The sequence below is a fragment of the Neomonachus schauinslandi genome, chromosome 6 (genome assembly GCF_002201575.2).
Source record: "Neomonachus schauinslandi chromosome 6, ASM220157v2, whole genome shotgun sequence".
Taxonomy (NCBI): Eukaryota; Metazoa; Chordata; class Mammalia; order Carnivora; family Phocidae; genus Neomonachus; species Neomonachus schauinslandi.
This window is the reverse complement of record NC_058408.1, coordinates 65,740,574-65,809,699: the sequence shown is the minus strand read 5'-3', so window position 1 is coordinate 65,809,699 and position 69,126 is coordinate 65,740,574. Positions and strand designations below refer to the sequence as shown.

Here is a 69,126-nt window from a genome sequence, read left to right as displayed (position 1 = left end):
GCCTCTGTTCTTCTTTTTCAAGATTGTTTTGTTTTGGCTATTTGGGGGTTCCTTGAGATACTAAATTTTAGGATTTTTTTTCTATTTCTGCAAAAAAAAAGTCACTGAGATTTTGATAGGGTTTGCATTGGATCTGCAGATCGCTTTATAGGTAATATTGACATCTTAACATTCTTTAATCCATGTGCATGGGATGTCTACCTATATACTTATATCTTCTTTAATTTCTTTTAGCAGTTTCCAGTGTACAAGTCTTTTTTTTTAATTGTTATGTTAGTCACCATACAGTACATCATTAGTTTTTGTTGTAGTGATCCACGATCCATTGTTTTCGTATAACACTCAGTGCTCCATGCAGTACGTGCCCTCCTTAATACCCATCACCGGGCTAACCAACCCCCCCCCCTCCCCTCTAAAACCCTGTTTGTTTCTCAGGTCCATAGTCTCTCATGGTTCATCTCTCCCTCCAATTCCCCCCCCCCCATTTTTCCCTTCCTTCTCCTAATGTCCTCCATGTTATTCCTTATGTTCCACAAATAAGTGAAACCATATGATAATTGACTTTCTCTCCTTGACTTATTTCACTTAGCATAATCTCCTCCAGTCCCATCCATGTTGATGTAAAAGTTGGGTATTCATCCTTTCTGATGGCTGAGTAATATTGCATTGTATATATGGACCACATCTTATTTATCCATTCATCTGTTGAAGGGCATCTCGGCTCCTTCCACAGTTTGGCTATTGCGGACATTGCTGCTCTGAACATTGGGGTGCATATGGCCCTTCTTTTCACTACATCTGTGTCTTTGGGGTAAATACCCAGTAGTGCAATTGCTGGGTCATAGGGTAGCTCTATTTTTAAATTTTTGAGGAACCTCCACACTGTTTTCCAAAGTGGCTGTACCAACTTGCATTCCCACCAACAGTGTAAGAGGGTTCCCCTTTCTCCACAACCTCTCCAACATTTGTTGTTTCTTTCCCTGTCCATTTTTGCCATTCTAACTGGTGTAAGGTGGTATCTCAGTGTGGTTTTGATTTGGATTTCCCTGATGGCTAATGATGATGAACATTTCTTCATGTGTCTGTTAGCCATTTGTATGTTTTCTTCAGAGAAGTGTCTGTTCATCTCTTCTGCCCACTTTTTGACTTGATTGTTTGTTTTTTGGGTGTTGAGTTTGAGAAGTTCTTTATAGATCTTGGATACCAGCCCTTTATCTGTAGTGTCATTTGCAAATATCTTCTCCCATTCTGTGGGTTGCCTCTTTGTTTTGTTGACTGTTTCCTTTGCTGTGCAGAAGCTTTTTATCTTGATGAAGTCCCAAAAGTTCATTTTTGCTTTTGTTTCACTAGCTTTTGGAGATGTATCTTGAAAGAAGTTGCTGTGACCGATGTCAAAGAGGTTACTGCCTATGTTCTCTTCTAGGCTTTTGATGGATTCCTGTCTCACATTGAGGTCTTTCATCCACTTTGAGTTTATCTTTGTAAATGGTGTTAGAGAATGGTCGAGTTTCATTCTTCTGCATGTGGTTGTCCAATTTTCCCAGCACCATTTATTGAAGAGACTGTCTTTTTTCCATTGCATGTTTTTTCCTGCTTTGTCGAAGATTATTTGACCATAGAGTTGAGGGTCCATATCTGGGTTCTCTATTCTGTTCCATTGGTCTGTATGTCTGTTTTTGTGCCAGTACCATGCTGTCTTGGTGATCACAGCTTTGTGATATAGCTTGAAATTGGGCAATGTGATGCCCCCAGCTTTGTTTTTCTTTTTCGAACATTTCCTTGGCGATTCGGGGTCTTTTCTGATTCCATACAAATTTTAGGATTGTTTGTTCCAGCACTTTGAAAAATGTCATTGGAATTTTGATCTGGATGGCATTGAAGGTATAGATTGCTCTGGGTAGCATAGACATTTTAACAATGTTTATTCTTCCGATCCATGAGCATGGAATATTTTTCCATCTTTTTGTGTCTTCTTCAATTTCTTTCATGAGTGTTCTGTAGTTCCCAGAGTATAGATCCTTTACCTCTTTGGCTAGGTTTATTCCGAGGTATATGGTTTCTGGTGCTATTGTAAATGGAATCGTTTCTCTAATTTCTCCTTCTTTTTTTAAAAGATTTTATTTATTTATTTGACAGAGAGAGACACAACGAGAGAGGGAATACAAGCAGGGGAATGGGAGAGGGGGAAGAAGGCTTCCCGCGGAGCAGGGAGCCCGATGCGGGGCTCGATTCCAGGACCCTGGGATCATGACCTGAGCCGAAGGCAGACGCTTAACGACTGAGCCACCCAGGCGCCCCTCTAATTTCTCTTTCTATGTTGCGTTGTTAGTGTATAAGAAAGCAACTGATTTCTGTGCGTTGATTTTGTATCCTGCCACATTACTGAATTGCTGGATGAGTTCTAGTAATTTGGGGGTGGAGTCTTTGGGGTTTTCCACATAAAGTATCATGTCGTCTGCGAAAAGAGAGAGTTTGACTTCTTTGCCAATTTGAATACCTTGTATTTCTTTTTGTTGTCTGATTGCTGTTGCTAGAACTCCTAGTACTATGTTGAACAATAGTGGCGAGAGTGGGCATCCTTGATGTGTTCTTGATCTTAAGGGAAAGGCTTTCAGCTTTTCCCTATTGAGGATGATATTTGCTGTGGGTTTTTCATAGATGGATTTTATGAACTTGAGGAATGTTCCCTCTATCCCTATATTCTGAAGAGTTTTAATCAGGAAAGGATGTTGTGTTTTGTCAAATGCTTTTTCTGCATCAATTGAGAGGACCATCTAGTGTACAAGTCGTTTGCCTCTGTGGTTTAAGTTTCTTCCCAAGCATTTCATTCTTTTCGATGCTATTGTGAATGGCATTATTTTCTTAATTTCCTTTTTGGATTGTTCATTGTTGGTCTACTTTGGTTTTGACTGAGGTGACCTCTGACCGTAGGAGCCGCACCACATCCACCTGTCCCAACTGTGGGACCTCATCAGTCTCTCTATCCCTGCCTGTCTGTTGGCTTCCGTGCCCATCATGGGGGCGCAGGAAGGGTGCTCCTCTCTGGGGCTGCAGGAAACTGACAGGAGTCATGGATTCTGCCTGTATACCTCTGCTCTTGAGTATCCCTGTGTTGGTAGGACAAGCAGGAGGGGCCAGGTCCCCTGTGTCGTGTGGGGCTCTACCATCTCCCGGGAGGGAAGCCTGAGGAGGGAGACGAGGGTGCCATGGAGCTTGGGCTCTTCACAGACACCCATGCCAGAAATGTTTGTTCCTACAGTTTGCTCTTGGAGCAGAGGCCTGGGCTGCCACTCAGCCTCAAAGCCGGTGAGTCCAGGCGAAAGGAAGGGGGGGCAGGGGGCTGCCCCCTCACCAGGCCATCTTCCTTCCCGGTGGCCCCACCGGGGCTGGATCCCAGTGTGGTCCCGGGGCCCACGAAGTCAAAAGTGTGTGATAATAATGCTAAGATACTCTCACTCTGTGCGTTCTCCTCACATGAGTGTGCGCTGGAGTTTTCTAGAAGCTGCCTGATGCAGTATCAAAAGGCATTGAATGTGAAAGGGAGGAGAACCCAGCTGTCTTCTACTAGACTCTTGTGTTCTGTTAAAGAGCATTGCAAAAATGTAACTAAATGCTGCTCTTTTCATCAAAATATAGCTATTTTTCATAACCATGCTATTTTTGCTAACATAAAACATTATTGTTATTTTTAAAAGGAATTAGATACATCCCTACTTTAAAAAAATTCTCAGCTGTGATTTCTAAATAGGATAGAATTATTCCACATAACAGAAGGCCTTTGGAGTCCTGGGGAATGTTCATGAGTGTACAGGGGTCCTGAACCAAAATGTTGGGGGGACTGCTGCCTACATCTGGGGGCTTTCATTTCAACTGTCCTTTGTTTTTGTTTGTTTTTTGCTTTCATATTTATTGTCATCAAACATAAAGGAAATAGTTTCAAAGTGGTTGATATTAACATTATAGTGAGTACCCTAATTTACTCAACTGTCCTTGGACCACTTTCCCTCTGGCCCTGCAGCGCCTCCGTGTGCCTGGACCGTCTCCTTCCTTTAGCGCCTGGGTGGGATGGCCACACGGGGGCAGCAGAGTCTTCCAGGAGCCAGGCTGCGAGGTTCCACCTGCTGCTCGAGGTTTCTGTCCTGTCTCTGGCTGGCAGTGCACCCTGCCCTGAGCTGGGGAGTCAGGAGAGGCCTGAAACAGTCACAGGCCCAGGCTGGAGCCTGATCCCAGGGCAGGGATTGATGAGGTCAGTGAATGAGCCTCGCTTATCATCATGCGTAGCTGAGGCCAGAAGCCAGTTTTCCAGATTCTCAGCCTTACCCTGTAAGGGTTAGTTCTCCTTGCCTTGCCTGCGAGGGGAGGGCACCCTGCACTCCTTACTGGAAAGTCGCACCTCGTTACCATGCAGGGAAGCGGGGAGGCGAGACACGGAGCAGAGGAACTCCACGTCCCCTTTATCTCGTCGTGCACGAAGCTGGCGGTAAAGGGGCGTATGTGGATTTCACACAAGCCTAGGCTCTTGTTTCTCATCACCTCTAGCAATTAGAAAGGAAGCCTATGGCCATGTAACACAGATAATCCCCTCCCCTCCTTTTAGCCTCTCCTCCCCCAACAACCTTTCAGCCACCTGGCCCGAAGAGCCGGCTCCAGTGTTGGTCAGTACAAAGATCGTGCCATTGAAAATTGCAAGAATAGTCCTCAAGGCCCCAGACTCCTGGCTGCTGCACCATGTTCCTTCCCTCTTACCTGTAATGCCAACCCCATGTTGGTTTTTGTCCTAAGTATTCATCATCATATATAGTCAGCCCAACGATACACAAAAAATCAGCAGTTTTTGCTCACATAGGGCTTTGAAGGAGTAGGCCGGTGATGTTCCTGGTTCCACCTTGTGTTAGCTCTGTGACCTCGGGCAAACTGGCCTCATCCTGGCCTCAGTATCTCCCCCTTAAAAAGGGGATGAGGGAGAATGTCATGAGTTTGCTGTGAGGATCGTATGGCTTTTTGTATCTAAACGGCTTAAAGCAGTGCCTGGCTCCTGGTAAGTGCCCAATAAACAGTAACTTGGAAACATTCAAATGTAAACTGCATTTGAAATTCATAACTTTTTGGGCGCCTGGGTGGCTCAGTTGGTTAAGCGACTGCCTTTGGCTCAGGTCATGATCCTGGAGTGCCAGGATCGAGTCCCGCATCGGGGTCCCTGCTCGGCAGGGAGTCTGCTTCTCCCTCTCCCACTCCCCCCTCTTGTGCTCTCTCTCTCACTCTCTCTCTCAAATAAATAAATAAAATCTTTAAAAAAAAAAAAAAGAAATTCATAACTTTTTCAGATGCCAGAGTCCTAAAGGACCTCAAAAGTGATTGAATTCAATGTTTTCTGAAGTATGTTCAAAATGCTCTCTTCCTTCATGATGTTCCATGAGAATGGGCTCTGTGGCCAAGCATTATGGGGCACTTAAAGTTCAAGGTCAGATACTAAAGGCTCAGAGAAGGCACAGGGTCAAGAAACTGTTCAACTTTGGTTGTTCCAGCATTGATCAGACTGATCAACCATAGGACCTTTTCACATGATCCCTTTTAACTTCCAGGTTGCTTGTATCAGCACAACACCTCCTAACCATGCAGCAGTCTGTCCTGTGACTCTTCCCATTAGCGATCATGCAGATTCTGCAGGGACATCCAGTGACGAGGTGCTCTGTCCCCACCCCAGGTAGTAGGTAACAGCGGGGAAGGGTTTGCTGCATGCCGGGTGCCGTCAAAGCACTAAGCATGCATTATCTTTTTTTTTAAGATTTTATTTATTTGACAGAGTGAGAGAGCACAAGCAGTAGAGGGAGGGAGAAGCAGGCTCCCTGCCGAGCAGGGAGTCCGATGCGGGGCTCCATCCCAGGACCTTGGGATCATGACCTGAGGCAAAGGCAGATGCTTAACCATCTGAGCCACCCAGGTGCCCCGCATTATCTTATTTAATTCTTACAGTAACACTATGGGAGCATCCTTAACTCCTGTGTTTGAAGAAACTGAGGTTTAGAAGAGCTAAGTAATCTGCCTGAGGTCACATGGCTAGAAAGCACCAGGATGCAAACTCAGGTCAGCCTGGCTCTGGAATACACCCCCCACCCCCCACCCCCCGGTGCTGCTTCCTGCGGCCCATGTCACCTTGATCTGTTGGAAAGTCCTTCCCTGTCTCAAGCTGCCGCCCAATTCCCGTCCCTCCCCTTCCTCCCTGGTGTACACACATCAGTTTCAGTTCCGACATCCTCTGGTCGCCTTTGTTTCTGGAACCTCCATTTTGCTCCCTTTTCTCTTGACTTAGGTACTTTGGCAGCCCTTTTGCACTGAGATATTCAAAACCAAACACAGTTCTGTCCACTCTACTATCATTTGATACTTGTAGGAAAACATGCATTATCAAAAAACAGAAGAATTTTCCTTTTTTGGACAAGGTAACAGGATAAAAATGTTCAATGTACAATAACAAAATTTTTCCATCAAGTCTTTTGATGACAGCTGTTTTTCATAGCTCCAGTGGTATTGCTCTAGAACCTTCAGCCTCACTTGATTACCGGGCTGCAGCTCTGCCCTGCCCCCTGCCAAGCCCTGGTTTCTCACCAGGCTCACCCTTTTTTTTTTTTACCCCTGTGACTCATCATTTGGTAAACAAGGCACAAAGCCGCTAAAATCTAGCTGCTGGGCTCTTAACAGGCTTTCCTCTCCTGGGCAGCTGTGGTCTGCTTATAACCAATAGCAGTGCCTAGTGACGCAAATTTCTTTTTTCTCTTTAATCATTAGAGCCAATTCTAGTTCTGAAAACACGACTGACGGAAGAACACTGGCATTCTCAGTGTGATCTGACCCTTGTTCCAACACCTCTACTTCATTAATTCAACTCAAGAGTGCATTGTTTGGGGGAGCTGTGTTACCCCACAGATCCATATAGGGCTGGTCTGCAACCAAAATTAATTCCCCCACAATTCTCCCGTACGTCTGCAGGTGTATTTTGGAGCCTCCACTGAGGATCGTATGTTTACATCTGTTTAAGTTCATCTGACTAGACCTGTGTCGTTGCACCAGCCCAGGCTGGTGGTGAAGGAGAAGGCTGGTGTCCTCTGTGAAATTGACAGGCATTACCCCTGGATCAGCATTTTCTGGTAGAGTGTTCCATGGTGATGGAATGCGTACAGCTAAGCTGCACACTATGGTACATACCTAGGTGGCCAGTGAACCCCTGAAATAAGGCTAGTGCAACCGAGCAACTGGATTATAAATTGTATTTAACTTTGATTAAATGTTAGTAGTCACATATGGCTAACGGATACCACATGGGACAGTGTGCATCTAGAGGTCTTCCTGACACATAGGCAAATAATCTGAGCAGAATAGGGGCTGCTCCTGCCATTGGAGACCCAAGTCTAGATTGGGGATGCTCATTCAGTGCTTATCAACCACCTGTGCATATAGAGATCAAATTGCACTTTCATAGTGTTGGACTTTGCCAGATGCCTTGTGAAATCCACACGTTCCGTGTACATGCAGTTGCCCTGCTCTGCCAGCCTGGTGATTGTTTTTTAAAGAAAAAAAAATTTTTTTTTTCTATTTGTAAAAGTCATTCATACCCGCTGTGGTAAAATGCAGGAAAGCACGTTGAGGATATTAACAATGACCAATAATCCTGCCATCGGAGACAACTAGCATTCATGGTTCAGCACATTGCCTTCATTTTCCTTCTGCGGTGATACCTTTCACATCACTGAGTGTATACATTCTCTGATATTTGCATCCCGATTTTTTTCATTAACAGTATTTCATAAGGGGCACCTGGGTGGCTCAGTCGTTAAGCGTCTGCCTTCCGCTCAGATCATGGTCCCAGGGTCCTGGGATGGAGCCCCTCATCGGGCTCCCTACTCAGCGGGAAGCCTGCTTTTCCTTCTCCCACTCCCCCTGCTTGTGTTCCCTCTCTCACTGTGTCTCTCTCTGTCAAATAAATAAAAATCTAAAGAACTAAAAAAAAAACAAAAAAAACCAGTATTTCATAAGTACTTTCTCTTATAAACATTCTTCCAAAACAGTCTTAAAGGCTATATCATAGTTCATTATATTAATGACTAATAATTTGCACAACCATCCCCCTACTGCTGTACTTTTGGGGTTGTATCTAACTTTTTTGCTATTATAAAGTGATGGTAACATGTGTTGGTCCAAAATAGCTTTGTTTATAATTTGCATTGATTCCTGAAGGAGTATTAGTAAGTCTAAGGATGTGAACATCGTTAAGGTGAATTCTTTCAAGAGAGGACAGGAAGTTAGCCTGGACCACATGCTGGCTCTCTGTGGCCAATGCTTTCCTTCAGAATGTTTGAGACGGATGCTTCTTCGATTCCAGTTTCCTAGCCTTTTTGAAAATCAGGGTGACTCTCTGTCTCTTCGGTTCTCCAGCAGCACTTCTGGCATTCGAGTTCGTCCACGAGGAGCTCAGCTTGTTGCAAGGCCCCTTGGTACCTTCATCCCGTGCTGTCCTGCTGCTTCCTTCTGTCCTCGGAGCTTCAGTTCTTCTTGCCAGTATGGTTCTTCCATTTTCCACCCTGGTTTCTCTTTCTCCCTCATAAGGAAAGTGGAAGGAGCATGCGGCAGAGACTGCCAACCGTTGGACAAAATCCAAGTTCTTCTCCAGGTTCTGAGCACACACCTGGACTACATCCCCCAGATCCCCGTGGTTGGGTGGCTGTGTGATTGAGTTCAGCCAATGGTGCCTGAGCGGAAGAGCCTGTGCTACCCAGGCCTGGCCCATGAAAACCTGCCCTGTGGAATGGCCACGTCTCCCAGGGCAACCTCAGAAGTCCCATGATGAAGATGCCAGCCCTTTTGCCAATGGGTGTGCAAAGGAATACCCTGCTGACCCATTCACCTACCTACTGTTGTGTTTGATGGTGTACCTGCTCTCCTCTTTTCCCCCTTTGGCACCATCTGCAATTTATAACTTCGTTTAGTCCTGCTTGAGCTGTCTTTCCTTTCTTCTTGGATCAGGGGCTCAATCACACCTACCTTTTTCCAAATATCGTGGGATTCTCTGTCCTAAGTCTTGGCACACACTTCACTGTCCAGTAGGCCCTCCCCAGCTGTCCAGACTCCTGGATGACCACAAGCTTTCTCTCACTTCACCTTACACACAGACGGCCCTGGTTGTGTGGAATTTGTTGTTGTTGTTGTTGTTGTTTTTAAGATTATTTATTTATTTGACATGGAGAGACACAGCAAGAGAGGGAACACAAGCAGGGGCAGAGGCAGAGGGAGAAGCAGGCTCCCTGCTGAGCAGGGAGCCCGATGGGGGCTTGATCCCAGGGCCCCGGGACCATGACCAGAGCCGAAGGATGACGCTCAACGACTGATCCACCCAGGCGCCCCCAGTTGTGTGGAATTTTTTCTGAAATGGTGCTCCTCTTCATTTTCTCTGCTTTCTAAGAAATGGAATTGTCACTGTGTCAAGAATTTAGCAGAAATTGTCTTGCCATTTCGATCAAGTGAGAAAAAAACATCAACAGCCATGGCTGCCTGCTACCTCAGGAAGATAGATCTTGCTGAGCAGGAGGGCTATACCCTGATGAGTCTGATGGCAGAGTGTGGCAGGAGGGGTGGTAGAGGAACACAGGACTGCACAGAAGAGAGTGAGGATTTGGTGTTCCAGAAGCCATCTGTAACGGAGTTAAGGAAGAGAGGTAGGCAGGGGAGGACAGGGAAAAACTGGACCACCCCATGAGGGGAGTCAGCTGGTAGAAGTCCTGAGGATGGGATGGCCAAAGAGCCAATGGTGACCGTGCAACTGTTGGATAGATTCCTCCATTCCCCTAAAGGCTTGGCCCAGTTCTGGACAGGGAGAGCACACAGATGGCAGGATGGCCCACAGACTGATGGGACTTGGCAGCTGCCAGAGCTCAGCGCCGGAGGTGACCGTGTGGATGGGAGCCTCCTCCCGCCTTCTGCCCTGGCCAAACTTTTGGGGAGGATTTGGAGTTCCATAGGAAGTGGAGGGGACATGTGAACCTATTTTATTTAGGGAGGCTTCAGCTGACATCTGAGTTACGAAATAAACCTAGCCATTGCTAAAAAAAAAAAAATCATAATATCATAAAGTAAAATTAAGGATTAAGTAGGTAGTCAGGTATTTGGCACCTCAGAACACTGAGGCCTGAGAGATCTGTAATGTAGCTAAGGGACCTGGTGTCATGGGAGAGCTCTGCTCTGTTCTCTGGCTCCTAGCCCCTTGTTCTCACTCCGTGTCTGGGAGGAGAGAGCGCTGCTGCTGGGGTAGAAATGGGCCAGCTCCTCAGGCCCCTGGGGCTCTTGGGCCCTCATGGACTCAGCTCTTCCCTGAGTGGCTCCCACAGGCACTTGGGGGTTTGATGCTCAGAGCTCAGGAGTATGGATGGTGTGAGTGAGGAAGAGGTCTCCCCACCACCCCCCAGGGCGATAGATGTTCCCCAGTGAAGAGAAGCACGTAAGAAACAGATCCAGGAGTAAGCTCATCAGGCTCATAAAGCTATCTTGTCTGAATGTCAGAAACATCCTTCATTTCAGTCAAAGGATTTAGGACCCCAACTGAAAGCCTGGAAATGTTGAGGCCATCCAGGCAGCCATGGAGGAAGAGAGTTTATCGGACCCACTGTTTTCCTCTGTTCCAGATAAGCATGTGTGTTGACTGGTGTGGAGAGGGGGAGGTTTCCTGAGTACAAAGTGCTGAGGCACAAACCCTGAGATAAAAAGTCATAAATAGACCGAGGGCCTGACCAGTGCCAGGCTCAGTGTCCTTGGGCTGGTAGGACTCGTGGGCCAGGTCCCAGGTGGGGGGGCCGGGGCCAAGCAGCTGCTGTAGAAATTTCCTCAGGCTGTCCACCAGCGCCTGGGAAGCTCTGGGGCTCCTGATGGCAGGGGGTTACGAAAGAGACATAAGACATGGTCCCAGCTCACAAGGAGCTGGGCCCCTAGAGAAGACGCTCAGGGACGCTCGCCAAGAAAGCAAGTGAACAAGCAGGTTGGAAAATCTTAAAGTTGTAAATAGTGTCAAAGCATGGGATTAGTCAAGAAAAGGTCAGTATCTCCTCTCAAGTATTAGAACCCCATTTGACCTTTTAAAGGAAAATGTTGAAAATACAAACTTCACATTAAGGTAAAAGTTGACTTTAGGGTGCCTGGCTGGCTCAGTAGGAAGAGCATATGACTCTTGATCTTGGGGTCATGGTTTCAAGCCTAACGTTGGGTGTAGACATTACTAAAAAAAAAAAATAAACTTTAAAATTAAAGCTGATTTTATTAATTTAAGTACTAAAAAGTGTCACAAACAATAAATTTTTTTAAAGGGAAAATATTTTACAATTTGTTACCAGTTGCTAGAGTCTGAGATATTCTTAAGAATTCGGGTTAAAATTGCATAATAATTTTTAAAAAGATGTTATTTATTTATTTATTTATGAGAGAAAGAGTGTGCACAAACTGGGAGAGGGGCAGAGGGAGAGTGAGAAAGTCTTTTTTTTTTTTTTTTTAAAGATTTTATTTATTTATTTGACAGAGAGAGACACAGCGAGAGAGGGAACACAAGCAGGGGGAGTGGGAGAGGGAGAAGCAGGCTTCCCGCCGAGCAGGGAGCCCGATGCGGGGCTCGATCCCAGGACCCTGGGATCATGACCTGAGCCGAAGGCAGACGCTTAACGACTGAGCCACCCAGGCGCCCCCCTTTTTTTTTTTTAAAGATTTTTTTATTTATTTGACAGAGAAAGACACAGCGAGAGAGGGAACCCAAGCAGGGGGTGTGCGAGAGGGAGAAGCAGGCTTCCCGCTGAGCAGGGAGCCCGATGCAGGACTCGATCCCAGGACCCTGGGATCATGACCCGAGCCGAAGGCAGACGCTTAACGACTGAGCCACCCAGGCGCCCCGAGAGTGAGAAAGTCTTAAGCACTGAGCGTAGAGCCTGTTATGTGGCTTGATCTCACGACTGTGAGATCATGACCCGAGCGGAAACCAAGAGTCAGCCCAACTGACTGAGCCACCCAGGTGCTCCAAAATCATTTTTAAAACAGAAAATTATTAAAAGACATCAGTTTCATGTCTTAGTAATTGTTACCAAAGGAGGTGTGGGGGGGGTTTCCCCTCCCTAGTAAGGTGGCCTGTGAGTGTGCATGTGTGTGAACCCACAATACTCACCGCGGTGCTGCATTCCCAGTACAATGGTTAGGATGATGCTTTGGGTGGCAAGTAGGAGAAACCATGAAGAGAATTTATTGGTTCACATGGCTTAAAAGGTAACTGTTAGGGCAAGCTTCCAATATGGTTTAGCCAGGGCTCAACGCCATCTGTCTGATTCTCTCTGCCCTGTCCTACTTTGTGGGCCAGATTCCCTTTAGGCTGGCTTTCTTCCTGGTGCCAGATGCTTGTGAACAGCAGCTCCGTTGGAACTGAACAACTTAGTTGGAATTTCTTGACAATGAGCCTGGAGAGCGTGGGGCTATTGCTTCCCGTAGCCACTGAGCGCAAGTCCTGAAATTCATTCTGATTGGACCACCCAGGGCCAACTGCTATGGTCATGCCATCCATATGCTGATCAGCTCAGCCTCAAAAAAACCTATCCCTGTGGCAAGTGGGTTGAGATCGGCTTATTAGACCACAGGGGACCATGCCTGGAATGGGGTGAGGCCAAGGCCTCTGGCGCTGGTGGTGACTACACAGGAGGAGGATAAGAGGTGTCGGAAAGACATTCCCAATGGCTACCGCATCTTGGTAGCAATTGTTTTAGGATTTTATTTATTTATTTATTCGAGAGAGAGCTCGCACGGGTGCGCACAAGCAAGGGGAGGGGCAGAGAGAGAGAAGCAGACTCTGTGCAGAGCATGGAGCCCAACTCTGGGCTCCGTCTCAGGACCTTGAGATCATGAACTGAGCCAAAATTGAGTCAGACGCTCAACTGACTGGCCCACCCAGGTGCCCCACTTTTTTTTTTTTAATTTAGGGGTACTTTCTAGGAACAAGGCACTATGGGAAATATCAAGTCATGCAGCTTACAATGTATTAAATATAAAAAAGATGAGTTGGCTCCTAACTACAATACACCATTAGATGTAATGTGAAAAAGAGGCATGCACATGCTAAAACAAAGTCCTATGAAAGTTAAAGGAGACTGATTGCATCTGGCTGAGGGGACCAGAGAGGCATCAGTAACATTGGAATTAGGCTTAGAGAGCGAGTAGGAGCGTAAGACTCACAGGCGTGAAATGGAGGGCGTGGGAAGCTGGGGAGCAGTAAGAGCAAAGCCCCAGAGGCAGAAAGCCAAGGGGTGTGGCAGCCCAATTTAGTTGGAGCACAAGTTCTAGAAGTTGCTGCTATCTTGGGGTCAGGTGAGACCTAAATTGCCCCACAAAGTCAGGGTGCAGGGCGATCCTGCCTTGTATTTTCCCCCATGAAGAACTGGCTTAGGGACGCCTGGGTGGCTCAGTCGGTTAAGTATCTGCCTTCGGCTCAGGTCATGATTCCAGGGTTCTGGGATCAAGTCCCGCATCGGGCTCCCTGCTCAGCGGGGAGCCTGCTTCTCCCTCTCACCCCACCTTGTGCTCTTTCTCATTATCTCTCTCTCTCAAATAAATGAATTCTTAAAAAAAAGAGAACTGGCTTAATTCCCCATTTGCCTGATTAGCAGCAAGTTTAGCCCATAGTAGGGGCCGAAGTCAGTCTGACCTTCAGATGCAAGCGGGGAGCACTGGTCTCTCGTCTGGCCGTCAAACGAGTCCCCAGGTCCCTGTGACTCCTAAGGAAGGACAGTTGCCCTGCTGTCACTCTGAGCTTGGCGAGCAGTACCCCTCCCTGTGGTCCAGAGCAGTGATCTCAGAGCTCTGCCCTTCTGTTAAATTCATAGCTCCCCACTCCCCACCCAGGCACCCACTGCCCCAGGGACTCTGGGTAAGAGGTACCTCGAGGTATCCCTATGGATGCAGAACTCCTGACTTTTACCCTTCCCTGGGGTCCATAGCACCAGGAGGCAGGGAGATTTTCTGTCAGCTGATACACCCACCGTTATCTGTCCTCGCTCCTACCACTGTCTTCCTGCACACCCTTTCCCCACTGCACACACCCCTGGGGTTCTTGGGGTGGGAGCGACTGTGTGAAATGCTTTGCCATGACCAAGGCGACTGTGTGACATCATCTCTTGCACTGGCACGGAAAAAGAAACTAAAACCCCAAGTTCAGTTACCAGTGGGACATTCTGCCCTCCCCAGACTAGAAGGTTCCCACCTCTCCATCAGGGATTGCTTGTTTCCCCCAAAGGAGCCAGGCTCTCTCTGCTCTTGATTGAAAGTTCACACTGACCTTTAACCTCCTTGGTCATTGGCAAAGTGGAGTCTTGCGTGTGCCTTTGGGCTGCCCTCACCTCCAGGCTGGAGTTCTTTTCCTTGTAGGCCTCCTCCCTGCCTTGGGCACATGGCTCTTCTCCTTCCTGAACTCCCCCTTCACAGCCCTCCTGTCTCAACCCTGGTTCTGTATGTCTCAGAGGGACAGGGTTCGAGTCGCCCACATACGGTTAGTCTCCACTCATGGCTTCCAGTTTCCAGCATGTTGCTGCTTCTCTAGTCTATGAACTTGGGGCCCAAAGCTAGAAACTACTCTAAATAATTAAAAAAAATTTTTTTTAATATTTAATTTATTTATTTGAGAGAGAGAGATGGATAGCATGAGCGGGGTGGGGGAAGGGACTGAGTAGGGAGCCCAAGGTGGGGCTCGATCATGACCTGAGCCAAAGGCAGATGCTTCACCGACTGAGCCACCTAGGTGCCCCCCTCCCCCCAAAAAAGTTTTAAGAAAGTATCCAGTGGCTGAGGGAGAACAAAGTCAAATACATACTCAGCAACCAGGATGGCTTCCCACACTAACTCGAGAATTTAAGGACAGGAGAATGAATTACACACCCTTTTTTGATTCAGAGGATGCTACTTCCCAATTCCTGTCATATAATTAGCTATTTCTCCTTAACAAAATCAACTTAGAACAGTTGCCTGGGGTGAGGTGGGGAGTGATTGGGAAGAGGGCATGGAGGAACATTTTGGAGGGAGAGAAATTGTTCTGCATTTTAATCAGGGTGTTGGTTACATCATATATTCATTTGTACAAACTGGTGACATATAGTCTTAAGATCTGTGCATTTTACTGTAGTGTAAAAATAGAAAAAAAGTCAAACCAACAATTAGGCTTACTTGGCTAATGTCCATATGTGATGGTGTGTTGACAAGAAATTAATCTGAAAAAGAGAAATAATACCCTATTGAGAAGTGGGACGCGTGCTGCAAGCATGGGCAGACGTGATTCATGGGTTGGGCCGGGCTGTCTCCAGTCACAGGGAGCTGAGCCTCTTCTGTAATGTGCTTAATTACTTCCAATTGTGCAGTTGGCTAAATACAGTCATTAGTCTTCCCTTCGTTGAACAGGCTTGGGGATTCCTTGAAGTCACTCTCTTAGCAGGACTGGGTTGGATTTTCCCAAGTCTGGTGACCTCCTCAGATTGTGGTGTGTGATGGTGCATCTCCGGTGCTCTGGAAATGATCCGTTTTCACCACTGGGTGTTTGGGGGGTTGTGTGATTAGTCTTGGAGTCAGTGAATCATGCATGTCAGGCCTCTGGGCACAGCAAGGGCACTTGTGGGCTCTGTCCTGGCACAACGCTCTCTGCCCGCCAACCCAGCCTCATGGAGGTCCAGGCTAATCACATTTCGAAAACAGGGTTATTAACTGCAGTACTGTTTGAAATAGCGAAAGAGTAGAGACAGTCCGCACATTCATCAGTGGGAGACTAGTTAAAGAAATTTTGGCTCGTCCACATAACATAATACTGAAAAAAGAGTGAGGATGCTTCTCTGTGTACAAATTTGGAAAGTTTCAGGCTATATTGTTCAATGAAAAAACAACAGAGTGTATATAATATGAATGCATAGAATATGAGTGCGTGTGTGTCTTTGCTCATATATATAAAGAAACATTGAGGGGTGCCTGGGTGGCTCAGTTGGGTAAGCCTCCGACTCTTGATTTTGGCTCAGACCATGATCTCACGGTCGTGAGATCGAGCCCTGCCTCAGGCTCTGCCCTTAGCGGGCAGTCTGTTTCTCCCTCTCCCTCTGGCCCTCCCCATCCGCTCCTGCTGCTCTCTCTCTCAAATAAATAAATAAATCTTTAAAAAGAAACATTGAAAAGAGATAAGAAATGTAATTGTAGTGGTCACATTTGTGTGTGGGGGCATTGGGGTTGGGAATTGGGCAGGAGAGAGTGGGAGCAAAGGACACTTCACTGAAAACCTTTTAAAAATAGTTTTTAGAAAGTCATGTGAAGATATTACCTAATAGAAGATTGGAATACATTAATTCAAATGTTCAAAAGTTTTTCAAAACTTTTGAAAAGTTTCAGGGGGAGGAAGACCCTTGTGGTCACCTTAAACCAGCATTTCCCACACTGTGGTTTGTGAAGGTGTTATGAGAAATTCATGGACTCACAGCAGTAATGCAATTTGTTTTAATTCCTACTTTCTTATATTCAGCAAATGAAATAGTTATTAAACACGTGTGTTCACGTAATGCCACACCCTCTGAGAGCCCTGGGCGTGGGGGGCGAGCACACAGGGAAGCCTGTGGAGAGCAGGGGTGCAGGCCGTGACTCTATTCTTCATGCCTGTTCCTGCTGTGAAACAGCGGCTTCTGCATTGGTGGTTTTGACCGTCACACAGTTTTAAGTTGTTTTTATTCTTAGCCACATGTTGTTTAATTTATACCCCAAATGTCCCAGGGATTGGCGAAGATTCTTTGCTTGACCAAACTTTAGTCAGACTCCTGAACCCTCTCCTAGGCCCATCTGTGCACTTCTGTATAAAATTCAGTTTTAGGGAGGACCCCGCTAAGTCAGGGCTGTGCGTGTGCTCAGGAAAGGCCTGAGGAGGCCTGAAGACATCACTTCTGACTAATCTCAAGGCTCCACACAAGCAGGAAGTTAGGTGAAGGTAGTGTTGTCAATGGCCAAGGTCAATGTTGAGGGCATGCCCCATCATGCACACAGCCTGGCTGATTTGCTGCTTCCAGGCATTCAAGGAAATCTCTTATTATTAGCTGGCCACTGAGGTAACTGAATAGAGAGACCTTAGTGGCCACGTATAACAAAATCAGACTTTACAGAATTAGTTTCCAAAAGTCACTACACAAAGAACAACAGCTACAATAAGCAGCAGCAGGAACCAAACCCTGGGGGTCGATGAGAATCTGGTTTCTTGAGATGCCACATTATGTTATTTAAAATGTCTAGTGCTTAATAAAAAATTATGAGACAGGCAAAGAAACAAGAAAGTATGGCCCATGTATAGAGAAAAAAAAGCAACCAGTAAGCATAGAGAATGTCATAGACATTGTGCTTACTAGTCAGACTTGCTTTAAAAAAAAAAAATTATTTATTTATTTATTTTTAAAAGATTTTCTTTATTTGAGAGAGAGTAAAAGAGAGCACACAAGTGGGGGATGAGGGGCAAAGGGAGAGGGAGAAGCAGACTCCCCACTGAGCAGGGAGCCCAACTCGGGGCTCGATCCCAGGATCCTGGGATCATGACTTGAGCTGAAACCAAGAATTGGATGCTCAACTGACTGAACCACCCAGGTGCTCCTGCTAGCCAGACTTTAAATCAGCTATTTTAAATATATTTAAAGAGCTAAATGAAACCATGTCTAAATAATGAAATAAAATTTTGAGAATGATGTCTCCTCCAATAGAGAATATCAGTAAAAAGATAGAAATTATAAAAAATAACCAGATAGTTCTAGAGTTGAGAAAAACAGGAACTAAAATGAAAAATTCACCCCCAGGGCTCCACAGCAGGTTTGAGCAGGCAGGAGAAAGCATCTTGACTTGAAGAAAGATCAATTCAGATGATCTACTTTGAAGAAAACAAAGGAAAAAGATTGAAGAAAAATGAACCCAGCCCCAGAAATCTGTGGGATATCATCCAACATACCAACATATATGTAACAGGAGTCCCACAAGGAGATGAGAGAGAGGAAAGAGGGATCTAAAGAGTATTTGAGGGGCACTTGGGTGGGTCAGTCGATTAAGCGTCTGACTCTTGATTATGGCTCTGGTCATGATCTCAGGGTCCTGAGATGGAACCTCACATCAGCTCAGTGGGGAGTCCGCTTCTCTCCCTCTCCCTCCGTTGCCCCCTTCTCTCTCTCTCTCTTTCTCTCTCTCGATCATAAATAAATAAATCTTTAAAAAAAAAGAATATTTGAAGAAATAATGGCAGGGCGCCTGGGTGGCTCAGTTGGTTAAGCGACTGCCTTCGGCTCAGGTCGTGATCCTGGAGTCCGGGGATCGAGTCCCGCATCGGGCTCCCTGCTCGGCAGGGAGTCTGCTTCTCCCTCTGACCCTCCCCGCTCTCATGCTCTCTCTCTCTCATTCTCTCTGTCTCAAATAAATAAATAAAATCTTAAAAAAAAAAAAGAAATAATGGCAGAAAACTTCCCAATTTTAATGAAAAACATTAATCTATATGTCTAAGAAGTATATCAAACTCCAAATAGAATAAGCTCAGAAATAGGATAAACACCTAGACACATGGTAATTAAACTGTCAAAAGACAAAGACAAAGAACCTTGAAAACAGCAAGGAAGAAGCCACTTATCATGTACAAAGATCCTCAATAAGTTTAACATCTGATTTCTCATCAGAAACCACGGAGGCCGTAAGACTGTGGCATGACCTGTTTAAAGCACTGAAGAAAAGAAACCCTGTCAACTAAACATTTTATATCCAGGAAAACTATCCTTCAAAAATGAAGGACAAATTAAGACCTTGTCAGATGAACAAGCCCGGAGGGCATTCATCACTAGGGCACATCTGCCCTGTAAAAAAATAAATGGTGTCCTTTAGGCTGAAATAAAGGGACAGTAACTCAAATCCGCATGAAGGAATAAGGAACCCTGTAAAGGAAACTATATAAGTAAATATATAAATATATAAGTATAAGTATATTTTTTGTTTGTAACTCTTATTTCTTTGCCTGATTTAAAAACAACCGCATAGGGCGCCTGGGTGGCTCAGTTGGTTAAGCGACTGCCTTCGGCTCAGGTCATGATCCTGGAGTCCCGGGATCGAGTCCCGCGTCGGGCTCCCTGCTCGTCAGGGAGTCTGCTTCTCCCTCTGACCCTCCCCCCTCTCATGTGCTCTCTCTCTTTCAAATAAATAAATAAAATCTTTAAAAAAAAACAACAACAACAACCGCATAAAGCAATAATGATAAATCTGTGGGGTGGGCAGACAATGTATAAAAATGTAATTTTATGACAATACCAACACGGGGCGGGGGGGGGGGGGGAGAATGGGGCTATATAGGAGCAAAGTTACTGTGTATTATTGAAATTAAGCTCGTACTAACTTGGACCAGGATGTTAATTACACCCCAGGGCAACCACTGAGAAGACAGAAGGGCGTGGCCAACTGTGTCACCTGCCAGGGACCCTTTAGATGAGCCCTGAGAACTGACTGCTTGGTCTGGCAGCATGGAGATCCCAGGTGCACCGGTCTGGGGGTCGGCGCGGGTAGGGCTGACCAGATGGGTTCAGGCAGAATGGGAGAGAAGGAAGTAGAGAAAATGAATACAGGTAATGCTTCCATGAATTTTGCTGAAAATGGAAGCAGATAGATGGGGATGGGGCAGAGGGTGAGAGGTAGCTCATTGGTTTTGCAAGCTGGTGGAAAAAAACTAAGTGCCGTCTCTGTGTCATTAGGAAGAATTTTGGAAATCTCAGGGGGATTATTGGAGCATCGTGCTTCTCACCCGAATGCCCCAGGCACTGGCGTCTTGGGTTACTGCGGGGTAGGCATACACGTTCGCATGTATGCACACACACATTTCAGGATATACTAATATCTAGAGGGCAGGGCGGGAGGCAAGAAAGGCCCCGTGAGCCCCAGCCGGAGCGGAGAGCTGACCGAGGGTTCGTCCCGGGGCACACACTACCCCCCCGCCCTGGTCCCGTCCCCGTCCTCGTCCCGGCGCCCCCTCCCTTCGCCCGCGTTTCCCAACTAGGGCAAAGGGCAGCGCGGAGGGAAGGGCGGGAGGGGCTTCCCCCGCCCCACCCCGCGAGCGCTGGACGGCCTCCCATTGGCTCCCTTCGCTCCGCCCTCGGTCCCCATTGGCAGCGGAGCGAGCGCACAGGCCGAGCGCTCTGCTCCGCACCGCCCAACGTGTGGCCGGCCCGGCGGTGCGGCCAATGGGAGCTCCCACGAGGCGGGGCGGGGCCGCGGACGCCGGGAGCCCGGGCACGGGTGAGTAGGTAAACAGATCCGGGGCGCGTGGGGCGCCGGCGCTGCGGCTGGTGAGCGCGCGCAGGCGGCGCGAAGGTGACCGCGGAGCTCCGCTTCCGGCCGCAGGGTAAGGCTGCGGCGCGTCGGCCGCCGCGCGCTCCGGGGGCACAGCCGGGCTCGCCTTCCACCCGCGCGCGCCCTTCCCGCGTCGCGCTCCTGGGTGGCGGCTTCCCCGTCGCAGTTCCGCCAGCCCCGGGCCCAACTACGCCCGCTGCGCCTGCCTCCCCGGGGCGCCCGCCCGGCTTCCTCCCCCTCCCGGCTGTCTCAGGGTCTTCGCTCCCAGACCCTCCACGCTGTGTGCAGGGGCTCTGCGTGCCGCTGGCTGCAGGCTCCGGTCACAACTTGGACTCCCGTGGCCCGGCCCCGCTGTCGGGTTTCTTAGGTGGGGGTTTGGGGTGTACTTGGGAAAGGGGGCCCTTCTTGCTCCTTTCATCCGTTAGCTTTTCCTGGGTCCGTCCTCCTGCTTCTCCAGGCCCTGGGGGCCCAGGGAGAGGTTTGGGCTAAATTGCCTGAGCTGCTGCCTGTCCCTAGTCCCAGCCCCCTACCACACGCAGTCTGCCCTTGGGCCTCGGGGACGGGGAATGCTGCCAGGGCAGGTCTGGGTGCTGGGGCTCTCCACGTGGCTGAGAGGTGCCAGCCTCCTGAAGGGCTAGAGGCTCTCCACTGGCCGGGCACAGCCCATTGGAACACATGCGCTCACTGGGGCCTTCGGTGTGCGTGACGGAAGACGCAAGAGCCGGGCCTGCCAAGCCTAAGTGGTTGCCAGAGGATCTGAGCATGCATGATACCAGCCTGCCAGTTGTCCTCCTGTGGATGGACAGGTCATCCTGGCAGGAGGTCCTTTCTCCTGAGAGGAGGGGGTGCTCTAGGTTCACAGGAGCAGCATCGTTAAGACTCTGGCAATGGCTCAGGGTATTTTGTTCAGCCTTGCAAATAAGGCAGGCAGTGCAGGGTTATTAGAATTTTTGGCTTAACCTTGGGCACCTCAAAGGAAAAGTGACCCGGATGGTGTGAGCACTTCCCTGTGTGTCTCCTGAGACAGGGCTTTCCAGTTTTCAGACTTTTGACGTTTGGGCTGGACAGTTCTTTGCTGTGGGAGGGTGACCTGTGCGTTGTAGGATGGAGAGCAGCATCTGTGGCCTCTGTCTACTAGATGCTAGAAGCAGCCCCCCACCCCAACACACACACTAGTGTGACAACCAAAAATTTCTCCAGACGTTGCCGAATGTCTCCTAAGTGGCAAAATCGCCTTGGTTGAGAACCATTGAGCTAAGACTCTAAGAGTCTTTTTGTGCTGCCAGAAAGGCGTTCTGGGACCTGCCCATGAGTAGTTGAGAGGTTTAGGCAAAGGGTAGTGCTGTGCCCCCATCCTAAACCAGGGATAGAAGCTGTATAGATGGGATTCCAAAGGGACCCCACCTCCACACCTGGAGGGACAGGAGAGCGATAGGGGGTAAACTCATGGGCATTTACTTTGCCTGCTGGATGCAGGGCAGTGATTGGCTGGGTCCAGAATGCAAAAGAAGGAGAAGGCTGGTGGTTTCTATCTTTGAGACTTTGCAAGAGGGTTGGGGATATGCATGTGAAATAACCGTGGGACAGTTTTTAAATAGTGACCAAACAAGTTCAAGCTTCCAAACCCTGGCAGAAAGGCCAACTCCATTATCCATAAGGTGATGCTTTAGTCATCTTCTGTGTCTTGTGATGTGGAAAGGGGCCGGCCCTGAGTGTGCAGAGTAAGTGGCTGCATTTCAAGCCTATGTGTGGGGATGTCTACACTTGCTGTGTGCCCCTCCATGAGAGCGTGCAACACGGGGACACGTATCATTTGTAAAGTGCCTCTATGGTCGATGGAAGCATCATTGTCAAAGATGCAGAGAAAGATGCTTTACTTCTGAGTGTAGGTTTTTTTGCCTTTAATATAACCTGGAATTTATGTCCCAAAGTTCTAAGTACCGAATCGATGGGGATGCAGAACAGCTGAAAAACAGTGATTATTGCATAGAGCAGGGAAGAATATCCCAAGCCTCTCCCTCCCATGAATTCCCCTGTCTTGTTCATTGATCCTGTGGGTATGTATCAGGATTTTCCCGTAACATTCCTTGGTCGGTTAGGTGGTCTTCTGGGTGCCCTTTGTTGCCATTAGAAAAGGATCCGGACAGAGAGGTCACTTCTCCTTTCTCAAAAAGAAGTTTAGAGAAGTCCAAACTTGGCAGGATAATTTTCCGCCAAGAGCCATGGACACTGAGTCATTATCTTTGTCAGTTGAAACAAGAGCTGTGTGCAAAATTAGACAGGAATATTTAGATAGAACATTGTCTTGATCTGACAGTGGCATCTGGAAATAGTTGGTGCATTCCTGCCGAATAACGGCCAGGAACTTGGAGCCAGTGGAAGGGAGAGAGTGGTGTGGGGAGCTCAAGGGCCCGTGTCTTCAAGAGTGGCGCCTCTGGGACGGGGGAAGTCTGCAGACCCTGAGACAGGGCCAGGACCCTGGGTGCAGGACGTGAGAGGGGGCTTCTGCCCGCACTTTGCAAAGCTGAGTGGGTACCCACTGGTCTGTCCATAAGCATGTTGTTCCTTGTGGGGTTCCAGGCTCCTGAGCCCTTGACCTCTTGCTTTGAGGTCAGGGGCCCACAGAGTATTTAAAGTTGGAAATGACCCTGAAAATGTCTTTTTATTCTTCATACTTGGGAGTGATTTATTTTCAGTGGGTGGATGTAGAAAAGATTCTCGAGAGAGCCAAGTGTTTTTCGCTCAGATTGACAAGTCAGGGTATTGTAGAATAGTGACTGTGCTCTTGTCCCAAGAGCCCTAGACTTGTGTGTGTGTGTGTGTGTGTGTGTGTGTTTTAATATCCTCCTATCCCATCTGGCCTGGGGCAGAGGGGCTACATTTGGTCCAAACCTGGAAAATCCTTGTGTACCCTGAGGGTCAGTGCCCCTCCACATCCTGCCCCTGAGGAAAAGCCCACTCTGGAATCATAGGCGGATCTGGTTTTTTACTCCTCATTGAACAACTACGGATGGATTGACTGCATCAGGCATGGCATTGGGAATATTGAAATGAACAGCAGTTGGGTCCCTGAACTTGGGGAACTTGTAGTGGGGGGGGGGGTGCAGATTCCACCTCAGGGCCCTCAGTGTGGTTTGGACTAGGGGCTCTGGGTGCAAACTGTGAAGGCTTCTTGGAGGAGGAGCGTTGGGGGGGCGCTCTGAGGATGAGCAGGATTTCAGCAGGAAGAGGCAGGAGTTGGGGGTGGGGGGTGGGGTCAGTGGTGAGTGCTTCACAGACTCCTTGTGGCAAAGGACTGGGTTTTATTTTTTCCCAGTTTGTTGCAGAGCAGTGTGTTTGCAAAGCACAGTAAACATGGCATGGCAATGCTAAATTGCTGTGGAAGTTTCTAGGCGCTCACTCCTGGGGGATGTTAGCAGTCTAGGGACCACCATGTGTTCTGCCGTTAATGGTTTGGGTGAGTTTGGGTGAGGCAGAGCAGTGCTTCCACACATTTTCTCTCAGCACTTGGGTCAGGAGCCAGGAGGGATTGGCTCTGTACTCCTGGCAATTTTCAGCTGAATTTCGTTCAGGCCAGCTCATGAGTCCAGCTGCAGCCCAGAGGGCCCCCAGAGAGAGACAGAGAGACAGAGAGAGACAGAGCGAGCGTGAGCTCCCTGCCCTGATAAAGTGCACAGTCCGGGCCAGACTATGCAGGACCCACAGCGGGTACCGGCCCTCTGCTGTGGGGACCCAGCATGGAGCACAAGCTGCTTCTGCTGGAGAAAGGCTGGGAGGCGAGTGCTTGCTGGGGCCTGAAAGATGGGTGCTTTTCCCCGGGAGAGAAGTGCGGGGAGGCTGAGGCCCAGTGGGGGCAAAGGTCTGGTGGCCAGTGGGCGTTGCCATGGGGAGGGTGCCACGGTGGGCTGGGGTGTGCTGAGCAGATGGAAGGCAGGTCAGGGTGGCCAGGCAGGGAGCCAGTGAGGCAGTTTGTGAGAAGTGAGGGTGGCCTGTGTCTCAGGTGGTGGATGGCGGGGAAGGGGGCAGACACGGGGAGGTGGAATGTGAGGCATAGATTCAAGAGAATAGAAATCTGTGCAGGTAGAGGGTCTAGATTCAGTGGCTGGTTGGATACTAGGGGCTGAGGTTTCTAGTTTTGGGGAGGAGCTGGTTTGGGGGAAGATGGTGATGTTAGTTCTAGACATGAAGGGGTTGAGGTACCCCTGGGACTCACCTCCTCTTTTTATTAAGATGTAATTTGCGTGTGGTAGAGTCACCCTGTCTAGGAGGTGGTTGTGCAGTTTGAGAAATGTGTAAGGTCTCGGGGCGCCTGGGTGGCTCGGTTGGGCAGCGGGCTCTGGATTTCAGCTCAGGTCATGATCTCGGGGTCCTGGGATTGAGCCCCGCATCAGGCTCTGTGCTCAGCGTGAGTCCGGGTGAGATTCTCTCTCTCCCTCTGCAACCCCCCCTTCATGTGCATGTACGTGCTCTCGCTCTCAAATAAGTAAATCTAAAAAAAAACCCAAAAACAAACGCATATGGTCACCTAACCATTACTACAGTCGAGGTGTAGAACAGTCCTGTTACAGACACATTCCCCATGCCCGTTCATTGGTGGTGTGGGACTTTGAGGGGTGCTGTGGTGTCTGTGGAACTGGGTTGGTTGTAGAACTGCCTCAGCGGTTGAGAGGGCCTGCCTGGGCTGAGAGCAGGGATGCGCGGACCTAGGGCATCCCAGGGAACAGGGAGATGAACAGCGGGGGGATTTTTATATTTGGCACAGGAAGGCTGAGAGAGGGTTTGTGGATGTGAGAGGGATGGTTTTCCTGGAAGGAGAGAGTGAAGGCACAGCTGGGTGGGGAGAGTCCTAGTGGAGGAGGGGGGAGGAGCTGGGATGGGAGGGGTAGGCGGGATCTGAGGACTCTGAGATGTGGGCTTGGGGGGTGGGTAACACAGCACATTGCCTCTGGGGGGAGCAAGGAGGCAGCTGTAGAATGAGTGAGCCCCTTCCCCCCGCCCCCTCCGCTGGATGGGAGGGACTGGGTGGGCTGGGGGTGCTTGAAGAGAAAGCCAGGGGAGTGTCCTGTTGTGTCCTCCTGACTGCCAGGTCCTGCCCCTGCCCGCCACTGAGGAGCTAGCTCTTCCTGGTGGGTGAGTGAATGTGTGTGTGTGAATATGTGTGAGTGCATGTGAGTGCAAGTGCGTTTGTGAGTCCATGAGTGTGCCACTTTGAGTGCAAGTGAACAAGTGTGTGCATGTTTGCATGGGTGAGTGCGAGTACATGAGTTGTGTGTGATTACGAGGGTGTGAGTGTGAGTACACAGGAGTGCACGGGTATGTGAGTGCAAGAGCAGGTGAGTATGCAAGCATGAGTGTGTGAGAGCGTGAATGCTTAAGTGTGTGTGCTGGTGGGTGTGCATGTGTGTGAGTACAAGCGTGTGAGTGGGCATGAGTATGTGAGTGTGGTGTGAGAGTGCAAGTGCACGAGTGTGTGCACATGTGGGTGTGTGTGAGTACGAGTACTGAGTGTATGGGGGTGTGAGTGTGGTGAGTGGTGTGAGTGCAAGTGCATGCATGTGTGCACAAGCATGTGTGTAAGTGTGGCAGAGGGGCAGGGAGGTGGGTTTCCCAGAGGCCTGTGTCCTGAGACCAAGGCTGCCCCTCCCCCCCGGGGGGGAAGCAGGGTCTGTCTCTCCGCACTTGGTCTCTACAGTGCCTGGAAGGGGCAATGCTCGGTTCTTCAGAGCATCGTTCTTTCCAGACCCTGTGAGCTCTCTGTTCAGAACAGCCGTGGACATGCTCCCAGGTCGGCCTCCTGTGCTCCAGGGTTGAATGGGTCCTAGTCTCTGGGAGTTGGAGACCATCGTGGGCAGTTACCCCATTCTGTACAGGAGGAGATGAGGAAGCGCAGGCCTGAGGAGGAGAACAGGTGTGCCTGAGGTCACATGTGGCGGCTGTCCCTTGGGGGGGGCCTCACCATCCACCCTCCCCTATCCATCTTCTCCCGTCCGCCATCCCCACACTGCTCCCATCAGGAGACTAGGTCTGGTGATGACGTCCTGCCATCGGCGGGACTGGATGCGAGGTCGTGGGGACTATTCACACACACACAACTCTTCAGGTGAGGTCCAGAGCCTCTTAGCACAGGGGGTGCCGCTATGCTGCGGTGGTAGCTATGTGTGTGGGGTGGGTCTCAGGGTGGTCTTGGACAGGACTCTGGATTCTGGGTTCTAGATGTCAGGGCTCCGTCAGTTAGTGAGTACCCTGGGTTCAGTTCTGGAGGTGGCCCCCGTGGGGAAGAGAGAACGGGGTAAGAGAGGCCCCCTCTCCAGGAGCTCACTGTGCAGTAAGGGGGACGGGACAGCTACACAGAGTCACACAGGCCATCTGGAGGCGACCTCAGGCCATCAAGAGATGCGGGAGTTTGGAGGAAGATGAGGGTGGTCACTCTGCAGGGTGTACCATTCCGTCAGGGTGGGTAGGATTTGGGCAGAGGAAGTGGTATTCCAGGGGGAGGAGGCACACGGAAGTAGGAAAACCTCTGGGTGTGTGTGTGTGTGTGTGTGTGTGCATCGAGGGAGGTCCATTCTGGCAGAAGCTCTAGGGCATGGGGCGGGGGTGACAGTGTCCCTGCTGATCCTCTTCCCATTTCTGTCCCTGAGTATGGTTGTCCGTCGAGACCCTTGTCTGGGCAAGGTCCCTACTTTAAAAAGGACCGGGGTTTGCATGCACCTGTGCCAGTATCCCTGCCTGGGCTGCGTGTGGTGTTCGGAGGGGCAGCTAATAAAGACTGGTGCTGGGTGTTGGTGTGGCGATCTGAGGACCACATACCCAGCATCCCCTTCTGGCTTACGCACATCCTGAGGTGGCCTTCAGTGTGGGGCTCCTGCTTCTTTCTGCCATTTGTGTCTGAGACAAGAACCAAGCCTGGCCCTGAGGGGCTAGGCTTGCTGGTGCTGGGAAGCTGATGCTTAGTGCAGGTAACTTGAGAGCTTTCCAGAAGGGGCAGTCTGGCCAGATGGCCTTTGAGAACCCTGCCAGCTCCAGAATTTCTATGACTCATGATTTCTGCAACCAGGTGGACACACTTTTCAGGGCATGAACCTTGCCGTGTCTCCAGGAGACTGTTGATTTAAAATGTTGATTTACTCCAAATCAAAACCTCAATGAGATACCACCTTAACGCAGTCAGAATGGCTAAAATTAACAAGTCAGGAAACGACAGATGTTGGCGGGGATGCGGAGAAAGGGGAACCCTCCTACACTGTTGGTGGGAATGCAAGCTGGTTCAGCCACTCTGGAAAACAGTATGGAGGTTCCTCAAAAAGTTGAAAATAGAGCTACCATACGATCCAGCAATTGCACTACTGGGTTTTTACCCCAAAGATACAAATGCAGGGATCCGAAGGGGTACGTGCACCCCGATGTTTATAGCAGCAATGTCCACAATAGCCAAACTGTGGAAAGACCCAAGATGTCCATCGACAGATGAATGGATAAAGAAGATGTGGTATATATATACAATGGAATATTATGCAGCCATCAAAAGGAATGAAATCTTGCCATTTGCAATGACGTGGATAGAACTGGAGAGTGTTATGCTGAGCGAAATAAGTCAATCAGAGAAAGACATGTATCATATGATCTCACTGATATGAGGAATTCTCAATCTCAGGAAACAAACTGAGGGTTGCTGGAGTGGTGGGGGGTGGGAGGGATGGGGTGACTGGGTGATAGACGTTGGGGAGGGTATGTGCTATGGTGAGCTCTGTGAAGTGTGCAAGACTGTTGAATCACAGATCTGTACCTCTGAAGCAAATAATACATTATATGTTAAAAAAAAAAGAAGAAGATAGCAGGAAGGGAAGAATGAAGGGGGGGAAATCGGAGGGGTAGACGAACCATGAGAGACGACTGACTCTGAAAAACAAACTGAGGGTTCTAGAGGGGAGGGGGGTGGGAGGATGGGTTAGCCTGGTGATGGGTATTGAGGAGGGCAATTCTGCATGGAGCACTGGGTGTTATGCACAAACAATGAATCATGGAACACTACATCTAAAACTAATGATGTAATGTATGGGGACTAACATAACAAATACAAAAATTAAAAAAAAACTAATGATGTAATGTATGGTGATTAACATAACATAATAAAAAAAATAAAATGTTGATTTACTGATGTGGGGGCAGATTTCTTAACTGCTTTTCTCTCAGCCTCCTGGGCAGCAAGGAAAGGGCCGGAGCCTGCGGTCAGGCCAGGGTGGAAGGGCCAGCACCTGATGTCTTTGGGACTTTTGGGAGATTTCTCCTCCTTGCTGAGCTCTCTCCCCCCAGTGAACGGGGATGGCACCTGTTGTGGGAGGGCAGGGGAGTCGTGTAAAGTGACAGGCACACAGACGGGACTGTAAATGGTTGCAGCTTGTGACTAATACGATTGCACTGGAATAGTAAACGTGAAATGCAAGTGTTTTGAAAGATGAAGAGGGTGAAAGCTGATGAAAAGCATTTTGAGAGTGGGGGCTCTTCCGTGGACTCAGTGGCACCCAGACTGTGTATCAGACTCTCAGGAGTGGTTTGGATGTTGAACTGAGCCATGGAAGGCATGGGACATGTTGATCCTGAGAGCTGGTGGGACTCTGTCGTCAGGAACAGGAGTGTGTTTTGAGCTGGCTCTGGGGTAGTCCAGCCCCAGGCACACCACCTGACACGTGGTTGGCACCCAGGGCTGTTTGTGGGGTGCCTGAACTAATTATGTTAGAAGAATGATCTGGAAATTATTCTAGAATACAGCCCGCCCCTCTTCCCAACCCAGCGATTTGCCTTTTAATTTATTTTTTTAAGATTTTATTTATTTATTTATTTGTCAGAGAGGGAGAGAGAGAGAGCATAAGCAGGGCGAGCGGCAGGCAGAGGGAGAGGCAGGCTCCGGAGTGCGATGCGGGGCTCCATCCCAGGGCCCTGAGCTGAAGGCAGACGCTTAACTGACTGAGCCGCCCAGGCACCCTGCGATTTGCCTTTTAAAAAATGGCCCCTGTATTCATTTCCTGTGGCTGCTCTGACAAATTACCACAAACCCAGCGGCTTGAAACACTGCAGATTTACTATTCGACAGTTCTAGAGTTCAGGAGCCCGAGGTGGGACGTCAGCAGGGCCCGTCCTTTCTGGAGGCTCCAGGGCAGAAGTGACCCTCGCTTTCCTGGCCTCCAGGAGGCGGCCTGCCTCCCAGGGCTGTGGGTCCTGCCCCCACCTGCCTGACACCTGCACCGCAGCCTCTGCTTCTGTTACACCGGACCTGCCCGCCTCCTCCCATATGGACCCCGGGATGAATTGGGCCCATCTTGATAATCCCATCATCTTTTTTTTTTTTTTTAAGATTTTATTTATTTGACAGAGAGATAGAGCACAAGTAGGCAGAGCGGCAGGCAGAGGGAGAGGGAGAAGCAGGCTTCCCGCTGAGCGGGGAGCCCGATGCGGGACTCGATCCCAGGACCCTGGGATCATGACCTGAGTGGAAGGCAGACGCTTAACGACTGAGACACCCAGGCGCCCGATAATCCCATCATCTTAAGGATCTTTGCCTGAATCCCATGTGCAAAGCCCCCTCTGCCACAGAAGCTGACATCGTCACTTGTTGCAGGGCTCAGAGCATGGACATGTCTGTGAGGTCATGACCCAGCCTGCCACATTTCAACACAACCCTTTAAATACTTGATTTCACTTTAAAGGAAACTTCTCGACCACAGCTCCAGGGTCCCCACCCAGGGTCCTGTCCACCTTCCTGGGTGACAGTGCAGTGACACTGGTCGTTCATGTGGTCACGATCAGTCTGGGTGTCGGTGGGGAAGGAGTCGGGGGTTTGGAGGCGGGAGCCTCCCACAAGGGCTTGGAGTTGGGCTGGAGAGAAGAGGCATGTGTGTGCCAGAGACGTGCAGGGCAGGATCTGGTCGACCTGGAAGATGAGGGCAGCGAGGGAAGACTCCCCGAGAGCTAAGAGTCAGCTCAAGTCCTCGAGTAAATGTGGTGTGTCCGTACATTTCAGGTACTTCGCCTCTCCTTCTTAGATTGGATGTCCTAACAGTTTATGCCGTGATCTCCAGGTGAGAATCAGGTTATAGGGTGGTTCAGGAGCAGGCCTGCAGTGGCCGGCTGGTCAGGGCAGAGCTGACTCCCAGGCCGTGAGGCTGGCCTCACGCACACAGGGCTCCCCTGTCTGCAAGTCGGGTGAGGTGCAGTTGAGATGTGCAGAAGCCCAGGGCCGGGCTTGCTTGCCGTGGCTTGGTGCTCGCTTGGCACTGGTGTGAGTAGAGGCTGGATGGGAGGCCCGGGTCCTCACTGTGACACCTCCAGCCTCAGGCCCAGGAACTTGGGCATCTCGTGTTGACCCTTTAGACAGCTAGGAGCCATTTAGCAGGGGGTTAGCATGATGAAGTGGATTGGGGAAGATTATTCTGGTGGTAGAGTGTGCCATGGCCTGCAGAGAGGTCATCATGGGGATCAGAGACCCCCTCCCCCCTCCCCGAACTGCCCGTTCCTCCCATAAAATACCAGTGAAGGCTTCCTGTTTTCTCCTCTGGGAGTGGCATTGGCTGTGGTAAGGATCACCAGCGGGTGTTTCTTTCTAGCCTCCAAGCGGGCCCCTGGCACCACAGCATCAACAAACCACATGGTCCCCGGGAGAGGGCGAGACTGCCCTCCCTGAGTCCGATGAGGTACTGTACCCAGCCTGAGCACTCGGATATAAATAAGTGGGATTGTCTACACCACTGTCATTCGTGAACCCTCTGGTCTCCCTGAGGCTGAATCTCCTTCTAGAGCGTCTCTGCTCACAGTGATGAACGCTTACTGTGTGCTAGTCCCTCGGGGCCCTGAGTGCTACTGTATGGATTACCTGACCCACTCCTGTGGGGAAACTGAGGCACAAAGAGACACTTCGGTGACTTTAGTTCAGCAGCAGAGTCAGGATTTGAACCCGGGGTGCCTGGCTCCGGAGCATCTTGATGAGATAAGCACTGTTTTTAGGTTTTAAGCAGAAAACTTTGGGGAGTTTTTTTAATTTATTTTTTGAAAGAATTTTATTTATTTGACAGAGCACAAGCAGAGGGAGAGACAGGGAGAAGCAGGCTCCCTGCTGAGCAAAGAGCCCCATGTGGGACTTGATCCCAGGACCCTGGGATCATGACCCGGGCCACCCAGGCGTCCCTGGGGAGTTTTTAGTCAGAAAATGAAATTGCTGTCAGGACCCCATGCTTGGCAGGTGGGCATTTAAAAGGCCCGTTTGTAGTCAGTCCCGTTTGCTCACCAGAAGGAGGAGGGGCCGCTCAGGATCCCCTATGCCCCCCCTGCCCCCCTCCCCCCGTGCTCCGGAGCCCTGGGCATCCTTGGGGCGGGGGGAGCTTCTCCTGCTTCTGTGAGCCACCCATCCCCCAGCCTGGTGCCCATCTGGGGGCAACACTCCGGGAAGCCTAAGACTGTCTTAATCTCCCAGCAGGCGGGGAGTGGAGGCTTACCGTCTAAGGTACCCGAACAGTCTTCAGCTTGTTTTCTCCTCTTACCTGTCTGGCTCCTGAGCTGATAGACTCAAGTCCTTCCTGGCTCCAGTTCTTACAAGCTGTGTGACTTTGGCCAAGTTATGGAACCTCTCTGTGTCTTAGTACCTTCATTTCAAACATGGACATAGTAACAGCACCTAGCTTATAAGAATAATTGGGGAACACTTAGCTCACAGCCTTGGCAGACAATAAAATCTCAGGAAGTAACAGCAGCTGTGGTTAGTGCCCTGCAGCTTGGAGACATCTGGGGACGCGGTGAAACTCACTGGAGGAGAGTGTCCGAGTGTCTGCTGTCCAGCAAGCCCTTGTGTGTGCTAGCACACGAGTGTGCGCTTCTCACCAGCTCCGAGAAAGAGCCCTCAGGTCTGGAAGCAGCTTCCGAGGGAACAGGACATCCTCAGCCTGGAAGATGCGCCGAGGCCCTGAGGCTGGCTCCTTTCCTCACCATGCAGGACTCTGCTGGCAAAGGGGACTTCCTGGTCGGCGTGCGGTCTGGGGGGTTCTGGGGGTGACTGGCAGCTGTGGGGACTGCAGAGCCCTAATGGACGGGAAGGTGACTCTCCAGGCCCGGCTGCTGGTATCGGACGACAGGGGCTGTTTGTCTCTGTCTCTTCCTGGTCCTTCCTCGTGTATTCAGTTGCCAGCACATGAGGCTGTTTCTGAAGCCACTGGCAAGACGCTGGGGGGCCCTCACCGGCCCGAGGCCTGGAGCCCCTGCGAAAGTCCAATGCTGGCCCCTGGGCATGATTTGAAAGGCCAAGGCGAAGGGCACAGCCACAGAAGTTCATGGATTTGGGTCCCGAGGTTTGAGTCTCTCTGACTTACACCTCTGGTGTTTCCTTTTACTTGGAGTAGAAGGAAAGAAGAAAAATTTTAAGCACCATAAAGGAACTTTTCAGGGCCCATGCAGGCTGGAAATTGAGAATGTTCCAGCCCAAAGTAAAGCTTATTCTTGGCTGGGAGGGGGCAGAAGGTCACAGGCACCCCCACCCTGGGGCCTCCGGAAAAGGACATTCAACAGCCCTGTGGGAAGTGACAGTCCTGAGGGCCTGTGGTGGTCCTGTGGCTCCTTGTCTTTAAGCTCATTCGTTTCTTTTCTAGCTTCTTGAGGCAGTAACAGGAAAAGAAAGGGCAGGTGGAGGGTTTCCACTGATGGGCCGATCCAGGCTTTGGGGAAGCGCAGCACTCTGCTCCCTTTCCCCCTCATCCTCCAGAACAGGGGATCTCGAGGTGGGGTTCCAGCGTGAGCAGCGGCAGCACCTGGAAACGTGTGAGTCGGGCGGGTTTCCAGGCCCACCCCAGACCTACAGACCCAGAGCCTGAAGGCGGGCCCAGCAGTCTGGGCTTTCACAAGCCTCCTGGGGGACTCTGCTGCCCACTAAAGCATGGGCACCCTGCCTCCTACCAGGCCTCCCAGGGGCCTCTGATTCCGAATCTAGATTAAAGCTGCAAGCAGGTGTGAGCCCGTCCCAGCTTTCTCAAGCCTTCAAGGGAGCAGCTGAGTTCATTCTGTTTCCTGAGTATTTATGACCCGCCTGCTGTGTGTTGAGCACGAAGCTTGGCATTGGAAACACGGAGAGGGGGAAGACAGGTGTGGTCCTTGCCCTGCTCTGGCTGACAGCCCCTTGGGGGAGGAGACAGTGACTCAGGCAGATTTACAGCAGGCACTGCTACACCGGGGGGGGGGGGGGGGACGGGCGGGGGGGCGGTGGTGGGAAATGCGTGCCTGGGTTTTTGGGGTGGGACATGTTGGAGGAGGGTGTCCCAGAAGAGGTGGTGTTTGGGCCAGGAGCCAGGAGCTGGGGGGTGGGGGGAAGAAAGTGTGATCCTCTGCTGAGGCTGGCGGGAGAGCTGGGCTGGCCTGACTGGGACACAGTGAGTGGAGGGAGCAAGGAGAGGAACTGGGGTGCAGGGAGGCCAGGTCACTAGAGTCCTTTCAGCCCCTTAGGGATCTCAGAGAGCTCAGGAAGCTCGGAGTGGTTTGGGAGTGGGGGCCAGGGACTAGGGGCAGGCGGGCTAGCTAGGGGCTGGGGAAGTCATCCTGCTAGGAGTGGCCAGGGAGTCAGCGGAGGTGAGGACGGGTTTGAGAGAAGTGGGTGGTGGCCCCATTCCTCAGGATGGGGAGCCCGGGAGGGAAGCGTGGGGGTGGTGAGGGCCATTTGATGCCAGTGGGACTTGGGGGTGACGTGTGGGGCAAATGGCTGGATGAAACTTCACACACTCCCCAAGACAAAGAGCTTTCTGTGCAGCTTCCTTTGGGGTCCTTCGCCCAGCCATCCTGAGGCTTTGGGGCTGCTCAGGAAATAGAGCTACCCGGCTTTGGTCAGACGGGGCTGCTTGGTCACGCCACGATTTAGAGCCATGAAGGGGATCCAACCCTGGCTTGCTGTCCCCTTGAGCGGAGAGACGAGTGACAGATGGTGAGCTCGTGTCCTGAAAGCCCGGGGAAGGTCAGAGAGTGAGGAGTCAGTAGGAGCATTCTCGGAGCTTGGGGACTGTTTTCCAGCCTCTGTACCTGGGAGTGCTAAGCTGGGTCGATTCCTGTTCTCTCTCGATAAGCTCTTTATTTACGTCCTTTATAGAGGTTTAGCATGTTAGGACCAGAAAAGGGGAGCCACCCAAAGCCCTCTCCTACTGGAGTGGGACGAACTGGAGAGTGATGCACTTAGTCGCATAGACTGCAGCCCTGGTAGAGCTGGACCCCATGTCCCTGCTCCTAGGACTCTTTTCTGGGGGTCCGCAGCCTCCTCTGCACCTGACCCTCGTGTGTCAGCCCCCGTTGGCCTCTGGCTCTCTCCCTGGTGTCTGATCCAGTATAGAAGTGTCTGCATGGCACCACAGCTGTGGGTGCCCAGAGGCCTGCAGGGACTAGCCTAGAGCACCGGGAGGAGACCTTTGTGAACAAGTGATGCATCTCTGAATGCCTTTTTGTTTTGGTGCTAGTCCCTAGTAGGCACTCCCAACGGGAGTGCTGCCCCCACTCACATCTCTTTGTTCACCCAGCACTTTTGGCTGTCCCCTCCTCGGGGGAGAGTGGTGGCACCGGGGCCTTCTGGGGCTCAGGGCTCACCTACCAAGTAGGCAGAGAGCCGGGCGCTCAGTTGCTCTGCTCCTTTTGGGCGGGGTCCGAAAACCTGCTCAGCGGCCAGTGGGATGGAGTGCGGTGGGGAGAGGGGTCGAATACTTGTAGATACTTATAGATGAATCCTGGTGCAGATCAGGTTTTGTTTTTTAAACAGTTTATTTTAGAGAGAACCACTAGGGGTGTGGGGTGGGGGTGGCAGAGGGAGAGGGAATCCCAAGCAGGCTCCATGCCCATCGCGATGCTCAATGTGGGGCTTGATCCCAGGACCCTGGGATCATGACCTGAGCCAGAGGCAGACGCTTCACCTACTGAGCCACCCAGGCACCCTGGGGCTTTTGCTTTATTTATTTAAGATCTTGATGAAACGCCTCCTCCTATAGCTGTGTGCCTGGTTCTAGTGCACTCCTGCAGGGGGTTTGCCGCAAATTTCAGGGTAGCTGAATTCTGAGTTCCATTGGGATTCTGGTGCCTCAGATCCGTGAGACCCACTTTTTGAAAACCAAAGGGGAGAAAAGTTTTGGAAAGGTAGTGCCTTCTGTCTGTCCTTCCTCTTCCTGATGCCCCTTGAGGGTAGACACACCTTTGCAAAAAAAAAAAAAAAGCACCTGGTGTTGATTAGGTGTGAACGGCTGACTTTGCACTGAGTGGAGCAGCATCAAAGTGGGGCAGGCCTGGGTATCCACGTGTGAATCTGCTCACAAATGACTGAGTGTTGATTCGTAGCATCTGTTGATTTGAGGAAAGCAGGTTTTGCCTCACAGCGAGCAGGAAGGTGGGATCTCTGTGATGTTATTTCCACCTGGATGGGGCCTGCCTGGCAGAGTAGCTGGCTGGAGTCCCCCTCTTCCCCTCCCGGGTGCCCGCTGGCTGGGGTCAGACTCGTGCCCATCGTGACTTTGCTGGGGACGAGGACGCAGCTGGTCGCATGAAAGGCATAACTAATTAGTTTTTATAAAGATTTAGTTATTTATTTGGGGGGGGCGAGGGTCGGGGGCAGAGAGAGAATCCCAAGCAGACTCCCTGCTGAGTGTGGATCCCGACATGGGGCTCACTCAATCCCAGGACCCTGAGATCATGACCTGAGCTGAAACCAAGAGTTGCACGCTTAACTGAGCCACCCAGATGCCCCATAGCTAGTTTTCAGTGTGTACTGGTTTTAGATGACTTACCCAGTTGCCACTTTGAAAGTAGTATACATCAACTAAATGAATCAGGAATATACTGGAAGAGACCATAGTTACTCGTATCTCCCAAATGCAGGAATTAAAAAAAAACTTTGGCCAGGGGCGCCTGGGTGGCTCAGTCGTTAGGCGTCTGCCTTCGACTCAGGTCATGATCCCGGGGTCCTGGGATCGAGCCCCGCATCGGGCTCCCTGCTCCGCGGGAAGCCTGCTTCTCCCTCTCCCACTCCCCCTGCTTGTGTTCCCTCTCTCGCAGTGTCTTTCTCTCTGTGTCAAATAAATAAAATCTTTAAAAAAAAAAAAAAAAAAAACTTTGGCCAATTTAGCATTTTTTTCTCAGGAAATTTTTTTTTAAAGATTTTATTTATTTATTTTGACAGAGACAGCGAGAGCGGGAGCACAAGCAGGGGGAGTGTGAGAGGGAGAAGCAGGCTTCCAGCCGAGCAGGGAGCCCGATGCGGGGCTCGATCCCGGGACCCTGGAATCACGACCTGAGCCGAAGGCAGACAGTTAACGACTGAGCCAGCCAGGCGCCCCTCTCAGGAATTTTTTCTAAAGTGTCCTTGTGAAGTGAGTGTAATCCGTCCCGTCTGGGGGCGGTGATCAATGCTGCCACGCTCAGGAGCTGGGGAGTGAGGACTGGACTCCAGTGGGTCCCAGGACTGCGTCTGCAGCGCGCAAGACTGGAAGTTGGCTTTCCAGTTTGAGCGTCCGTGGATCGGTGTGGTGGGCCAGCGCCGGCAAGGCAGACCGACTGGCCCCACATCACTTCTCAGCTCTGCTCTAGTGATGCTTTCGTTCATGCTTATAACTTGGGTGAGAAATCCAGGGAGAATTAATTTTCAGCTTGGAAACAAAGTCTGAATTAAATAGGTCTCAGGAGGGTCTCAGGAGGGTATCCGTTAGCAGACAAGCTGAGGCTTGGGAATTATCAGAGCCTGCGGCCTGTGGGAGGCTCCTGCCTTGGTTAGCTGGATTGGATTGAGAGGTGAGTAAGGGGAAGGCCTAATTTGGGGGACCTGGGGACCGTGGGATATGGGGGATACCCTGGGGCCACCAGCAAAGGTCCTTTTGAACAGGTGTGGCTGGGGCCTGGTCTCCATCCACCCTTGTATGTCCCTAACGTGTCCTTCAGAAACCTCTCTCCCTGGTGTCTGCGGGCTGACCAGCAGGGGTGCTACGTCCAGCATGTCTACGTGTTGGGGGTGGGGCCAGGGGGCTGGGCAGTTTGAGCGCCGGCAGCAGCCCTGTGTGAGCTCTGGTTATGGGCTGTCTCCCGAGTCCTAGCCATTGGGTCTGTGGGGCTCACCCTTGTTTATTGCCATAAAGTCCAGGATCCCAGGTCAGAGCCCATGGTGTGAAATTGCAGCAGGTGGTGGGCCCGGCTAGCCCCTCCCCTTCGTCTCTTTCAAGGGTATGGTCACCTTCCAGAAACCTTGGCTTTGATGAGGGTGTAGGCAGCCCATTTGTGCCTGAGCGGGGCCCCGTCCCTGTGGGTGTGCCTTGAAGCCAGTGGGCCAAGTGTTCGGGGAGGCAGTGTGGTGTGGTGGGCACAGAGCAGGGGAGGGCCGGGATCGCACCCCAGGGCCACCATTCAGTACACCATTCAGGATTGTTAACCGCTGTGGCTTTGGTTTTCTCCTTTGTGAAGTAGGAGCAATGAGACCCGTGTCACCAAGTTGGAGAGTGGAGAGCACCTGGGGTCTGGTGGCACCTGTGACCGTGACGGTGAGGGCCTGTGACCACGGGTCCTCTCTGCTCTCCAGGCTCCGGTGCCTTCGTTCTCCTTGTAAATATGAGTAGCTGCACTGTTCCCTAGCTCAGGGTCCCTACAGGACTCCTGGGCCGACCCGGGCTGCTCCCCTGTGATGGGTAGGTGGGAGGGAGCCAGCCGTCTTCAGAAGCCCCTGGAGCTGTGGTTGAGGTCTTCAGAGTCGGCGCCTCCCTTCCCTCGTGTGAGGAGAATTCGGAGTCCGCAGGCATCTGTGTGCCCGCAGCCTCCCTGCTGCTGGCCCAGGCCCTGCATCCAGGGTGTACCTGGCCTTCCTGGGCTTCCCCCCACAGCCTCGCCCCTCCTCATAGTGGGTCCCAGTTCCTCCCTGCCTTGGCCAGAGTGCTCCCCGGCTGCTTCTCTGGGGCCCCCTGCTGCTCCCTTTCTTTCTGTGGGTTTTCTTCAGCCCCAGCATGTCCCTGGGACCCTATCCTGCCGCTCCCAGCACGCAGTCCCATGTAGGCTGTAGGAGATACTTGGGGGACCGGCCGCACATGCTCCCCTGGGAGGCAGTGCTGGGTACAGTGCTTTCTGCCTCTATGGCCCTGACCGACATGAAGAAACACATTTTACACTGTGACCGAGTGGAGGGAAAAGTACAGGTGCACACAGGGAAAACAAGTATCAGGAGAGAGTCCCACCCACAGTGTGCTCTGATGCCTCCCTGGCTGTCCCGCATCTTGCTCCTCTTGGTTTTCGTGCCGGTTGGGACTTCCCAGATGGATGGCACTGGACTGCGGTTTGCAAACCACACGGCTTGGGAACTCGTGGAGCCTGAGGGTGGGGAGGGGCCTCTGCACGTCCCTGGGCCTGTGGGTGTCTGTCAGAGGCCCGCCCAGGCAGAGCAGGGGCAGCTGGGTGGGGACGGGCAGCCTCTAAGGGGCTGGGGTCGTTGGGGTTGGGGCGCCCTGGGCCCTAGAGGGAGGCGCTTCTGGAGCGGATGCTCCCTCCCCAACCAAGTTTGGGTCCAGGGAAAAGAGCACTGGACTAAAATCAGGGCATCTGGCTTCACGTCCCCCTTCTGCCACTTGGGCTACTCACTTCACCCCTCCACACCTCGGTGTCTCACGAGGTGGCTGTGGGGCCCCCAGCGCTGGCTCCACGGAGCCTTTGGTTCTGCTCCATGCCTGGGCAGGACAGGGTGGGGGGCCACCCAGGGCCGACCTTGAGCCCTGGCCCTCCCTCGCTGTCCTGTCTCTCAGTCAGCCTGTATCAGAGGGGGTCTGGTGGAAGAACCAGACCTCCCGATGCCTCTACCCAGACCTCGGGGTGGAGCTGCTCTGTGTGAGTGTGGAGCACCCCCCGACTGGCCCGTTCTCTTGCAGCCCTCCAGGATGGCTGCCATGCTGGGGGACGCCATCATGCTGGTCAAAGGCCTTGCCAGGCTGACCCAGGTGGCCGTGGAGACCCACCTGCAACGCCTGGGCCTCGGTGGGGAGCTCCTCGTGGTGGCCAGGGCCCTGCAGTCCACAGCTGCAGAGCAGATGGGCTTGGTCTTGGGGAAGGTGCAGGTAAGGAGGCCGTCGGGAGGGGGCGTCAGGAGGGGCTGGCCTGGAGCTCTCGTCGAGGCAGGGGTGTGGGGGGGCAAATCAGGACGCAGCCGGGGGGCTGGCTCAGGGGACCTGCTGTCCTTCTGGGTGTGGTGGGGTCCCGGCGTGGGGCTGTAGCCCTGTGACTCGAGTTGTCGCTCAGGAAGCCTCATGAAGCTGGGACAGCCCCTGGGAACCAGTGGCCTAGGCCCCAGTTCACTGGCCCTGGGGCACAGGCCACACTCTGCTGGCGCAGTCCCATCCTGCTCCCCACCCCCCACCTGGCCCTCTGTTCCTGGGCCTCTACTGAACGTGCTCAACAGAGGCCTTTTTTTTAATTGTTATGTTAATCCCCATACATTACATCTTTAGTTTTTGATGTAGTGTTCCACGATTCATTGTTTGTGCATAACACCCAGTGCTCCATGCAGAATGTGCCCTCCTCAATACCCATCACCAGGCTAACCCATCCTCCCACCCCCCTCCCCTCTAGAACCCTCAGTTTGTTTTTCAGAGTCCATCGTCAACAGAGGCCTTTTTAATTTCAGAAATTAAAAAACAAACAAAGCAGCATCCACCTTTGTTCTTAGGGAGGCAGCTGCCGGGAGCCTGTGTTTCCTTCCCTGAAACAGTTTCTTTAAAAGCCTGAGCACCTTCTCCACTGTTTATCTGATTTATCTTGTCGGGTCGGTTTTGGTACAAACGTGGCAGAAGGTACCCTGTGTGTAGGCTGAGTGTGCATGTGTCCCTGGGCGTTACGCCGCAGTGTCAAGCTGTCCCGGGGCCTGTGTGCCCAATGTCCTTACTGACGTGCCAGCCGAGCCAGGGTCGCACTCCCAGCTTCATTTCCGCGGGGCTCCGGGCGTGGACTCGGGGGCTTGGCTCCTTTCCGGGGAGCGCTGGCGCAGCTTCACCGCCTGCCTCCCTCGCCCTCCTGCCCTGTTCCAAGCCCCCGGCCCAGTGGGAGGGTCCAAAGCACGTGTGCGTGCGGAGAGGCAGCTGTCAACAGGGTTTGCCACAGCGGAGGGCAGAGCACCGTCCCACCTGGGTGTCACCGTGCGAGCCGCCTGCCCCGTTCCTGGGAGCCTGAGAGGGTGGGAAGGGGGCACGGGCACAAGATGCAGATGGTGCCCTGCTAGGAGGCTGTCACCGCCTCCAGGCCTCTGGTCAGGTTTTAGGATTCCCAACCCCTCCCCTTCTGTTCCCTAAGGGTCTGGTGGTGACACCACCTCTCTGTCACTCTATGGAAATGCCTTTAACTTGTAGAAGTCTCAACCCCATGATGCCGCCCCCAGCCTGGCTGCTGTCCTGGGCATCACCCCTTCTCAGATGGGGAGACTGGTCCTTGACTTCTGAGTGACTCCCAGGTGCCTTCCTGGTGCGGAGCCATCCCCTTCCTGGTGGGTGTCTTGTCTGTGAAACACCGGCGAGTGAGAGTGTGCCAGGCCTGGGGGACCTTCTGAGAGGCGAGTGGGGGGACAGGCCAGGGCATCTCCAGCAGGGTCCTCGGAGGGAGGAGGGAGTGTGGGTCCCACCACGAAGGAGGCACTGAGCAGGGTGAGGGGCCTTCGTGTGCTCCTGTTCTTTCCCTAAAACTTAGATCGTTGGGGCCTCCTCCTCTCTGAGGGGACGGAGGCCACATAATCCAGAAATGTCTCTCCCTCCACACCTTCAAGGGCTTCATTCACTTACTCACTGAGCTTGGGGTCCCTCAGGTCACGCAGGGCCAGGGGGCCGTGGCTGGGAGTTCTGGGGCAGCAGGAGGCCCCACGGGGCTCCCATGGGCCCTCCCATGAGCCCTCCCGGCTTCCCTGGTTCTGGCACGTCCCCGGCACCCAACACGTCCCCGGCACCTGACATGTGCTTGCCAAATTCAAGTGCGGGTCGCTTGTGCATGGAGCCAAGGTTCAGCAGGGCCAGCGGTCCAGGCTCTGCCAGGCTTTTACCAGTTCTCCCAGCCTCAGTGTTCCCTTGATGAAATGACAGTGACGGCCAGTCTCTTTTTTCCCCTGGAGGGCAAGTCCCTTCTTGGACCCCCAAGCCGCTGTGAGGAGGCTGTGGGGCTGCCGCTGGTTTGCAGCGCCCGCAGGCGCCCTGTGTGTGCCCCGAGCCCACCCCTGCAGCCTCAGGAGCAGCGCCATTCCCCCGGCCTGTCTGTGGCCCACACAGCTCTATTTCCAGATGAGGTGGCAGAGACGGGGCAGGAACTGGCTCAAGGTCACTCAGGGTTTGAATGCAGCAGGAACCTGGGCCTGCAGTTGTGGTCTGTGTGACCATTACAGCGAAAGCGTGGCACTTCCCTCCTGGCCTGTCCCCATACCCCCAGCTCCCAGGGACGGCAGGCCAGCCCTCATGAGAGCCTCTTAGAGGAAGGGCCAGGGGTGAGGTGCTGGCCTGGTGTGGCGGGTCAGTCCTGTCGGCAAGTGGCCCTCGCTGGTCTGGTTGGCCTTTTACTTTTCCGAGCTGTCTGCTGGCCTGGCTCACTCCCCAAAGCCCTGATTTACAGGTGAGGAACTTGCTGCCTGTAGTGTGGCGGTCACTCCCCTGGGCCTGGCGAGGCTCCCAGCAGGTGCTCTGTGATTGTCCGGCTTCCCTGGAACCACAGAGTGGGGCCTCTCAGGAGCAGGGCCGAACCTGGGTCTCCTGGCTTCGGGCTGGGAAGGTGCTCCCCTGCAGATCTGGCTGAGGGCCGCCTTCCTGGTGGAACGTGTGGCTCCCTGTGCAGGGGGCGGGGGTGGACACAGGGAGGAGGCCCAGGCGGGCCTTTTGCTCTGCTCATGCTGGCTTTTGCTCCCCACAGGGTCAGGATAAGCGCGAGGAGCCTTATGCTGAGAACTTCGAAGACCCGGAAGCAGAGTTCTCTGGGCCTCAGACTGTGGGGGCTCGCACAGATTTCTCTGCAGCCTCCTTCCCTGACTGGTCACCCCCTCCATCCTGGGATCACACTGGCAATGAGGGCCCGGCTCCTGCCTACGTGACCAGTGGACCCTTTAGGGAAGCTGGGCTCTCAGGCCAGGCCACCTCCCCTCTGGGCACCGTCACCGGGAGGCTCTTTGGAGACCCCAGACACCCACTTTCTACCATGGGCCTTCCACGAAGGTTCTTCCACCAGGACCAGCCCCCCGTGAGGGGCCTCACCACGGAGGACATTGAGAAGGCCCGGCAGGCCAAGGCTCGCCCTGAGAGCAAGCCCCACAAGCAGATGGTGCGTCCTGGAGGGCCTGGTGGAGTGGGGCTGGGTTGGCTGCCGCTCCTGGTGGTGCTGGTGTCAGGCCCTCCTCTGGGGACATTCTCCGGATGCTGTGGTCTGGCGTTTTCAGGGACCCAGGCCCCCTTTTGGTGGACTAAGCTGCCAGGTGGAGCAGCCACTTTTGGGGGTGGAGCGGGGCTGTGGGGGGGCCGCGTGAACCCCTACAGGCTGGTCCTGTCCCCATTTGCCGATTCCGTGAGGTCTCTTTCCTTGCTTCCTCTAGCTCAGCGAGCATGCTCGGGAGCGGAAGGTGCCAGTTACACGGATTGGGCGGCTGGCCAACTTCGGAGGTAAGGTGGCCGTGTGCGCCTGTGCTGCCTCACCTGTCCTGGCCCGCCAGCCCTGGCCAAGTGGAGCTGGGACCACTGTGGGGCCCGCATGGAGGTGGGAGAGGGTGGGGACCTGAGGTGTCCCGTGGAGGCCATCAGCGCCTGCCTGAGCTGCTCCTGACCCTTCTCCCTGGGGGATGATCCAGTGACGGGATTCCGCTCTGCCTCTGCTCACCCCCGGGGGTAAGCGTGGCCACACTCGGGGGATCGTGTCTGTGGCACCAGCCTTTTCCTCCTGCCGCTGAGCCCTGCTGCCGGGAGGGGCCGGGCAGTGAGCTGACATTCCTCACAGGGGTGGTGAGCTCCTGGAGTGGTTTTTGCCCCTGACCGGCTTCGCAGGGACTCGTGGGCTGGACCCCCACAGGCTGGCAGGGTGTCAGTGGAGGGCTCACGAGGTGCTGGGGCCTTGAGTTGCTGTCAGAAAGTCTGTGTGGTTGGGAGCTCTGTCCTTTTCATTGGAGCTTTGAGTAATTCTGTGTCCAGTACACCTGTGCTGAGTCGAAAGGTAATTTTGGAGTGAAGCACTTGTACCTGCTTTTATGACCTCACGTTGTCCTTTCCATTCCCAAGCAAGATGCAGGTCACTGTGTGTGTCTGAGCCGTGACCTGCTTGCCTCGCGTTTGGCTCGTGTGGGCTTCTAAGTGTCCCTCCAGTGTACCGGCCGTCACGCACACTGTGCTCTGCAGCCTCTTCTCCCAGATGACATCCTGCTCCTCGTTTGGGGTTGGCTCTGTGCCCTACCCACCCCCGCACCCCCGCCCCCGGTAGCCTGGCCCTTGGAGCTGGACCCATGTGTGGGCTCTGACACCGAGTGATACCGAGTGAAGCCGGGCTTCCCCATGTGCAGAGCCCACTACGTTCATTGGATGGAACTTTCTCGAAGCTTTTGTTCCATCATTGCTATCTTCAGATTTGGCATCTGCTGCTACTTAGCTGTTCCAGAGTCCAGCCTAAAGTACCCCCCGCTGCGTTTTAGGACACAGTTATGGCTTTATTTCCTTTTGTGGGCTTGCATTCAACCAGTGCCTCACAGAACATTGTAACTGCCTGGGACGCCACTCCCGGGATGAGTTTGAGAATCCGAGCTCTGGCGGCCTCCGTGGGTCCTTACTCGGCAGGAGCCTGGGCACGTCCCTGCTTCGCACAGAGGCTGCTGGGTGGGTGCGTTGATTACTGAAGTGTTGCGCGGAGGCCCGCTCCTCTCCGCGATGAGTTTGAGGCCGGAGCCGTCCCCTCTCACTCTGTGGTCTCTCTCTCTGCAGCCTGCTTCCCTCTGCTCCAGAGGGGGCTCAGCACAGAGGTTTCGCTTGACCCACGGGTTTGGAGTGGAGTAATCCTCTTGGGGTAGGGATGAGGCTAGTAGAGGGTCTGTTTGGGAAGAGTGGTCAGAAAGAAGGTTGTGGTGGTAAACTGAATTTGACGGAATGCCGGGAATTCCTGGGGAGAGGGGCAGGAACCAGGCCCTCGGGGCTGGGGTTGAGGCAGATGAGCAGAGTGGGAGGGGTTATGGGGGAAGGTCTGTGGGGTGCAGGGCTCCCAGCGGGCCAGACGCCGCCTGGTCTGGGGTCAGGGTGAGCAGGTGCTCTGTGCCCTTAGAAGCCACCGGAGCCCCTGCTCACAGCCCCCCGGGGCCTGGAGCCATCCTCGGGGCGCACGCTAGAGGTTTGCCCAGGGCTTGTCAGCTCCTGTGTCGGGCTTTGAGGGGGGAGGGTCTCGGCAGGGAGCAGCCAGGTCTGGGAAGAATGTGCTGTTCTGGCTCCAGATGGCAGTTCTGGGCCTTTAACCTCAACCTGAAATTGTCACGCTCTTCAGCCAGTGTGAAATCAACTAGTGGGTCAGGACCGGCACGTAAAAAACAAATAGAGTAGAATTGAATAGAATATCAGAATTAATGCCATAGATTCTTAGAGCTGTACGTGTTGCCAAAAAACGTTTTTTTTTTTTTCTCCAGAGCTACAAACATCCTGCTTATGTGTGTTGTTCGCGTATTGCGAAGGGTGTGGTTTACTGGTGGGTCGTTGTCTGAACAGAGTGAGGTAACGCTCCTGCTTTGTTCTTCTAGAATACACTTCTGACCTTTCTTCCCCTCATGGGGGTGCAGTGTGGACCGACAGGTGTAGGGATTTTTTGCAGGGGGGGGGGCATGAAGGAAAGGGATTACTCCAGACCGCCCGGGAGGCAGGCTCGCCCTTGAGAAGGTCAGTGGTGGGTATTCAGTTGGTGGACGTGGAGGGGGTGGGAGTCCTGGGTCCACTTTGGCTCGGGGGGCATTATGACTGAGATGTTGTGAGCAGTGCGGTCTGTGGATATTAGGTCCTGTTAAGGAGTGATATGAAAGATGGGATCAGAGTCTGGGTCTGGGGTCAGAACTGGGCTTCAGGTCATCACAGTAGTGGGTTATAATTCCAGCCCGGCTTCCTTGTGATCTTGGGCCCTACTTAGGTTTCTCTTCTTTAAAATAGGGGCTTCTTTTTTTTTTTCTAGAACCAATACATTTTTATTTATTCATTGTACTTTCCCAGGGTAAAGAGAGAAGGGAAAAGGGTCAGCGTATGTGTTACAAACACTAGCAAGTGGGAAAGGAAGTACCGAGCACAGCAGAATCAACCACCCAGTAAACAGTGCTTGGAGGAGGAGTTACTCAAGCCCACGGGGACTCAGTGTCCTCTAGCTCAGAAAGGGGGGGATCGGGGAAAGAGCAGAGTTACAGGCTTTCCTCGCTCCCCTCCACCTGCCCTGTAAATTCAAGATTGCACACAAAGGTGTGGTTTCTGGTGGTTAGCATGGAGCTGCACTCGTCTGTCTCCTGTTAAACGATCTTGTTGCCACTTTGACATGTTTCTTGCACCTGTGTGGAAATTCCTGAGTGACGTGGATGTACGTTCATCTTCCCAGTCTCGGTCCCCCAGCCGTACTTTGTACATGGAAGGCCCGCTGCCCGCCCCCCCCAATGCTTCTGCTTCTCTCTCCCCTAAGATTAGAGATTAAAGTAGGTTTGATCCATCCCAGTACAAGTGTGTTAGTACGAATCACAGCAAGGAATGGTCTTGACACAGGAGATTGGGAACAGAGGTTGGAGTGTTCTTAGCTTCTTCAGGATTTAAGTGTGTGTGTGTGTGAGAGAGAGAGAGAGTGAGGGGGCTTTTTTTGAGGAGGGGGAATAGGGGAGGGGAACCCAAGAGAAAGGATGGTTCAGGACCCCCACACTTCAAGAGGGGTCACCGAGCTGTGGTCCAGATTCTTTTCCTGGTGCAGAACCTTTTGTCAAAGATGCTCTGGCTATTTTTCTCAATACAAAAAAGTTTACAAACGATAAAACCTCAAAAGAATATGGAGAAGACCAACACATATTTGTGAAGTCCTACAAAGCCCCCACAAATACGATCACTGGAGCGGGCAGCAACTGGGGGGAGACAGCCCGGGATCAGACGCATGTCACCCGAGGCACTCTGATGGGTTTGCCCCCTTCCAGCACAGTGAGGTAGGTTTGTGGGGCTGTCCTGGCATGTGAACAGAATCTCCTTTTCTCCTTTAGCCCCCATGACAATCCTCACAGCCACAGCAGGGCGGGACACTGGCTCTGGGCACCACAGAGAAGCCATGGCTTATGGTCTCTAGAAGCCAATGAGAAAAGCCCAGAATTCACAAAGGTTAAAACATGTTGCCTTTGCCTCAGACACCCATCCCTGGGCAGCTTGAGATGGGTCCAGAGGTATTGTTCTGAAACCTGTCCTTATCCCTGCATTTTTAAAATGCACGCATGCACCTGTTGTGCATGGTAGGCCCAGCCCAGTCTCACGACGGATGGATCTGGTAGAAGAAGGGAGTCCCGGGCCCTGGGATCAGAAGTCTGGAACAGGAATCCTCTATTACACGTAGAAACGACCCTCAGCCAGTCCTGTCTTCCCCTCTGCCCCTTTCCCCGAGTGCAGCCTCGCCTCGCCTTCCTGCACCACCTGTTCTGTTTAGAACACTCTCCCATCTTCCAAGAGAAGGGGATCAAGTCCTGGGGCAACCCACAGAACGTGGCAGGTGGCAGGCTTTCAAGAGCTGGCTTTTCAGCCCTAGTGTCCTCTGATTGGCAAAAATGAGGTGGTTGCTTAGACTCTGCCCTCCAAGTAGTTGTCCTCCCTGGTGATAAAGCAAGTACTCTGTGCCAAACTGGACCTGCCCACTAGCTCGATCAAGCTCCTGAGAACACCAGGCAGGAAGGAGAGCCTTAAGATTAAAACATTACAAAACCACCAAACCAGAATATATTATGGAAAAAAAGTTAAAATGCACAAGATACATCACTTGCACATAGTGCTGTTGGCCGCCTGGCGAGAGTGGGGCCCGGGTGCGGTGGTCCAAGGGAGCAGAATGGGGGGAGGCCTGCAGCTCTTCCCCAACAAGCCCTCTGTTGCGGCAGCCCCTGGCTTGGGACAGTTCTCGGTGGGTTAGGAGATGAGGAAAAACCCTGCCTTGGCCCTGGGAGACTCCCTCCCACACGATATAGTGGCTTGTGGGTGGGGCCCATCCATCTGGTCTCAGGCCGAGCCCCGCGTGCACATTGACCCACTTACAGGGGTCCCCCGGCGCCTTGGCACCGCCACCTGCAAGCAGCTGGGTTGACACAGAGCCCAGGGTTGTTGGCTGAGCCCATGGCCCCTGGTCGGGAGGCCCTGGACAATAGGGGTCTTGCATTGGCTTTGGTGAGGATATTTTGACCTGTGGCTTAATGTCTTTTGTCCGAGTTGGGAAATTCTGGTCATTTCTTCCAGTGTTGCTCCTGTACCCTGTTCTCTCCCGTGACACGTGTTAGGTGTGTCACGTATCCACGGTCCTCTGTGTGTTTCTCGTGTCCTTGTCTGTATTTTCCGTCCGTTTTCCACTTTGTGCCTCGGAGGAGCCATCTTCCCATCTCCTGTGTGTCTGGGGGTGGGGGTCCTGAACCATCCTTTCTCTTGGGTTCCCCTCCCCTATTTTCGGCCAGGAGACCTTAGCGGGTCAGGCCTGCTGCAGAGGAGGCTGATCTCCGAAGGAGCTGATCGCTGCTGCTCATTCATTGTGGCAGCCGGGCCTCCACCAGGAACCTTACAGTCCTGCGGGGAGGCAGGAGCGAGGAGGTGCTGAGGGCACCAGGACGGGAGGACACCGGATGTGCAAAAGCAGGAAGGAGGAGGGCGATGTGTGGAATGGCTTGCGAAATCTGGTCTAGGGAACAGATACAACAAGACTGGGCCAGGAGTGATGAGTAGAGCAAACGAACCCTTGGGAACCCTTGTATTTTTAAGAAGGTGAAAAGTTCAGGGACCCTCGTTCCCAGAAAAATGCTTTGCTTTAAAAAAATAGTTCACGCAGGGCGCCCGGCCGGCTCAGAGGGGTGTCAACTCGATCTCAGGGTCATGGGTTTGAGCCCTGTGTTGGGTGTGGAGCCTGTTTAAAAAAAAAAAAAAAAAAAAAGGCTTGACTTGAGCAAGGGGGAGGGGTGCTGTGGGACTCTTGTGTCATCATCCTCCGTCCACTTCAGTTATGATGTGACGCCACTTGTCCACGTGTGTTTCTGCTGCTAGTCACGGGCCTCTGGACATGAAAACACTGAGTAACGTCTTAGTAAAAAGGAAATATACCAAGAAAGAGATGAGGCCACAGAAGAGTGTCTTCTCTGTCGGAAAATAAGGTGTAGGGTGGAGGCGCGGCGTTGGCTGTTGGGACACTGACCCATGTGGGGACGTGGTCAGTGTCTCAGCAGCCGCACGCTCTCTGGGGTCGTCATGCCCTCACCCCGCACTCTTGTGGTCCCATCCCAGCGGTAAACAAACAGTGGGTGACTGGGCGTATTTGGTTTTTTGGTTATTTTTTAATTTTGCCAAGAACATTTAAAACAAATAGAACTCCCATCAACCATTCTCATGTTTTAATAATGCAAAAGTGCAAAGCACATGCTCCCAAGATCAAGGACAGGAAGTTGGGTAGCAAGTTTGGTGACCGACTCGCTGTGGGCACAGATGGAGGCCTAGGAGCTAAGCAGAGCCGTACCGCTGGGACGCTGCCACCAGACCTGCGGCTGGGGTGGGGGGGGAGCCTTTGGGCCTCGTGTGGCAGCCCCGTGTGCCCAGCCCCCTGGCTCCATGCGCCAGGGTCGCTTGTCTGAAGTCAGGCATCCCCCTCACAGAGCTTTATCAATCGGGCACTCAGTCGTCATTGAGGCCGTGGAGATCAGAGGTCCCAGGGCTGGCGGGCAGCGTGCAGGGCTGACTGCTTGTGGGGTGGCCCTGGGGACACCAACTTGCTGCCTGCAATCCTGGGGGCGCACTCCTGTTTTCCTCTCACAGCGGGTCCCTGCCCGCGCCCGCTTGGTGGGGGTGACGGGTGTGGGCGCGTGGTTTCTGCTCCTCCAGGAGGTGCTCTCCAAGGGGCGCATGAGTCTGCTTTGCCCCCTGAGGAGCTCTGTGAGGGAGGCGAGGGCAGATACGGTGATGTCTGGTTCAGGTGACTCGTGCCTCAGTGGCCCACGGCCGTGTGCTTGCTTGTGACTGCGCAGGGACCTGAGCTGAGTCCGAGACTGCAGCAGGGTTCCTTGCTGGGCATGGGGGAGGGGGCGGCTCCTGACAGCCTGGGGCCACGCTGTCCAGGGGACTCTGTACCCCTCTTTCCTGATGCCCCGTGCTGTCCCCTGGGGCCAGGATTCAGGAACAGTTTGCTGCAAAGGCAGGGTCCTTGCCCCCCACCCCTTTGTGTGTCCTCTGGCTTAGAAGATGTGTTATGACAGCGCGGGCCCAGAACGGTGCCTGGCACACAGTGTGTTGTCCATAGAAATCTCTGGGGCTGTGGCACAGAAGCCCCCGTGAGCCTTGCTCTGTAAACAGCCCGGGGTTTCTGGCGGGTACAGCTACGTCTTCCCACCCAGGGCACCTTTCACCAAGCCTACAGCTACGTCTTCCCACCCAGGGCACCTTTCACCAAGCCTCCTTCCCGACGGCGCTGTTTGTTGGAAGGTGTTTTGTTTTTCCTTTTCTCAGCCTCTGCTGTCTGTCTGGGCCGAAGCCCAGGGTGCTCCAGGGCAGCGTTGTTGGGCTCCGATAACCTCCAGGGGGACTGCAGGGAGGAGAGGCTGAGCTGGGGGCCTGGGAAGCTGGCCCAGGGCTCTCCTCTCTCTGGGGAGAACCCTCCTGCTTCCCCTCCATTTCTTGACTGCAAAAGCTCTGTTCTTGAGAGAAAGGCTACCTTCCTGGCAGGGGCCGGCACCTCCTCGCAGGCCAGGACGGAGGCCAGGCTGCCGACTGCTGCCCCGGGGCCGCAGAGCTGGCTCTGTGGATGGTTGGTTGTCTGGCAGGACTTGCTGGCCGGCCGTGTGGGCCGAGCTGATGATGGCTCCCAGCGCCCTGAGCACTGGGAGGACTGAGGTGGGGCCGAAGAAAATGGGTCACACGTGGAGTGAGCAAGTGGGGCTCCGGGCGTCCCCACCAGGCCTCGGGAAGTCTGAGCGGAAGCCTCCAGTACCACCTGGTTCTGGGAGAGGAAGAGCCTGGCTGGGCCTTGTGCTTTCCTCTCGACAAGGCTCTGAGAATGGCTGGAAGCTCGCTGGGTGGGGGAGGGCTGGTTTATTCTTGGTTCACTAGAGCGGGAGCTCCTGAGGTCAAGGTCAGGGCAGCTGGGCTGGCTGCAGTGGGGAGCCCGTCGGCTGCCGCACCTCCAGCTCCCTGGGAGCTCGCAGGCCACCGAAGGAGCCTAAGGCAGTCTTTGTGTAACGTCTTTTGGTGATCTAATGACAGGTCCTTGCCCTTGGAGAGCTTTGGCCCTGCCCGGCAGCCTAGAAATGGCCAGGGAAGGGTGTGACAGAACTTCTGAGGGGGACGACGACAGGCAGGGGAGCTGGGGGGCCACCTCTGCTCGCGGTGGCCAGGCTGGTTAACCCGAGGCTTGTCTTTGGACTTGATGCAGGCAGATGCAGAGAGACCTTGGTGAGGGTCATTGTAGTTTGAAGGTTACCCTTGCTTTTTATCACTTATTTTGCAAGGGCAGATACTGTGCTGGGTGGGGGGGGGTGGGCAGGCAGCAGGGAGTTAATGTTTAATTGGCGCGGCTGCGCTTAGCTGTCTCAGCTCCATGCCCAGTGCCCTCTGGAGCTGGTCACAGCTAAAACAGGCCCGGTTGCCAGATGGCCTTGGTGGACCTGAGGGCCCTTTCAGGTGCCTGGCTTCTTCCTATGGCTTCCAGAGCTCGGCTCATCCTGCCCTGCGCTGCTTGTATGCGTGAGTGCTTGGAGCATGGCCGGGCCAAGCCAGGCCGTGCTCAGTGCGCGTACACGCTGGATTTTGAAGACTCTGTACAAAACCAAAACAAAACCGTGAAATACCTCTGATGATTTTTACACACAAGAGGACTTAGTAATATTTTGGATGTATTATGTTAAATAAAATACACGATGCGCATTCACTTCGCATGCTTCTTTTTGCCTTTTTTTTTTTTTTTTTACTGTGGCTACTAGAAAATTTACCCTTCTGCACGTGGCTGGCCTGGTGCTTTCTCTAGGCAGCACTGCTGTCACCACGTTGAATGGGAGCAGTGACGGTCTGCAGCAAGCGCCGGAGCGCTGCCTGCCCCACTGGGAGCTCTCACTCTCAGTCGGCCGCTGAGGCCTCGCCGTGACCTATGGGGCTGGTGATGCACACACTGCACCCTTGCCTGATGGTGGCTAAGATGCACTGCAAAAGCACATTGTAAGGTTGGGTTAAAACCTTCTTTGGGTTTTAAAATTATTGTTCTATTATTTGTTGGCTATTATTTTTTGCTAAATAAAATTTTGAATAAATTCAATAGTATTTTTCATAACAGTGCAAAACTGGGAAAAATACAGAAGCACATGCTGGATTCCTCGCCCGTTAAACAGTGCGCTGGGCGGAGCTCACGCCTCTGGGCGTGGGGGCTGCGTGCGCCACCCGCCTCCCGGCCCCACGGGCATTGGCGTCTTCGGCGTCTTCTGTGGGCCCCTGCTGTCCCTTCTGCCGTGGCCGGTGCGCTCACGCATGTGTCTTCCACTCTCTGCTAACGGGTGCCCCCACGCCAGCGAGAATCGTGCCTCAAATAGAGGCAGCAGGTCCTGACCGGACGCCTGGGCTTTCTCTGTGACCCCAGTGGCACCTGCTGTGCTCCGTGGGCCTCTCCTGGACAGCTGGGGTCGGGCATTTCTGGCCTCTGGACAAAAGAGGTATTGATGAACTTTGATTTTGAAGATTGTGAAACACAGTTTTTAGATGAGAAATTGACTGCTGCCCCCGTTGTCCTCAGACCACTGTCCGCACCCTGCAGGCCCTGGTGGGCAGCGAGTCTCCATGGCTTTGCCTTCGCAGACTGTTCTGACTCCCACCAGCGACTCCTTTCTATCACTGTACTGACGCCTTTCCTTCTCGGGGCAGTGGAGTCAGAGAATTCTAGAGTTGGAGCTCTTCACGCTGAAGGGGGTGGCTGCGTTCCAGGGGGTGCCCCATGGGGTCAGGATGTCCTCGGCCCATGGACCGTTGCTGCTCCGTGTTCTGTTTGTGCTGGGAAACCGTGTCCCACGCATGCGCATTCTTAGGGCCTTCGCGTGCCCTGCGAGCAAGGGGGGTGGGGGTGGGGGAAGCTTTTCCACGGATGGCGCCACACCTCTGAAAACAGCACGTGCGTCCTTCCTCTCTCTCTTCCCCCTTCTCAGAACGTCTAGACTGTCAGCAAGTGTCCCTGGGGAGCTGTGGTGGGTGACCTTGTGAGGCTGCTCTGGGCCTCACGGATGGAGGGGTGGTAGGTAGTCCCCACACCAGCACCCAGCACTCCTTCTCCTCCTTGCAGGTCTGGCCGTGGGTCTAGGCTTTGGGGCACTGGCTGAGGTAGCCAAGAAGAGCCTCCGCCCAGATGACCCTTCAGGTGAGCTGGGCCCTGGGAGGTGGGCCACTTGGCCCCCAGCCCCTCCATGTTCCTGAAGTGTGGGCCTCCAGGGGCCGTCTCCTGTCCTGTGTTCCACATAAATGGCGCCCCGGAGTCGTCTGCAGCCCGAAGGCTGCTCTAGCTGGCCTGCCCAGCCCTTCCCGGCTCCCCCGGTGGCCGGCACACCTGCCCGCTTCTGATTCACTTTTGGCCCTGCGTCTGCCTTGCTATGCGGGGCTGTTGGAGCCCAGAGCTCCCCACGGAGCAGCGGGTGAGGGGTGTCCGTGCTGCTGGACCAGACCCCTCAGGGCCCTTGGTGTCCCCACCTCCAAGACCTGCCCTCTGTCTCTGAGGTGAGCACCCTGACTCCTTTGTCCCCTGCCTCCCAGGGGCCATGAGGTCAGGTCACCACCGTCACCCCTCCCTAGTCCTAGTGGCCAGGTCAGGGTGGGACTCCATGGAGAAAGTTCGGCAGACTGGCTGCTCTGAATTTTGTGGTGCTCATGATGCCGTGACGGTGGGTCAGGGCAGCTCGGGGTGTAGGGGGCTTTCCCTTCCCTGGAGTCCCGAGAACAGCGCTGGGAGAGCCCTCTGCTCGGTGGATTTCTCCAAATGTATTTGAAGATCTGGGTTGGGTGCCCCCTGGCCCATTCAGGGAACATCAACTCCTTTCTGGGGGTACACCCAGGGACACCCCACTGTGCTGTTGCACTGTGACCCCCGAAGCCCCAGCTGGGGGCCCTGAGGGGAGCCTGCCACACACCTGGATGGCCCCTCTTCCCGTCAAGACCCTCCTGTGGGGACGAGGGGCCTCATGGAGAAAGGACAGTGGTGTGTCCCCACAGGCCAGAGAACAGGGTTCCTGGGGCACATCGAGTGTCCTTGGAAGGGGCCTGAGGACAGAGAGGGTTTAGCGAGGGTATTTTTAGTGTTGTTGCTGAGACACTTTGAAAACGAAGCCTGGCTTTCTCTGGAATGAGAAGCCGGTGTTCTCCGCACCGCCCGCCCCCCGTCCCTGGAAACTGGCTGCTCTTCGGGCACCTCCGCCAAGCAGAGAAGAGGCAGGACTGGCTCCAAGGTTACAGGTGGTGACCTTCATCAGGGAAGTGGTGACCCTGGCTGGGGGTCAAGGGGCCTAGGGACCATGGCCTGAGAGCCGGGGTTGGGGGGCCTGGGCAGCCCCTAGGCTGCGTTCCAGCTCTGAGTGGGCTCTGGAACCCATGGCCTGGAGGATGCTGACCAGCCCGGCCCGGTCGGCCCCAGCAGAGCTGCTCCTGAGTGGGAGGCCTGCCCACCATGGCCCAGCTCCCCCAGGCGGCTCTCAGAACTGGCCTTGCCCAGGCGGGAGCACATACCTCTGGGCTGTGGGGAGGGGCTGCTTGGAATGCCCGAGAGGGCTGGGTCCCCAAATCTCAGGAGTGCTGCAGGCAGCCCAGGGCTGTGTGTGGGGGGAGCACAGATCTGCCTCCTCCTCAGCCTCCCTTCTCCCTGCCTTTCCACTGGGGCCCAGGGCTTGGGGGGGGCAGTGCACACAGAGGGGCCCCCATTCTCTCAGCTCTGGCTCAGGGCAAGGGGGTAATGTGGGGCCCCTTCTCAGCCCAGCTCCCAAGGGCGGGTCCAGCCTCACACAGCTGCCCTCGGAGGGCAGAAGATCCGCGGGTGCTCTCGGGGGCTTCTCGTCTGCAAACTGAATGTCCCTGGGGCTTAGTCCCCATGTCCCCCCAGCCCCCATCTGTCAGAGGCCAGGCTGGACGCAGCCCCTGGGGCAGAGTTCCTTCCTGGAGGACGCAGCTCCCCCACTCTGAGTGCTGGGGACAGTGCCATGCACTGTGGGGATAGCTGTGGGCAGAGATATAACCAGGCTCAAAGGACAGAGCGCAGGGAAAGCAGTGGGTGTCCCAGGGCTGGAAGAGCTGGGGGGGTGGGTCCCGACCAGGGTGGACTTGTTCCTGGGGCCAGGCTGTGCTGGGGTTGGGGTGAGGGGGCAGACGCCAGAGCAGGTCCTGACGTCCTTGTGGCCACGCGGTAGCAGCCCTCCCACGTCCTCACCCTGCAGCCTACCACCCCTGGTCGTATTGGACAAAGGTCATCTGCACCCATGAGGTTACTGTACCTCGTGGGCCTCTGTGGGCAGACGGGGAGGCAGACAGCAGCCGGCTGAGTGCTGTCCTTGACCCTGTGCTCTCCTCCCCGGAGGATGGCCCTCTCCTGTGCCAACTTGCCTTGTAGTGACCTCAGGGGTACAGGTGACCTTTGTCCCGTATGTGGGTGGGAGGGACAGTAACGGAGTCCTCACCTGGGTCCCTCCAGGTCCCTCCCTCCTGGTGCCCGCCCCCTACGTGCCGCTATGGCCTTCTGTGCTGTCCCCATCAGGCCCCAGGGACGGATATGGAGGGAGGGGCTCTGCGTATGTTGGGGGGCTGCTAAAGTCAGGTCTGGGAGAGCTGGGTGGTCCTGAAGGGCCTTCCACAGCATCGGGCAGGTGGGTATGCGGCATGGAGTGTAAGTTGCATTGCTGGTTTTAGGGGTCTCAGGAGGCTGGTGCCAGTGTGAGCGCTCCTGTTTCTTCACGCTGCACTTAAAAATCCCCCATACCCCTAAGTTCTGTATTGTCCCTGTTTTTATGACCCTGGAGCCTGGGGCTGATGGCCTGGGATGCACTCAGGCTCCCTGGTGCCCCGGGCCGAGTGATGACACGAGCTGCGGCTGCCCCATGTGGCCGGGTCGGGTGAGGCCTGCAGACACCCCGGGAGGCGACGGGTGGGCACGTGCTGACCCAGCTCCTGCCCACAGGGAAGAAGGCCGTGCTGGATTCCAGCCCCTTCCTGTCGGAGGCGAACGCGGAGCGCATAGTGCGAACGCTGTGCAAGGTGCGCGGGGCAGCGCTCAAGCTGGGCCAGATGCTCAGCATCCAGGGTGAGTTTATGCTGGGGGCTGGAGCCGTGGGGGCCCCACTCCGGAGGGGACTGGGGGATGTGCCCCCACCACTGGCCCCTCTTGCTTGAGTCCTGGCTGTTGAGCAGCCAGGATGTTTAAAAACATACTAAGTAGGAGCCCGTGGTAGTTTTTCTTGCTTTGTTGTGGGTGTTTTGGCATCTCTGGAGGTGATCCTCACATCTCCCAAGTTTGGTGAGAGTCCCACTGCTGCCAGCGCCCCCTACTGTCACGTGTGGGGGCCAGAGGGTGCAGGGGGGCGGGGGAGAGGTTTGAAGACGAGTCCCCTCCTGGGCCCGCAGCTGGGCTCACGGAGGGCGTAGGATGGAGTTAATCCCCGGGGCAGGCGGGGTGCGTCTGCAGCCCTTCCATGGACCAGCCCCAAGTGCAGGACCCCTGTGTGGTGACTCCTCGCAAGGACAGTGTCAGAGATGCGCGCCGGGCTCTGCGTGGGAGAAGCATCCTCAAAGCATCCTCCGTGGCCTGGACCCACAGCCCCAAGCGAGCAGCAGGTGGCCGAGGTGGCGGCTCTCAGGACTTGTGTGCAGGACGTCATGCTCCTGCCCTTGGCGCGTGGCAGAGCATTTCAGAACGCTGACACCACGGGAAACCACCATGTGAGGAAAGCTGGCCGGAGCGGCCTCATGAGGGGCCACCATGGCTCCAAAGAGATGCATTAGGAATAGTGTCAGAAGGGGAAAACAGTTCTCTGTAGGTGGTTAGGTTCTGGGTGTTTCTGAGCTCTTACGCCACTTTATTTCTGAAATTTGCTGCTTTTATAATCCCAAAAAGCTTTGCCTGTTATTTCTAAGAAATCCACCTTCTCAAGTCACTGGTGAGTTAGCAAGCCATGGCACCTGCCGCCCCATGCCGGGGCCCTCGGGCTGCACGGACGCCCCCTGCGCCCCAGGGGAGGCTGTCTCGGGCCTCTGTTGTTGGCTATGGGGCCCCGGGAGTGTGCACAGCCCAGCCTGGGGCCCTGTGTCCTCCCTGGAGCCTTTGTCCACAGCCCTGGGGGCCATGGAGGGGGCTGCTCTGCTCCTGACCCATGCGCCTGCCTTCTGAGGGGTAGCCCTCTGCCGATTTCTGGTACCTTCCAGATGATGCTTTCATCAACCCCCACCTGGCCAAGATATTTGAGCGGGTGAGGCAGAGCGCGGACTTCATGCCGCTGAAGCAGATGATGGTGAGCGGACAGGGCCTGGGAGCGGGGGTCTGGGTCTTCTGCCGCCCCTTCCCTGCCGTGGGTGGCAGCTGTGGCAGCCCGTGGGAGGGGGCAGCCTGGGGGTGCTTCTCAGGGTGTCCCAGCATGGGCTATGCTCACGGCCCCTCCCTGGCTCCTCCCACCAGAAAACGCTCAACAATGACCTGGGCCCCGGCTGGCGGGACAAGCTGGAGTACTTTGAGGAGCGGCCCTTTGCGGCCGCCTCCATTGGGCAGGTGCATCTGGCTCGCATGAAGGGCGGCCGCGAGGTGGCCATGAAGATCCAGGTAGGCACCCGGTGTGTGCATCCACCCCTGTGGGGGCTGGGCCCAGGCCCTGCAGTGTTGGGGTCTCCTCACCCTACACCCCCGTGCACCCCCTCTGCAAAGCAGCACCTGTGTTTGCTCAGCACTGGGCACTGGGAAGTACCTGCTGAGTGAGTGCAGGTAGAACAGCCTCCTGTGAGCTTGGTCTGGGCGGGGCCAGGGGACAAGTCAGTGTTTGCTCAGGGGGGATGGGGCCCTGACTGCTTGGCAGGGGAGGGGCTGATGGAGAACAAAGTCACCTGGGAGGTCCTGGCAGCATTGTAGGGTTACATCTGTCACTCGCCCAAGGTATGGGGTCTGGGTGGGACTGGGCTGGGAGAGCAGGGCTCCCTCACAGGACCTGGCCCTGCCTGCCCGGGACCCCTCTGCTACCCCCTGCAGTACCCTGGTGTGGCACAGAGCATCAACAGTGACGTCAACAACCTCATGGCCGTGCTGAACATGAGCAACATGCTTCCCGAAGGTCTGAGACTGGCTGCAGGGTCAAGGGCAGGCATGCAGGACGGGCTCTGGGGACCTGTGGGGGCCGCCTTGGGGAGCCCCCAGCCCCCGCTGACACCCTCCTCCCTGGCGCAGGCCTGTTCCCTGAGCACCTGATCGATGTGCTGAGGCGGGAGCTGGCCCTGGAGTGTGACTACCAGCGAGAGGCTGCCTGCGCCGGGAAGTTCAGGTGGGGCTTGCAGCCAGCAGCTCCCACACCGGAGACAGAGGGGCCGCTCGAGGCAGCCCCCGGGGTGGGTGAAGGCCCCTGCGGCTCTGAGGGGTGGGTGGTGGCGATTGGGGCCTGGGGTTGTGGCCAAGTTTTGTCCCCAGAGTGAGGGTGGGAGGCTCTGGGGCCAGGGTGTGACTGTCCCAAGCCACCCCCCAGGGCGCTGCTGAAGGACCACCCCTTCTTCTACGTGCCTGAGATTGTGGACGAGCTGTGCAGCCCCCATGTGCTGACCACAGAGCTGGTGTCCGGCTTCCCCTTGGACCAGGCTGAGGGGCTGAGCCAGGAGATTCGGAACGAGGTGTGTCTGACCATGGCCTTGGGCCCCGAGGTGCTGCTTCTAGGGATGAAGGGGACAGAGAGGGCTGTTGTGTTCCCCCTGCCAGGGACACGTGGAGTCAAGAGTCCTCGTGTGGGCAGCGGGGGGGGGGGGGCGCCGGGAAGGGGGGGGGGGGGGGGAGGGGGTTCCCCAGGCCCCAGAGTCGGCCTGGTGCCACCATGACCAGGGCTGCTCCCTGCCCCTCCCCCTGTCCCCCAGATCTGCTACAACATCCTGGTCTTATGCCTGAGGGAGCTGTTCGAGTTCCATTTCATGCAGACAGACCCCAACTGGTCCAACTTCTTCTATGACCCTCAGCTGCACAAGGTGAACCCCTGGGAACTTTACTGGAGAGGGGTCTGCATAATCGGGGGTCTTGGCCCCTGCTCCACCAGGCTAAACCTCTCCAGTATTGCTCCTTCCCAGGTGGCTCTTCTGGACTTTGGGGCAACTCGGGAATATGACCGATCCTTCACGGACCTCTACATTCAGGTTGGCGGGGGGCCGGGGCCTAGGGTCGGCCCAGGGGACACTGGGAGGGGGGAGGGTGACGGGGCTGCTGTCCTCCCACCCCCGGTGACTGTGGGTGAGGACGAGGCCCGTCGGGCTCACAGGCTGGGGGCTTGGAAGGAGTGAAGGGGACAAGGTGGGGGGCAGGCAACTGGGGGCTCCCTGGCTCCCGGGAGCGCCTCCTCCCCTGCCGCTCACGGCCCCTCCTGGGTGTCTGCCCAGATCATCAGGGCAGCTGCCGACAGGGACAGGGAGGCGGTGCTGAAGAAGTCCATAGAGATGAAGTTCCTCACTGGCTATGAGGTCAAGGTCAGCTCCCCGTGGCCTTTGGAACTCCGCAGGCCCCGCTCGTGGGGAGGGTGGGCAGTGGGCTGCTTTTCCCCAAACTTTGACTTAAGAAATGAAGTGAGAGGCGTTAGTACCCTGGAGAACTCTCCTTGGGTCTGCCTTCACCCCTGCTCCCTGGGCATCCTGGGCGTGGCGGGATGAGGCGTGATTGGAGCCTCAGGCGATGGGTCAGTCAGGAAGCCCATGCCCCTCCCTCCCACCCACCTGTAGATCCGGAGCTGGGGCTTAGTGAGTGCAGGGGGAGGGCACAGCCTGGCCCACCTTCTGAGGTCTGGGGGCCGGCCAGCAGGGGCCTGGAGCCAGCTCTGCAGCCCTTTAAGTGTGGGGGCACTGGTCTGTGTTCCTGTCCCCTGAACTGTCACCAGAATTCCCCGAGAGAGCAGCCCTTTCCCCTCCTTGCCAGGGGGGAGGCTGGGCGTCCGGGCCACCCTCAGGAGGGGTGCACAGGCCGGCAGCCAGGCCTCCAGGCTGTCAGGCTTTGGCCGCCATGCTGTGCCTGGGGCCCCTGCCCGCCCTGCCTCATGTGAGACCGGGGCGCACAGCAGGCTTCCCCCCTGGCCCCAGCTACCGTTCCTTAATCTCGTTAATCATCAGACGCCCCCTTTGAGCCTCCTCCCCTTCAACGCCACCTGGTGGGACAGCTCTGTGCCAGGGCGTGGCCCCACTCACCCTCTGCCCCACCCCACCCCCGCCAGGCCATGGAGGATGCCCACCTGGACGCCATCCTCATCCTGGGGGAGGCCTTCGCCTCGGAGGAACCCTTCGACTTCGGCACGCAGAGCACCACCGAGAAGATCCACAACCTGATCCCTATCATGTTGAGGCACCGGCTCATCCCGCCCCCCGAGGAGACCTACTCCCTGCACAGGAAGATGGGGGGCTCCTTCCTCATCTGCTCCAAGCTGAAGGCCCGCTTCCCCTGCAAGGCCATGTTTGAGGAGGCTTACAGCAACTACTGCAAGCAGCGGGTGGCACAGCCCACTCCGTGAGCCCCCCGCCCGGTGGTTTCCCTCCTGGGGACGCTAGCAGAGGGGGACAGGACTGCCGTGGGATCCTTGCCACCTGAAATACGAAGAAGCCTGAATGTACATATAGGATGAGGCTTGTGTGTTTCTAGAATGAGATTTGTGTTTTGTGCCCTTTGCTCGAGCCTGTGTTCCGAGCGGTGCTGGCAAAAGCCCTGTTTGCATGAGGCCCTGCCTGCTCTTGGGCTGGGCTGTGCACTGTGGACAAGTGGATGTTTCTGGACCCGTGGAAGGAGATGAATGTGCCAGTGTCACCTGGTTAGATCTGAGGGGTCACCACAGGCTGTTCATTTTTGTACAATTCTTGTATGATTTGTTTCAATATTAAAAAAGACAAAAACCCACCCTCCTAGCATCATGGTGTGAATTCTTCTACACATAACGGGCACCGAGCTGATGGTGACCAGCCCGAGGTCAGTGTCACACCCTAGGCCGCCTCCAGATACACCTGAACGCTCAGCCCAAATTCATCACTGGGGGGGAGGGGGAGGGGGAAGATGTGTGCCCCCTGCACACACCACACATGCAGAAGAGCCAACTGGGGGGCGGTGACCCCTACCAGCAGGGTCTGCCTGGCTTGCACCCCAGGGGGCCAGGCCGCTGCTGAGGGAAGCCTCCTGGCCTGTGGTTTTTCCCATGGCAAACAATTCCTAGGTGTGGGCATCTGTGTGCATGGCCGTGGGGCCCCCTTGCAGCCCGGTACCGTGACAGGTGTACCAGATGGTGAAGGACGCAGGGAGACTGCTCCAGGACAGGATGGGAGGTCTGGCTGGTCTCGATGACAGCAGCTAGGGGCCTGGTGCCCAGCATCACCTGCTCCAAACCCTTGTCAGAGCTGTCGTGGCCCTTCTGAAGGCTGTTTTTGTGCATTTTTTTAAACATAGTTTCTGCATTTATGCACCGCCTTCTGGGACATTCAGGGCTGGCAGGGTGTAGGACAAACCGGCCCAGAGCCCATGTGGCTGCTGAAGGTCAGGATCTGGAACGAGGGCAGCCATGCGGCCCGATTTTCCTCTCCGCTCCCCAAGGGCCGGCAAACGGTGGTCCACGGGCCACATCAGGGCCTCTGCCTGTGTGGAAGTTGTCATCTGGGGACCTAGCTGTGCGCATTCGCACCCGAGCTAAGGCCATTTGGGGCAACGACGGCCACAGAACCAACAAAGTAGAAGTTTTCACTGGCCCTTTATGGAAAGCTGGCCAAGCCTGGCTCTCACCCACTGCACCAGGCCTCTCTGGAGAGGCGGACGTTACAATGCGGCGCCCTGCCAAGAACAGGAAGGTAAACTGCACGAGAAACGGAACCAGGGAGGGGGCCTCAGGATAATGAGGCACAGCCAGCTTCAGATTTCCTCTGGTAAGAGCCCGCGGGCTGGCTGCGCATCCCCAGGTGGGCCGTTCTAACCAAGTTAGGGACATGAGCAGAGGCACTAACGTGCCCGAAGGATCTGCCGCTGCCCTGCAAAAGGCAGACAGAAAACCAGCCGGCCGCCTGGTTTGTACAGTTTTGACAGCCGGTGTGTGTGTGTGAGGGTGTCTGGCTGTGCAGAGGGTACCCTGCGGGGCAGGTGCACATAAAGCAGGCCATGGAAGCCTGCGGCAGGGCCTGGCCTCACCCATGGCCTGACGTGTTCTGGAATTGCTAGCCGGAAGAGAACGGAATGCCACCCTTACCTGAGCTACGGGGCGGAACTAGGAAAAGTCCCTGGTTAAACTAATCCCGCATCCTTCTGCAGGCTAAGGCGGGCGCCTGGACCAGGAGGGGGACTGGCAGGAAGCAGGATCTAGGAAGACGAGGAGAGTCAGTCACCTTTCCTCCACTGCTCAGACCTTTCAATCAGGGAAAGACAGACAGGACCGTCAGGTCTAACAGCTCCCTGTTTTATTGCAATACATCAAATTCTGGTTAATATTAAGTGATACCAACATAAAATATTGGCGAGGAGTCTTGTTACATTTTTTACTATCCCACCTTAAATATTTCTGTGCAAAAGAATCCACACCACTATCTGGTAGCAGAGAATCTGCTTATAAACCTCTCTAAGACATTGAGGGCATAAAACCAAACAAAAGGAAATAGAGGCTAAAGCAGTATCTTTTTCCCCTCCATACACACATTTGCCAGCATTATATTCTAAACAAAAAAAAATGATTACACCTAGGCCATGCAAAACTGTACAATATTACAATGAGAAAAAACCCTAAAAAATTTATAAAATAAATGATAGTACACTATCAAATAAAAAGGCAGGTCATTTTGTTTTCATGAAAGTTTCCAGGTTTGTTCTCCTCCTCCGCCCCCGTAAGTGACGTGGCTCCTCGGGTGTGGCGCTTGTCCCTGGGAAGGGAGGCAGGCCGGCCCACTGGCCAGCGCTGGGTGGCCGACGGCTCCAGTGGAAGCCAGCCCTCTTACCCAGCCGGACTCTGCCAAGAATCTGGACTTGAACGATAACTGAAGTCAGAACAAGGAAAGAGGTCTAACAGGCGCAACGAACAGTCATGCAGCTTACCTACTAACTCGGGCTGGGCCAGGGAGCGGGGGAGCGGAGGGCCAGACTACTTCCTTGTCTGCCCAGCGTGTGTGACTGCTGCGACGGACGGACAGACAGCCCTGCCGTACCCGGCGTTCGGCGTGCCTGCCGTGCCCTCCCTGGCTCTTCTGGAATGAGACCTGAGAGTGCACAGAAATGCACACAGAAATGCAGCGGGTCTTTCACGGAAGTCGATGTGGCCACTAAGTAACAAAATGACAGGACTCTAACCATACAGAAGGCAGAGAGAGGAATGACAGATTGTTGCTGTAAACGTAACAGAATTTCAGATTCTTCCCAGAAGCCTGGGTACGAGAACCATGTGGGAAACTGAACAGAGGGGCCCTTCCAGCTCCAGCCCAAGCCTTCCAACCGTGCTTCTGGGAACGAGCGTGCTTCGCTGACGTAGGGGTGTGCGCGCGTCCCAGAACTACAAAAGTGAAATCTGCTTTAGTGAGCATTTGACCAGGAGGAAGGCTTTTGTTTTTGGAAAAAAAAAAAAAAAAAAAAAATATATATATATATATATATATATATATAATTTTTATATACCCAGAGCACACAAGATTAGTTAGAATTCAAGGGTAGACAACAAATTGGCTGGACATAAATAGCACCAAAATACCAATACATACAGACTATTCTAGAAATGCCTCACTGATCTGTCCTTCCTACTGTGAAATGTGTGCCTACTGCCAGGTGTGATTTTAAAAGGTCCTGCAAGAGAATCGAGCAGGACTTCGGGCAGCAATACCCCCTCCCTGGTCTTTGCACCTACCTGTGTAGGTTTTCTGTTTCCCTAGAACCCATTCCCGCCTTTTCAGATTCTTCTTCTCAGAAGCTTCTGCTGGTAACTGCTTTGTATCTGAGAGGGGGGTAAGCCCAGGAGAAGGATCGTTATCTTAGGAAGAACCGCCCCCTTAAACTGTTCCCGTGGCCCCAAACTCTTGCCGTCAGGATCGGTCCTATCCAGCACTGCTCTACTACAACTTAAGACTGCTGGGGACTGACCAGAAAGTGCCGGGGGGCAGGTCCCTGGGTCATTACCGCCTTGGGGGGGGCTCTCTCCTCTGCCCTGCTGTGACTCACCGCAGTGTCCTCCGGACCTCAGGTAGGGTGACACTTGGATCCTAAAAGCATCCTTTAAAAAATAAGCACCTACAGGCAACACAAATTCACACATAGTTGTCGAACCTACAACGAATGGCTTAGTGCGGAGTCCCGTGACTCACAGCTGGGAAGCAGGAGGGGAGAGGCGAGGGGCCGGAGGGGGCTGGTCAGGAGGACAGGAGGCAGCTGGCCGCAGGCCCTCAGGGGAACGCCAAGTTCATGGATGGGGCTACCGGGTCACAGGGCAGGGACCAAACTCAAGGTCTGATCCTGGGCATCTGGATGTACAGGAGCATCTCACACAATACTTCTTTCCCCAAAGCAGAACGACGGAGAGGGGCCGGGCCAGCATGCGCGTGCGCAGGCGGCCCCCATGGGCCCTCTCTCCCCTCACCGAGCCTCGGGCGCCTTCTCAGAGCAGTACTGACCGGACGCCCTGGGGCGGCCACAGAGCTCGGACACTGCCACTCGGACTCCACGCGCACCTAAGCTGAGAGAGAGGAGGAACTCTTGTCGCTAGTTCTCAGAGAAATTTAGATAAAAAGGAAGAGAGCCAGATTCTCTTTACTTCCATGAGATATTTTTATTTCTTTCTCTGCTCATGTGCTTAACTGAGGAACTAAACTGTGAAGGACTCCAGCCCTCCGGGGTGCGTACTCGCTTCCCGGTGTTGGTGGGAACAGCACAGTGCCACCGGGGCACCTGCCTAGTGGGCCCAACACTTCTGTTTTCCACCGGGGGCGGGGAAGAGTATTTGGTTAAGGCTGTGCAAGTCCTTGCATTTGAGGTTTTCTATTATTTGGTAATTAAACTCTCAGGCTTCTCTGAGGGGGGCCCTGGCCAAGGACGCCTCGTGGCAACGCAGGGAGGAACAGGCTTAGCCCAGGAGGAAAGCACGTCTAGGAACATTTTTAGGGACCTTGAGAAGCCATGACATCGCTTGAGTGCTTTCAAAGGAAGGACTCAGGAGGTGACGAGACCACATTTCTACATTCATCTGCAGAAGATAGCAAAATACAGTAAAAACTGAGGAGTGTGGTTCGAATTCTACCATTACCAAAAGATCTGGAAGTAAATTTGCCTGTTCACGCTGCTGCTGAAGAGGCATCCTGGGCTGGGTCTGGTGCTTGGGCCGCAGTCCAGAGCAGTCGGACCGGGTTTTGAAATGTTTTCCTGCAGCCCCTGAGGACCGTGGCTGCGACCAGAGAGGAAACTGACTCTGCGCTGTCTACCAAGGTCTAGAATGTCAGCTTGAGGCCTTCCTACCCTTTAAATTACTTAGCTGGAAAACAGACGAGAAACAACACATTTCTTTAAATTAAATGATCTCTCTCTTATATAGGAATCCAACTTTTGCTGAATACAAGATGCTTTTTACTATATACATTCAGTATTTAACCTCTACATTTGTGTACTTATTTAAAATCTGTATTGTAGTAAAATATGCACTGTTTTAGTGAATAAGGATTTACTGGCAATGATCAGGTCGACATTGGCTGTGGGTGCTGGAGGAGGGCGGGGGGCTGGTGGGGGGGACCCATGTGCTGCCCGGGGTGCTGAGACTCTGCCGTGGAAAACCAGTCTGCCTGACGTTCTTCCCGTGCACATCTGCAAGGTCTACTCGAGCTACCTTCAGGGAGCGGGACACGATGATGGGAAGCAACTCTAAGTATGAAATGGAATCGATATTCATTGAAGCTGCTCAGTGGAAGTCTGCCTTGATGGTGGTTGTTGTTAAGTCAAGGGGGTGCAGGGGATGTGGGGGGCATGGGGCTGCAGGTGCAATCGTCCGCATCCCTGAGCCCCCACCCTGCTCCTGCCGCTGGCCCTGGGCCTTCCAGGCAGGGGCGGAGGACGGATGTGGAGACAGGGCAGTGGAGGGGGCTGAGAGGGAGAAGCTGCTCTGGCGTCCACTCCGAGCACCAAAGCCGCTCATGGGTCCCAGCTCCCGCGGTCGGTGCTCTCCAAGGAGAGGCTCTTGGTCTTCCGGGGCGACACTGGGCTAGGCGGGCTGCTTAGGTTGGAGCTGTTGGAAGCTGTGGAGTGCCTTGGGGAATCTGAGTCCTGTGGGGCCCCGAGAAGACATTAGTGAGAAGCAGAGGTGCAGGAGGGGCTCAGCTCCCCATAGGCGACCCGCGGCCACCTGAGCAAGTAAGCCAGTGTGACTGGTCTACCGTCAGTAATGAAGCCCCTTTTCTGAGGCCAGTAAAGGGCACAGAATACGGCAAATGTTCAACAGTCCTTTCTGCAGGCCTTTAGAAATGTGGGTCCCTGTCATACAAAAGCTGTTAGAACATCTGTGCAAAACTGCAGTGTGCAGCCCAGGAGACCAGCCATGTCAGCACCCCCAACCTTGCTCCCAGCTGAGCAGGCCCCTGAGTCCCGACCCCTGGCTGCAGCTGAGGCCACTCTCGAGGTGGTGGCATCACTTTGGTAAGTGTACGAATCCTTTTAACACAGGACTTCTCCAGACGTGACGTCACTGCTGCCCACACCCCACTCACCTCTCCGTCAAAGTCCCTGGCTGGGGCATCACTTCCCTGGTCCATGCCTCCGGAAGACAAGGAGCCCTCTGACGGGGAGGGCATGGGCTGCCACTTTGCGTTGTAGCTTCCTCCAGAGAATTCTCTCTTTAATGCACTGCCGTTCTGTGCAGAGGACCCTACAGGACAGCATTCAGGTGAGGCTTCGCATGCGGATGGACAAGGGGACAGCCCTGTAGAAAGTGTGTGGACTGGGGAGATCCTGGGGAGACCCCGGGGCCAGCCACTGAGGGGTAGCATTCTCGAGGCCACTGGCCTCTGCACCCATCACTTTACTGCTAGAGAATTTGCATGAAAAGCAAAGGGACAGGAGAGAAGCATTTTTACGAGAGAAGCCTGGGATACAAAAGTGAGGTGAGATTCTTTAAAATCACATTCTAGTTTGGTCTCAGAGCTGAAGCACCTAAAGGAGGGACCAGCACCATTCAGAGGAAGAAGGATGACAAAAAACCCTTAGAAATACTGGGGAATTGTTTGTACCTATTTAAAGCTCTCAGTATTTCTTTTTATTCTTTAGTTTTTGCTTAAAAAACATTTTAATCTTGCTGAGCTTCCATATTCAGACCACGGGTCTAAAGAGACTGCCGAGGTTTTTTCATTTAAGATACAGACTGTGACTGTTTCCATTTGCTGCTGGTTGAACAAATCCCAATTTAGTGTTTTTACACTAAGAATTCAGTAATAGTGTCAAAAGATGACCGTGCTGAGCACCTCAAGTACCTCACGACCACGAAAATACGAGTCCTCATTTGTGCCGGAACAGGAACCTGCCTGGAGAGGCCCCGTGCTCGGACACTCCTGGCCGACTTGCCTCCGGACCCCCTTGGCTGCAGGTGGCCAGTGTGTCACCGTAATGACTCCCATGCCAGCCCCCAGTGCTGTGTGCACACCGTGCACCGTGTCGTGGAGCTTACCCAACTATGGCAGAACTTTAGCAGTCCCTGTTCAAGCCTCTTGTGAGGATTCTGGAATGCACCTCAGGCTGGGAACCAGGGGTTCCTCTTCCTGCCTCCCCAGGAACCTGCCCCCCAGCGCCCCGTCTGCCTTGCAGGCTCTCTCACTAGACACACACTGCTCCTCACGGTTGCCATGAAGATGTGCCTTACTTTTCTGAGGGGGCTCTTCTGGGTCCTTGGATCACAGCCTTACTGAAGGCGTAGCTCATCCTAATTCCATGCTTGCTTCAGTGCCACACAAGCTTATTTTATTTTTGTGTAAATTTTGTTACTCTGAATAAAAAATCCACACCGCCAGAGGCTTCTGTTGCTCTGCTTATTAACTGCGTGACCTCGAGCACATTCTTTTACCGTTCTGAGTCTCGGTCTCCATCTGTAGACACAAGAATAACTTCTCCCTTACGGGAATTTTCTGGGAACAGCAGCCCTGGGTACATGGAGAACACGGTGTGACCCACAGGCGCACAGTGGGGCCTGCGCAGGGCTGCACCCCGTTTACCTCCATTCTAGCGCCATTTATAGAATGGAAGAAATTAATGCCACCTCAGTGATTCACACTTTTTTTAAGAATGAACTTTGGGAATGTTCCTTTCAAAGAAAAGTTATACTCGACCACTCCAGTTTTAACACATTAAAGCAGGGCTATTTTGTCTGACCAGCAAAAGGGGCCTGGGGATAGTCTGAGGACTGTGGTCCCAGCTGACTGAGGCCACACTCGGGCACGGCCTCTTCTAAGGAGCACTGGCTTGGGCGGCAAGATGTCTGACTCTCCATGACCTCAGGAGAGGCGAGGCTCCCCAGTGAGCAGGCCGCTGACAGGACTGGGTCTTCCTCTTTGGGGGGAGCAGGATGGAGCCATGGTGGGAATCTCTGTGTGGCTCTGATTCCACATTGTGAAGCCATGTCGAGCTTGGCTCTGGAAGATCTGTGCTTCTGGTTGTGGAGACGGACAACAGGGCCCCTATTACTTCTTGTGTCTCTCTTGGCTGGCTGTCCTTCTGGAACCTTCTGGAAACTTCTCAAATGAGCTGGACTCTTCTGAAAGCCAGCAGAAGGCACTTGACACAGCAGATGCCCCTTGGGATTCCTGGGAGTGCCTTCCTCTTACCAAGGACCTCAGGGAGACCACGCCTGCCGGTTCCTGCAGACCTGGTGGGTCAGCAGGGACAGAAGCCCCTCACCACGGCCCTCCTGGGGAGGTGGCCACCTCAGCCCTGTGCATACCTGCATTATAGGTCCCATCTTTACCTGCCATTCCATAAAACCAAAGTCCTGAAAACTGAAAGTGTTTTCTTAAGCTTGATGTAAACTCATGCGGTGGGAAACCTAATCTGAGCTAATCGGAGGCTGACTACAGAGCTTATTTTAAGATTACATTTATTTAGGGGCACCTGGGGGGCTCAGTCATTGAGCGTCTGCCTTCGGCTCAGGTCATGATCCCAGGGTCCTGGGATCAAGCCCTGCATCAGGCTCCCTGCTCCGCGGAAATTCTGCTTCTCCCTCTCCCACTCCCCCTGCTTGTGTTCCCTCTCTCTCGTTGTGTCTCTCTCTGTCAAATAAATAAAATCTTAAAAAAAAAAAAGATTACATTTATTTATGTATTTATAGTGTGACCAGTCATGAATTTGGCTGTATAAATATTGATCTGTTTGTGGGTGCTGTCCGGATCTTGCTGGAAT

The 69,126-nt window shown here is 53.9% G+C and overlaps 2 protein-coding genes across 10 annotated transcripts in view; one reads left to right on the top strand and one right to left on the bottom strand.

Annotated features, from left to right (window-relative positions):
* The first annotated feature begins 20,316 nt into the window (after positions 1–20,316).
* Positions 20,317–60,657, top strand: COQ8A (coenzyme Q8A). 2 transcript variants are annotated; one of them, XM_021689889.1, is made up of 15 exons: positions 20,317–20,425; positions 39,264–39,449; positions 42,268–42,672; positions 42,941–43,007; positions 52,861–52,935; positions 55,729–55,851; positions 56,970–57,055; positions 57,220–57,360; positions 57,781–57,862; positions 57,976–58,069; positions 58,268–58,409; positions 58,647–58,754; positions 58,854–58,919; positions 59,160–59,246; positions 59,981–60,657. In XM_021689889.1, the coding sequence occupies exons 2-15, from the start codon at positions 39,273–39,275 to the stop codon at positions 60,272–60,274; spliced, it is 1,947 nt and encodes a 648-aa protein (XP_021545564.1). In that variant the 5' UTR covers positions 20,317–20,425; positions 39,264–39,272; the 3' UTR covers positions 60,275–60,657. The 2 variants fall into 2 exon arrangements, with proteins under 2 accessions (XP_021545564.1, XP_044772367.1); XM_044916432.1 differs by lacking the exon at positions 20,317–20,425 and having other exon boundaries at positions 39,229–39,449; positions 59,981–60,648.
* A 3,731-nt stretch (positions 60,658–64,388) lies between these two features.
* Positions 64,389–69,126, bottom strand: part of CDC42BPA (CDC42 binding protein kinase alpha) — a 330,947-nt gene continuing 326,209 nt past the window's right edge. For all 8 annotated transcript variants that reach the window (XM_044915969.1, XM_044915970.1, XM_021689881.1 and 5 more), the window contains 2 exons: positions 66,453–66,610; positions 64,389–66,012 (listed from right to left, as the gene is read on the bottom strand). In XM_044915969.1, the coding sequence (XP_044771904.1) occupies positions 65,881–66,012; positions 66,453–66,610 (290 nt within the window). In that variant the 3' untranslated portion in view covers positions 64,389–65,880. The remainder of the gene's footprint in view (positions 66,013–66,452; positions 66,611–69,126) is intronic.

What these genes read in the sequence shown, in the direction of transcription:
- COQ8A (XM_021689889.1), top strand. Translation starts at nt 39,273, where the DNA reads ATGGCTGCCATGCTGGGGGACGCCATCATGCTGGTCAAAGGCCTTGCC. An exon ending in TGGTCTTGGGGAAGGTGCAG is followed by an intron (nt 39,450 to 42,267) that starts GTAAGGAGGCCG and finishes TGCTCCCCACAG; the next exon opens with GGTCAGGATAAGCGCGAGGA. An exon ending in GCCTGCGCCGGGAAGTTCAG is followed by an intron (nt 58,070 to 58,267) that starts GTGGGGCTTGCA and finishes GCCACCCCCCAG; the next exon opens with GGCGCTGCTGAAGGACCACC.